Consider the following 63,568-nt stretch of genomic DNA (forward strand, 5'->3'; position numbering starts at 1 on the left):
ACACACACAATAGTCATATAGCTTAGCCAGGCAACACTGCTGAGTCAACTGTGCACTATAAGGCCTTGCTTCCTTTCTCATGGCTCTCTTGCCTTTGAAGTTAAGCTGCAGCAGGCTCAGCTGTGCTCGGCAGGAGGGCTGAAGGTTTGAATATTCAGATTTCATGTCTGTTTATAGAGTGGCCCTTTGAGATGTAGGAATTCTGTTACAATGTCCAGTTTCTGGRGGAAGGGTTGCTGAGGCTGTTAATGTGTCTCAAGGAGCTTCAGCCATTATGCTAACCACTGGAGGCCCCTTTTGCTCCTGGCAGACATTAATGGCCACATGGATCCAGCAGCATAAGATCAGGTACCTCTAACAGACATTTTTGATGGCTCCTCTGATTCTACTTCTGGTTGTTTCGTAGTGGCCGCTTGCTGCAGCAGGCAATATTTAGTCTGCTTAATTTAATTAGGGTTGGTTTAAAGTTCACTTCAGTGCACTGTTGCTCTCGGCAGTAGCTGACTCACTTGCACATGAAGTCTGCTTGGTTTCCACAAGGAAAAAAGGTGAGAAACAATAATTTAACATGGACACCATGCATTTCCTAAGCTCCAGGTGCCCCTTAGCCACATGCAGTGTTCTCATGTAGACATGTGTGTAATAGCCCAAGTTAAAGAGTGTCCAGGAAGGGAAAGCTGATGAGTATCTGCCTGCACCATTCTTTCATTTGAAGTCCAGACAGGCAGAAAAGAACTATTATAATCCTACCAAATGATTTGGGAAGGACACATTTAAGTCTCATAAAGCAGAATCCTGGAAGGTCTCCTATAATCCAGAAGACTGCTGCATGGTTCTGTGAGATGTGCAACAGTAGATAGGACTAGGATTGGGGCTGCTGCTTCTTATAGAAGATGTGCTGTGTAGCTCTGTTATAGCAAAGTATGCAGTGATAAAAGAATGCATCGCTGTCCTGTTTGCCTCATGAAGGGCCCCCTCCTTTTCCAATTACAGAAAAATTAGCAGCTTTCAAGCACTATCCGACAGTTAGTGCAGAGCTGTGTATGCAGCCAGAGGAGAGGCAGGCTTGCCAAGCTGCTCGTTTGCTGTCAGCAGAGAATGGCACTTGCTGGAGTTTAGCTGGGGTGCTCCTGGGACTCTGTTCTGTCTCTGGCCCCCATGGCAAGTCGCAGTCCTCCCCACAGTTATTCATGCCCTTTTTCCTTCTCTTGTCAGCAGTTTTTTTCTATTCTTTATCAAGCAAACAGAAAGATTGAACTGGACCAGCTGTTCTAGCACTGGATAATTTGAGGGTACGTGCTGGGTAATTAAGGGGTAATATGCTACTTATTATTTAAGGTTGTGCTATATGTTTAAAGCTGCCACCTTAGACTTCTCCCACTAGAGTCAGTGGAGGTTTATAAACGAGTGAACAGACTTGGGCTACCTCATTATACACTTTTGGAAACCCATCCTCCTGTAAATTGTGGGCACTACCCATAAGGAAGTGCTGCACAGGACTGCATATAGCTACAGTGCTATATAGAGCGATTTAAGGTATTTGCATAGAGCTGTGGGTATTTCCTTGCTTTTCCTCTGTGCTTTTCTTTCCCTCTTTTATCCTATGCAAAATAACTAAGCAGCCTAATGTAGAAGTCACAATACAGGTGTCATTTATTGAACATTACAGTACCATACCTTCAGTCTCTGACAGAGGAGACTCAGTATTGAGCCAGTGGTGAATCAAAGCACCTGCTATTAAAGTCAGCACATTTAAGCAGGATCCCATTGATCTGCTGTTTGTGTTTCTTAATATTCGTAAAAACACATTTCTTGAGACAGCGGGGATATCAGTGAAAGAAAGGACAGCTAACATCCGCATCTTCTCCATGTGATTGGAGTATTTGCATCAAATACTTTATTATGAAGGCTGGAGAACAAGAAAAGCACATTCAGCGTCATATGTTATGGCACAGTCCCTCTCTGGTGGAGCAAACAATGGGACCATTATACAAGCTGACATATTTTTTGTTTCTAATATATTCTGCTTCTTTGTGTCTGTGTGTACTTAAATAGCAGGCACAGATGTACTGTTTCCAAAGGTCTTTGACTTGTCATGAGAATACTGTCTTTACCAGTAAAATAAATTGATTACTAGTGACAATGTTAACTATTATACAAAGAACACAGCTCTGGTGGTCTTTGTTAGATTTTTAAAGAAAAGGTGATTATTTCTTCCTTATGACAGTTTGAAAGGTTTGCCATGTGGATATGGAAAGATTTTACTCATGAATATGCAGAGGTATGGCAACAGGCCGGGTAGCCAGATCTTCCAATTGACCGTTGGCTGTGRTTGAGTGAGGAGAGGAAGAAAAACATGAGACAAACACAAAATGTACAAAACCAGCATGGGAGATGGTTGTTAAAATATTCGATTGTGAGAATATTGTGAAATATATTTCTGGTGTAATACCAGATTGATGACATGATTACAGGAAAGACAGTGCCAACTGGAAAGATGCACAGCACATCAGGTTCATGGTATGGCCACCAAATTCTTTAATAATATTTATGCCTAGGGATTACTGCTTTATTCTATATTCTTTAAGCCCTCTGAGCAGTGACATCAGGAAGCTAACCTGTGACATTTCAAAGCAATATACCTTTCTTACCAACAAGATGTGTTGCTATTTTTCTGGGAAGCATTATAATCATAGAAAAAAAAACCCACAACCCGTACAGGGAGTACAGCGTGTTATAGAGCAGAGAAATTAATGAAGAGTAAAAAAACAGACACAAATACCTACTTGTTATATTAGAATGGCTTTTCACACGTTTTTTTCTTTTGAAATGTAGAAAATTATAAAGGGCCCATTTAGAGTGAAAATTGTACTAGAACCTTTACATTTGTGCAGGTTGCTGCTCTGAAATGTATTCAAAAAGTTCTCTTTCTACAGATCTCATGTAAAAATAATTTGGGTTCTTTTCCAATCTAATTTAAACTGCTACAAATATTTTGTTTAATGAGGTTGGAAACTATCCATTTGCTCCCCTTAGAAAATGCTCAGAGTTCTCCCTTGATTGCAGTTCAGATCATGCTGCTAAACACCAATTTAGAACACAAATCAGGCTGCTTGTTGATTGCAGTTCAATTCATGCTGCTAAATACCAGTTCTCTGATCAGCAAGATGCTGCTCTACAGGCTATGACCTGGGCCTCCCAAGCCGTTGTTGCATTATTTTCACATAGGTTGCGTTACTAAAATTAGATCCACCCTATCAAATCATAATTAAGGATATGGTGTTTACTTGATCACACAGCAAACCTGCCCTTTTTCATTCAAAAGGATTTTAGTATTAGTGACAGCTATGCATTGCTTTGGCACATGTAAACTGCCCTTATTTTAAATCATTAACTCTTGAGCAAATGTCTATGACATCATTAATGCATTTAATTTCCTCTTGGTTAGAAGACTTTTTCCTGGATGAATTCTTTCTCAGCTTACTTAATGTTTTCTGATTTCCCTTGCTGTCTTATTGCTACTGGTTGTTACAGTTGGTCTTTGGGTCAGGGTGAAAGAAAGAGGGACAGACTCTTTCCTAAAATCTTGACCCCCATTTCAACATCTTGATGATGAGGCATGTTTCTTCTCTTTTTGACCATTAAATCCCTCTAGGTATTGCATGGTCACATCTACCCCATTTCACATCAGCACTCTGGGATCAGGTTCCTGTCATTGCCCCAGCACAGTTTGTCCCTTCCTAGTTTACTGTACAATGCCTCCTTCCTCAGCATCTTTGTAAGCAATTAGTAGCATTCCATGCAAGTGCTCTGCAACCCTTGCTTGTGGCATACTCACCTCTGAAAATGAGTTTGCCAGGGAAATTTGCCCCTGCTCCACCACAGAAGTTTCCAGGAGAGAACATGGCATGTTTTCCATATTCATTCTGTGATCGTTGGGTGGAATGTGGTAAATAGCACAAGTTGCTAGTTCTGATTGGATTCTTCTTGCCATAAATATGTTGTACCTGACCAAATGACCACAGTCAGATATATTTCACTTTCACAGCCTCTTCCACCTTCTGGTAAGACAAGAATCTATAAATCACAGCATGTTAGTTCTGCAGAGTCTCGGAATTATTTCAACAATACCTACCGCTTTCCCTAAGACAGTGTAAAGCTTGATTTCTGAAAGCGTCAAGAATATATGCTCCCAATGGACAAATACTGAGGTTATGATTCTTTGCTGCCTTTGAAACAAATTCTTAGTCTATAAAAGCTTTGTTGTATGTAGTAGATGTTCTTGAAAAACCTCTGTACATTTCAATCTAGAAAAGCATGCAAAAATACAACTTTATTAGGGTATTTCATTACTTACTCATGTATGTGGCACCAGTCATGGGGACCCCCCCCAAATACTTGCCACCTTCTGGAAAAGGTTTGATTACAAAGTTTCTAAAAGTGGGATTTTTTTATGCCAATAAGTTATCTAATTCTCCGACTGTCTTGTATCTTCACTCCTCTCACCTCCTGCTTCCATGTTGCTTTTAAAACTTTTTATGAATTCTGTTGCATTTTATGGGCCATAGAGGTATCCCCATATATTTTAGGAAGATTGGAGGATTGCTTCCTCCAGGTGTCTTCATCATCATCCTCTGCTTTTTGTAGTTTTCTGGCCTTCCTTAGGTGTTTCTCAACTTGATTCTTTTCTGATTTTTAAATTTAAGTCAGCCAAACGCCTTCCCGTGCTTCTGCCCTATTCCTAATCTGACTTCATATCTATGTCCACTCTACTTCTGCTGACAGATGTGCTTAATCACGTGGGCCAAAATCCTTTTGCTTAAAGTAGCCTATTAAACCTGGTTAATGCATAATGTATCATAAATAACAGCAATTAAAAAGGAACAGATATCCAGCCAAAGCAAGAAAGTAAAAAAAAAATCTCTGATACATCCTCTCTGCACTACTCTGCTGCTTAATAAACCTGCTTTACTCTGTATGTTTTTGAATTGTTAAGAATTTGTTATACTGAATATAAAAAGTGTCTTACTGAAATCCCATAGAGACTTGGATGGGACAGAACCTGAACTGCATGAAAAATGGAACATGATATTAAAGGAACATAAGACCAAGTTTGCTTTGTCATAGCAATTTCTAATCAGGGCTTATGTGTCATTTGGTTGTATTAGTAATGAAAATATTCTCGTATGAAATAAGAGAAAGCATAAAATGTTCATTCAAAAGCAGCTACCAGCTGCATATACTGCATTAATATAAAGACTGATAAACCTTATCAGGGGTTCACATTTCAAACCAGCAGGCCTAACAGCTTCTGAGATATAAGTAAATGAAAATTCATGATTCTGTATTGTGCCCAAGAGCCAACTTTACTGCTATTGCTATATAATTATTTATAGCTGCAAACTATCAAATGGAATTGCTTACCACCACCTTACTATATGTGGTAATTGATGTGAAGTGAGGCATTGCGTCCCCTGCTGACCCTAGCATACTGAAAGTCAGATGGATTATATCTAACTCAATTATGATTGATATTATGAAAATCTGTGAAGCACAACATGGTATAACAGGCTTTCTAAGTGTATCTATTGATTGTTTCTGTGTGTGTGTGTGTGTGTGTGTGTGTGTGTGCGTGTGTGTGTGTGTGTGCGTGCGTGTCCAGGACTATTGCAATGGAGCTGTCTCTAGGAAAAGAGCAGTATTGTTAACAATTTCTATGTGTAAATATGTATTTCTGATGGCTTAACTCACCCTCATTGCCTCATAGGGGTTGCCAGAATTTCTACCAGAAATGCCTAGTTTCAGTGGCTAAGAACCTTGCGACAATAAGAAAATTTGCTGGTATGTTTGGTGGGGTTCAAAAGCCAAAGTATTATGTGATCTGTACAGCTGTGATTAGAGTAGAACAAGTGCTCCTGTGTTCCAGTTCTTGATTTTGCTGCTGCTGGCACAGCAGCAGCTATGCTCTGTGCAAGCATCTAGCCTTACATCCTGTCTCCTGCAGATATTTACAAAAAAGAGCATAAGGCTGGAGCAACCAAAGTGAAGCTTTCCCCATTGTATTCTCACCATTTCCAGCAATCTGGAGTTCAGGGACTGCTGTTTACATTTGCATCTTAGTGTTTAATAGTCCTTGATGGACATTGTTGGCCTGAATTTTCTTCAGTCACCTTCTGAACCCAGACACAATTTTAACATTCAAATCTTGTATGGAAGTCTGTTTCAATTAAATAACAACTGGGTAAAGAGATAACGCTTTTAATTTCTATAAACCTGCCACCTGATAATTTTACTGGTCGGTCCTTATTTAATGTATTATGAGAAATGTTAACTATTTATTCCCAGTTCACCTTTTCCATGTTAAGGCATGTTTTTATAGACCCTCTCAAATCCTCCCTCAAGCTTTCCTTTGCTAAGCAAAGGAATCCTATCTATCTAATTTTTCAGAAACCATTCCAAAACTTTGTGTCTGCTTGTTGCTTTTCTCTATACTATTCTGTAATATCATGTTTGAGATGGAACAACCATGAATTATTCAAGAACTGGGGGGTGCTGCATATTATATGTTTCTTCCGTTCCTTGCCTAACATTTCCTATGCTGTTTTGACAACCTCTAAGCACCTGAGTTAATGTTTACTGTCCGTACTGACTCTATCACTTTGCTAAGTGATAATAAATAATTTAGAGCCCCTTACTGTGTTTCTGGTTTGGGGTATTGTTTTCTCCTCCCTTCCTTCCACCTGTGCAATGGTTTCTTTTATCAGCATCTTATCTGTCCTTTAATGTCTTTTTCTTCTATCACTTTAGTGGCCAACATGCTGGATGGATGAATTTATATGCTGGAGGAGAGTTTTTATTACTTTGCCTTTTTTCTGATTTCATTTTAATATTTGTGGTGGCCTGGATGCAACATAACTCATTCAATACAGCCTGGGAAGTCTACAGGGCATCTCTCTGGCTTATTCTGTAAACCAGTTTTGCCAGTTGGCACACAAAGACTGAATTCTTGCAACATTATAAAGCTGCAACAACTGAAGGTCCAATTGCTGTGCAGTTGGAACAGTTTGTTACTATTGTCCTCCAGGTATTTGGCAGCTGATAGGAAGACCTACAGGCAAGTTCTTAGTCAAGTTATAGGGGGAAATCGGGATGGCTTCATAGAAAATAATTATTATATTTCCAGATACTGACATTTTAGAGATTTTCATTCATTTAAATTAAAGTTCTTGTTATTCTTATTAGTAATATGTACATTCATTTTCCTTACAGAATTTCTGAATGTTCCTCCTCTTTTTCCTCAACCTGTCAGGACTTTCCCAGGACTGCACAAAGCAGCCAGGGAGCTGACCTAACTGACCTGGTTTTTGCATAAAGACAACATCTGGGCTACAGGAAGTTGACTTAGTAATGTTACCCTGCTCCCTCTAAGGAAACTGGGAATGTGTCCCAATCCAGGTATTGCCAACTGTCAGACATCTCTTTTGGGTCAGTTATAAATAAAGGTAGTCCTTAGTTATTTGTAGCTGTTTTATTATTAAAGTAGATGAAAGTTTCAGTTGCTCTCCTGTTCTTCCAGACTGGCCATACACCAAACCTCTTGGACAGATAAAAACATCTGGGTCAATGCAAGTTCTTAGGTCCATTGGATTTCAAGACCACAGATCAGTTCAGATTAACTGTCAAAATATGAGATGACATAGAAAAATAGTTTATTATTTTCCTCTAGAGTTATTTTGTTAATAGAAATAAGATAATCTCGCTATCCTTTAATTATTACTTAACTGTACTTATACGGATAAATAAGAGGAGTTGAAGAGGTTGTATTATAAGCAGTACCTCCAAATTGCCTCTTTCCATAGCTATCAACATTTAGAGACTTAAAGAAATAAGCACCAGTATTAGAAGAGTCAGTATCCATTGATGTACATTTTCTTGATACATCTGGTACAAAAATGGTCATAATACAATACCAATTTGAAGACTGATGCATGTTTATTTTATGCTCCTGTTCTCAGAGAAGGGATATACTACTAACTCTATTGCTGTTACTGTTTAAATCTAAACTGAATAGCATTTACTTGGGCTGTATCCTCAAAGCTTTCTGGATTCTTCTATCTCCTCAGCCATTGTTCATTTTGCACTTTTAAATAATATCACCTAACCTAGGAAGTGGATGGAGTTGCATTTCCCAACTTCTGTCATTCAGGGCAAAACTGTCCATCTTTGAATGAGCCATCAAAGGCAAGATGTCTGTGTAGTACTTTAATTTCAACTCCAATGGCATCTAGCAAGTAGGTATCTAGCCATGGGATTCTCAAGTACTTTAGACCAGGTAACTTTCATGCTTCTATGGCATATGACATGGAGTGCACGTGCTAGTGGCTGACCCAGTGTTTAACAGTGATTCACCACTAGAAATAGTCTTTGAAATTCATAAATTCAAGGCAAGCCTGTTACGGGGACTGATAGTGCTGTATTAGTTGCTGGAAGTTAATGAGGTCCTGTGTTTGAGTACAACCAGATTAAAATGAAAAACGAACCACATTACATTCTGTTTCGACAATTATTATCAGTTGGTTGTAATATAAATATGCAAATTTTTCAGCTTGAACTTTAACATCCTCTGTAGAGACCATTCATCTCTTTAAAGTATTAATTTAAGTTGTAAAAGGATCCATACATCACTGCATGTCATTTTGAAAACAAATATTAATCAATTTTACACTCTGAATTGCCACTGTGCAAGTGTAATGTCCATTATTTTGGAGCAAGTCAGTGGCAAGAAATTTACATATTCATCCTTGGCTTAAGAAATCATATGATAATACAAGTACAACACAAGAAATCCAAAAGACTTAAGACCTTATCATCATCTATTCAATGGCAAAAAGCCTGCCTTTGCATTCTCAATGCATTGGTATGCAGATTAGGAATATATGTCTCATTCCTATCAGTATAACCTTGAAAGCTGGTGACAGCTGAAGTGTAGTCATAAGTTTTCTCTCCCACCAAAAAAAATAAAAAGAGAAAATGTAACAAAATGAGTGCAAAGGATATAGTAGTTTCAAGTTTTATGATAAGCTTTTTGATACTGTATCTGATCACTTAGGTAGACTGTACTACATAAGTACATAGCTCGAAAGTGTGTCAGCTCTAGATTTAACTAGAGTCATAATTGCAATTGCATCTTTGCTACTAAATTTGAGTTTGTATTTGTAATATGACAGAGCTAAATCTGTTTTTTATTAGGTTGACATTGTAGCAAATACTTGAAGGTATTTGCTTTATAAATATTTTGAAAGACACCAAATTTTGTATCAGCTCCCTCCTACAGAAGGGAGACATTCTGGCTTCCCACTGGATGCAAGCAGTCCCATCCAAACACCATGCTCAAAGCCTTCTGTCTTACTGAAATAAGGAGGCAGTGGCTGTGTTTGACTTGTTCCTCTGTTTCTTATGAGGGAATCAGAATTAAAATATGAAGACAGAAGACAGGGAAAGTTAAACCTTGCTAATATTTTTCCATTACAAGTGTATATCCTCCCTTCAACAGCAATTGCTGTTTCTCTGATTCYTGAGTCTGATGATGATGAAGATGAATTCCAGCTAACTCGAATCAGATCACTGTTTCTGCTTGAGAAAAGCAAGTAGCTATTCTGGCTGGAACTGGAGATGCCAAAAATGCCATTACTGAGCTCCAAGAAGAATGATTGAGAAAAGAATAGCAGTGCAGGTATCCCCCCTCATAATTATCTCATCTTCGTTAATTATGCAAAACCAAACTCTCTTTAACATTATTGGCCTAGCAGAGGTTATACATAAGCTCCCTCTAGTGGATTATTAAGCAAAAATTTAAAAGAATACATATCTTTTCTCCAAATATTTTCTGCCACTGAATGTGAACACAAGAATAATACAAACACTATCCTGTTCCCATGTAGCTATCTGTTATCTGTGTCCTCCTGCTTTCTACCGCAGAAAAGTCTGCAAAAGATTCTTGGCCATAAACCTGCGGTTTTAAAGCAAGATGACTGCACCATTTCTTGGCTGGACTTGGGCTTGTTGTTCTTCATCACTCCTTGGCTGGGTCAGTTTGATTGCTGCTTCAGAATACTGATGTTTCTTAATCATCTCCCTTTGTTTTCCGGTTAAGTGACTGGGTGAATAATTTGCCACATATTCTCTGTTAATCCACTATGTTGTGAAAGGACAGTTGAAACAATACACATGCTCTTACTTTCATAAATTTGTCATTACAGCATGATCAGATTGTTTGCATGTATCCTGGTTTTGCATAGACTAATTCCATATTCTTGGGGGGGGGGGGGAGTGCTCTGTTACAATGCTCTGTCTTTCTATTTTCCTGGGTGTTTACTTAGGCCAAAACTGCAAGGGAAATGCGCAGACACTTGTGTTTCTTGTTTGCACAATTCATGCAGGTCTGAGGAAAATCATAAAGAGTGCATATGCAATTGGCCAGATAAAAACACAACAGAACATCAGATATGTCAACTGGATTTAGGATTATAACAGATACGTAAGCAATTATGGTATTTGCTAGTTCAAAATACTCACATGAATGAAACCACATTATCTTCTGAAAAGCATAATAATATGTAATTGCAGTAACAATTCCTTTTCCGTTATCTCCTAGACATCAACAGTGTGTATGTTCTATAATATCCCACACAACTGATAGCGGGTAGGCTCCTCTGTACGAGGAATACTCCCAGATGTGGTAATGTCCCAACACTGTGGCCGCTACCTAATATTAAGGAATTACAGTAGAAATGTTTCAATAACAAAGTAGAAGCACTTCAGTTTTTATGTGACATAGATTGCCACAGACACTGCCAAGCAGCTTTATAGAGTTCTAAATCTTCATTCAATGCCCCTTTACATCATTTGAATGAAGATTTAAACCTCAATAAAACTTTCTGAGTGCTTGTGGCCATCTTTGCTGTATACTAATCAAAGTGGGGTACAAGCAGATGAATGCACTGTAGTACACCTAATGATGAACRCTATATCTAGTGACATTTGCCTTTGTAAGATGAGTTGTCTTAAAGGCTCTTTTCATAGATGGTGCTGTAGTGCACTTAGAAACAGGCATTTATATCCAGCTTTTATGCAACCCTTTAAAAAGATTGCTTGGGTTTTTTTCCTCTATGTCATGTTTATTTGCCCTGTAACTGTTTTGAATTAATTTCTTATAAGGAAGATATTTGAAAGAGAATAATAAGAAAGGAATGAAAGCTAATATTTACAGGGAAAGATCACCTTCCAGAGCATTCTAGATCCATTTCCTTGTTTGCTTATCAACCTACAGCAATTAAGATATTACAGTGCAGTGAGTTTTGGCATTGAATTAGAAGCTTAAATGAAATTCAAACTCTAGTTAAGATATTGGCTGGGAAATTCAACACATGCCAGTGCACAAATCTTCCACAAGATATGACTGAGTGGAATCTGAAAGAAATTGTACTGTGAAAATATGCTGCTGATAGAGTGTATGTAATCTTTCAGAAATACAATCACTTGTTCAAGAAACAATCTGAAAAAAAAAGAGTAAGTGAATTCTGAAGTGGATTTGGTGTTTGGATCCTCTTGTGTCTGAAGAGGAAGGTTTGGGGCCAGTGTGCAACTGTGGGACCATACAAACTTCCACAAGCGCAAAGGAAAGCAGAACTTCCCAAAGCAATTTCCCTCTTTGAAGATTAGGGTCCCATCACATGTTGTTTCTTTACTTTTCTTTTGGGGTTTTCTGTACAGCAGGACCTTCTTTTAATGATGAATTTTGTAATGCCTCATCTGTCTGTGAAATGACTCCCTTTAAGCAATTACCTGAAAAGAGGTTTCTGTCTGGACACAAATAATTTTATATTAAGGCTTTTCATTCAGAGCTGTCTCTGTTATATGCTTTTCAGTGATATCTTAAAAACATCATTCTTTCTATTGAAAACAGACAGTGAAAAGCAAAGCTTCTTTGGTAGGGTTACTAACAATGTAGTGGGGGGACTACCTTCAATGAAGCATACAGATATTTCTGTCTAGTCCTTAAAAGATACAAAATAAAGACTATGAGAAGTGTGAGCATCTTATTTACAGTAACTGATGCTGCCAGTAGATTTCAGAAAATCAAACTCTGGTTTTTCTTTTCCTTGCTCTTTAATGGAAATTAGAAGGAAGACCAAATGTTAAAACTGCTCAGCTCCTCTCCCCTTCAAAGCCAAGCTGGTTCTGCAAAAGCCAACGTCTAACCTGCAGGGTGAATGTGCTAGCCACCAGGGTACTCAAAGATGGGTTCTCTCAACACCCTGTTCGAGTTGTTCCACTTCTTGTAAAACATCTCAGGATGTTTTAAACCAAATGGAGACAGAGGTTGATTCTATGGCCTCATGTTGAGGGAAGTCATCTCATTTCCAGTTCTTGTGTCAACATGTGTAAAACTGGATTAGCTCCATAGAAGAGGGACCCACCTCAGAGTGGGAGATGTCCATCCAAACTCTCTTGCCAAAAACACCCCTGGGTGCTCACTTTCTGGGTGGGTGCCCCCATTGTGGAAGAAAGGCCAGCAGTAGCACATCCTTCTTCTGGCTGATTTCTAACTCAAAACCTTAATGTGTGACCTTAGGTCAAATTTATGGTTTCAGATTGACTGAAACTGTATTGTTCAGCAGATAGCTAGATAAACTGTTTGCCTACAATGTTTGCCTCACTTACCTGCTAATGTTCCTGAATGCCACAGGAGGAACCGCTTTTCTAACAATGCTCCCATCCAAGGAGCCTGAATATTGCCCACTTCCCAGTCCTGCCTCTCCTGCCAACAGAGCACTCTCACCTAAAGGAACTGTTAAGAGAGTCTCAAAGAGATATTGGAACAATATCTCAGGTTTGCCGCAGTGATGAGCCAGAAGCCTAGCGTCTGAAAGTGGTTCAAATTGTGTTCTTGGTATGGTATTAGGGAGAAATTACGGTATTCCATCGCTTGTGTTGATTCCCATTTAAACCTGGCAAGAGAATGTCCAGCGTTGCCCACTGATGTGGGAAGTTTTGGAGGAAAATCCCATTATGTAACGGAAAGGTGGGTGGCAGCAGCTGCACACAGCTAAAGAAAAGAGAACCAAAAATATGAATTACGTGATTTGCAATGAAAGATCTTGGTTGCAGACTTTTAGAGTGTGTTGTAAAAAATCCAGATCAAAACAATCCCCCAGAATAAATCAAGACAAGCCCAGACTCCCTCAGACTTCTAAATGCAGGATCTTGGATAGATGAGCAAGTGAAGGTCTTGATCTCCAAWGCACCATAGCCTTATTGAAATCTATGGCATTATCTCAACCTTCACCAGTGGAAAACCAGGCCTGAGGGTTCTGTGTAAAGATTTTTGGCTAAAAGATTAGAGAGTAAAACTCAGATCTCATTTTAAACCCAAAAGGGAAGCATACTTTTCTGCTGAGTTTAACATCATTTCCAAATGATTGATACCAAGCAGTAGGTTAGGAGGATGATGTTTTAAGCAATATTGTCCTTTGCTTTCCCTTGTATTTCTTTATAAGTAACATATTACCTATATTAAGGTAAACTGAATCTATTAGACAGTTACCTAAGGGAATTGCGAAACTGGGGTCTGCAGTATAAAGCAAGTGAAGTTATGACAGCTGTGACCCCAGAGGAATCAAGGCTGAATAAAGACTGTCTCCATAGCAGACAAATGATGATAAAGTGATCCTTTTAGCCAACAGTCAATGGAACCTGACAAGGCCAAACCTCCAACTAATGAACAGCCCAACCTTTGCTACCAGGGAGATGTACTGAAAGTTTAATCTCAATAAGGATCAAAATATATTTGCCCAAACATTTTTAACAAAAGAGTGGCATGTATCATTAAATGGTCACAAAGTTAGATGAGTGAGAAGGAAAATAGGAGAGGGTGGGAGGGTGCATATTCCTACTGTATCACAGGTGCACAATATTGTCTTGATAGAACAATATCTTATTTTTCTTCTAAAATTGAATTTCAGATGGTACCTACGTCACACAGACCTAATAATACAGAAAGCAATTGTCTCGATGATTCCTATTAAATCTGTGCATTTCCAGATCCTTATAGAGTAATGTCAGTTACAGAACAATGTCAGGCTGACGGACGCAGCGCAGCATTAAAGAAAAAAATCATGCACACAATAGGCCAGCTGCACATTAATAAATATGTAATGTTTGATTAAAAATATGGATCGTATTTTTCCCCCCAATTGCTGACTACCCCTAAGGCAGAAGATGTGATCTGGCTCCCACTGATGGGTTTATTTCTTGCTTGCTTTGAAAATACAAACTAAAATGTTTTCCTGTCCCAGCTGTTTCCCATTGTTCATGTTTATCAGCTCAAAGGGTGAACGGAGGAATAAAAAATACGCTCGCATTTCAAATGTGCCAGTCAGTCAATCTATTGTTAAAAGAAGAAAGCCTAATTGTCTGTGCTGGCAAACTTCTTTTTGGTGAATGTCCAGTTTTTAAGAAAAGCTATTCAGCTGTGCCATTTGTTTAATACATGCATAAAAAAGCACATAAAATCACAAGTTTTCTGTGGGATGGGATGGGATAGGGGGGTGGGGAAAATCACATCTATAAGTTATAGCCGTGAAACACTCAAGTGATGGCTTAAATAATAGTCCATGTACTGCTTTTTTGATTCTTCATTGGACTGAATAAGTGGCTAAAAGGGAATTTCATAGAATAAGAGCTAACGATGTCCTAAAAACTGATATTGGCCCACTTTCCTAAGCCTTCTACTTAACTTTGCACATCTGAGAGGCAGCACTCATTTCAAATAACTTCATCAATGCAGTGGTTAAAGTCTTTCTTGGTTATATTAACAGGAATTTTATCTTTTCTACTACTGTTCTTCATTTCTTCCCAAAATCTAGTCCTTCAGAGCCTCATCCTAACAAACAGTGGGAAGGAGATGGGGCAGAGGGCAGGGGCAACACACACTTTTCTTTGTAGGAGAATCTTCTATTTATTTCCTACCTTTGTAATAAGTAAACAGCTCTATCCTGTCTTTGACTTCATCTCCAACTCGCATTGGCTGTGGTACTCTTCCAAGTTTCGAAACAAGCTCAGCTAACTGGAATTGACATTTTACGCTATGAAAATGAGCAAAACATTAAGTCATGGGCTACTGTATTGCCCAGTATTGCTTTACCCCATCTTCTTATTGATAGCATTGTTTGTCTTTGGAAAGCTTTCTGAGAAAGGGGTCATCTTCAGCTGCTCGGTTGTACAGCACGGAGTGCAACAGACTCCTACAGTCTGAAAAATACTAAATAATCATCAACATAATAAATGACAGTGCTGCTTTACTGGGGGGCTTCCTGTGTCCCTAGGCTTTGCTTTTCTTGGTGGGGGACTAAGAAAGTAAGTGGCATTATCAGCCACCTATCACCCACTTGTGACACTAAGATGAGATGTCACTCACAGCAAAATGTACAGATCTTTCTTACATGAGGTGTTCAGTAACTCAAGACATCTAAATTACCATCCCTGCGTGTCTCGGTTAAGGCCTCACAGAAATTAATAAGGCAGTAAGATAATTGTCCCAAGTGCTCTGCAGATCAAAGTAGCTGCCTTCATCGCCCTGAGCTCACACTTCCCTGCAAGTTTAAGAGCTAGATGCTGCCTAAAATTGGAAACTGGTAGTCTGAGGGATGAGTTAACCGCTACCACTCTATATATGCTGAGGGCTTGGGTTCTTTTTAAGTCTAACTTCAGTAAGAGTTACTGACATAAATGAAGACATTTCATACTGGAAAGCAGCATGAACCTGCTTCAGAACAAATCAGCCCAAAGGAGGTCAGGGCTGAACAGTATTTGCAACACATTATTAAGCAAGTCTTTACTTTTTTACAGTCTTTGACTTGGTCCTGAAATTGGCTGTTCATGGGTCTATCTAAGAACGACCATGAATCTATCCATACTCTAAAGCTGCACCTCACTATTTGTCTTTCAGCATCTCGCAGAGCTCTCTGCATGCGCACCAACAGACTTCTAACTGACATATTCTTTAGTATCCCTTGCAAGTAAATTAACACAATTTCATGGACCACCAGTGGTCTGTGGACCACAGTTTGGGAATCACATTGTTGAAATACTGCTTGTATACCTGCTAAACCTACATGTCATGCTAAAAATCTATTGATGTGGATTTCTGTGCCCAACAGATGATGTTTCATGCCTTTTTTGTTTTCTATTTGCTGAGCTATAGATTATGTATGCCAAATATATAATAGTCAAGCCAGTATAAAAACCAAGCCATCATTTCCAGATAAGCCATATTAAGCTAAGGAACATGAATGGTTATGGGGAAAATATAAAAAATAAATAAAAAACTTTTTAACAGCAGTAGATAGATTTTAGATTACTTTTTCCCTTCTCCATTTCTATTTTTACAGTCTGACCAGTAAATGGAGTTGTCTTCTTTTCTAGAAAGTCTTTCTGGTCTCTACAAGGAAGCTTAGTGCATATGATAATTCTGCCCCTTTTCAACAAGTGGTGTCAGGCAGTTTTGGTTGTGTACTGGTGAGATCCAGCTCCCCTCATGGCTAGCCATTTCAGGAGCTACACTGACCAGTAATTTACTGACTTTGAAGAGTATAAATGATATGGATGTGTTTCAGAGAAGCTAAAAACAAAAAGAAGAATTACCAAAAAAATTCTACGCCTTTGCAAGTGGAAGGGAAGCCGTCAGGAAGAAAGGGCCATGTGGCTGAATTTTAGTTATTTATTTGGAGGATTTTTGCCACTTCGTTAGGATCGTCTTAGGCAAAGTACCAGGTACACAGCTCCAGATGAAGGTGCCCACTGTGCGAGGGGCACAGCAAGCCAGCACCAGGTGAGGGTTTCACCAGGGGATTGCTGGAGTCTAGAGAAGTGAACAGCCACCATGGGGCAAGTTGGGGTGGCCCCAAGCTGCGCTGGAGAGGGGTGCGAGAGCAGCCTGCAACCCTCTCAGGGGACACAAGCTTGCCTTAGTGTCAGGAGCCCAAGGGCTGGAGCTGCTGTGAAGCGATTCAGTTGTTGTTATTATCATTATTTATTGACAAGGAAAGGCATTCTTAGAGGAAATATGAAACATAATGCCTGTCTCCCTCCCTCTCTCTCGCTATCTATTTTTAAAAATGATGAAGAACTGTGTTCCCTTCTATAAAGTGTTCAAACTGCCACAGCTGGACAACATGGAACAGTGAATTCTGTAGCTGTTCAGAGCAATTTCTAAAAACCCACTATTAATATTCTGCAGCATCCTTATTAAATTGTATCAGACTTCTCCATTAATGATGAAGAAAAATTTTGGCTTAAATTCGGTAATTGATGAATTGCTTAGAAGGTTTCATTTAGTAGTTTATGAGTTGTTCTACAGCCACATCACATCAGATCTACCAGATATGGACAGATTTTGAAAATTCAGCTTTCATTTTTTTGCAGGAAAGCAAATGGAGTTTAAAAAATAAAATAAAAAACTCCAGTGCCATGGTACTGAATTTAGGGCCTAATCCAGTATTCACTCTTAGGATTTCTCTGTGCTGATACAGTGATGTAACATAAGTAGTATTTCTCAAGATCTGATACAGCCCCAAACAATTGTTCTCCTGAAAACTCTAGCTCGTAATTATACTAATTTACAGTAGCTAAAAGTCTAAGTAGTGCTAACTGGTGGTGGTCGCAAATCTCCACTGCCCTGTGATTTGTGTAGCCATTTACCCCAATCACTATAGACATAATATAAGAACAGATCGAAATGGAGCACAGCTCTCTATGTATGTTCAGCCCAGCTTCAAAGCAGTAGCAAATTGTGTCCCATGTAAGTGTCAGTCAATAACATATGTATGAACATGAATTCACAAAACCAACACACAGAGACCTATTCAATGATCTGAAAGAGCAGTTCAACAAGCATAGCAAGTGTTGGAAATTGCTGCTTCCCAAGAGCCATTCTGACATATTCCAGGTACAAATAGGAAATGATATGCATAAGTCAGTCCATCACAATTTACTTAAGAATTTGCTGGCCTTCCAGAACAGARAATTTTACAAAAGGATTGATCAGTAATTGTTAGTGAGAAGCTATTGCTAAGACTTGGTTTTTCCAAAAATAATCCATGGGTTAAAGTCCTACTCCTACTGTAAGCATGGTAAAGGTAAATCCCCACCTGAATAACCTCTACCTTATTTCAGCTAGACACCAAATTTTTCTAGTAGAGAAAAAAATTCCTTTCATCAGACCCTTCCCTAGTTTAAAAGAATATTCCTTCATGCTAGTTTTTCCTTTAATTTTCTGTGAAAAGTTGATTTTCTCAGTATGAAGCTGTTCTGTATTCTTTGCCCTTTGGGAGACAGAATAATTGGCAAGACTTGGCAGAATTAGTGATATTATTGAACTTGTAATTGTCTAACGCCTTAGTTTCCTAGATGGAAAGTCAATACAATATGATGTCTCCCAAGCCAAATTAATATAATGTTAAATGTGGTGTTTTGAAACTGTTTGAACTGCTTGAAACTGTTTGAAATCCTGCATATCTTACATCTAGTGATTCAGATGCCAGTAGCTGAGGGTATTTAGATGCTCTACCTCTTGAGATAAATCTGTCTCTTCCTGTCTATTTTCTGTTTTCACTCTGTCAGACCTAATGGCAAAAATTTCTGCTGTGACAGGTTTTCCCTCAGTGCCTTAGAGCCTTTCCAAGAACTCTGAAGGAGACACAGAACCCTAATGTATTGATGCACAGACCACATTTTGTATGACATTTTTTGATTATTTTTAACATTTTCTTTTGTAACCTAAACTTCTTTTGAAAGTAGCGCTCAGTACAGAACAGTGTATTGGGCTGGATTAGTAATGCATTATTTTATTACCACGAATATTGTTATGACCTCTGTTTAATATACTCTCCATTACAGTGTGCAYGTCATCCACTGTGGAAATTATGCTCTGGAGCAAAAGTTTGGCCTGAACTGTAATTTACTATAAATAAAACACTGTCACGTTGTTTTTAAATTTAAACTATAGGGTGCAGCATAGCATGAGATTTTCAAAAGTAATTAGCACTAACTGCTCTCTTTGAAGTCAAGAAAGTCTGTTTTCTCATGGATCTGTGTGACTTTTGCTTTGAAAGACAAATTCATGGACTTTTTACAAAATACAGTGAATGAAACCCAAGTTTTGTTTTACATAATTTTCTATTACCATCAGAAAGGACAGGTTTCTTATAGACAATTTGGACCATCTGTTACATGCAAAATGCACTTAGGTAGGGCTAAAGATCTCTGTCTTTTCTTTGCCTATATAGTATTTTCCTTGCAACCATGAACTGTTTTGGTTTGTGCAATATACTGTAACATCTTGCAATTACTTTTCCCAGAAGTCATGGCCACCCAAAGCAATAACTTTTGACACAACATAATGGGTATTATGTATGGTTGGTGTCAACAATTGCCTGGATAAGCTGATAATGAGCCATACTTTTTAAAAGTCATAATCAATCGTTCTGAATTTAGAAAGTCAGATCCATCAGCCTGACATCAAAATGTCATAACCCATTGATCTCACATTGCAATCATGGATTCTTGACTCTTTTATTAACAGCATTCAGCTGTGCCAGTTACATGAGCAATCCTAAAGTTATCATTTCAGTGGTATCGTTTAAAGCACTGAGTTAGTGGCTAAATCCCTTCATTCTTTTCTTAATCCTTATTAATAGTTTTCATTAATTCTAACATAGTTGTTTTAAACTTCAAACAACCTTAAATCCAGTATTATCTATGTAAAGAAATAAATAAAGCAAAACACCTGTGTGTTAGAAAGAGCAGAGCAGATTGAGTTCCCTTCTGGGGGTCATTCTCCCTCTGCTCTCACAGTTTGTGATGTCAACACAGTCTTTTAAAGAAGTTACTTCCTGATATCTCACTGCTGCCCATCTGTTATTGTCTGTATCTCCCGATGACATGTCACCAGCAGTAGTGACAATTTCTTATCCACTGCTGTCAGAAAAAGAATAGCTTAGGAGCTTGGAAACAAATTTCAAACTAAAAGTTCCTTTGAAGTTTGATCTGCTCTTCAGTGAAGCACAGTGTAGAAGAAATAGTAAACATGTCAAGATAAAGGGAGGGAGAAAAGGGAGCAAGAATGGTGGAGCATGAGCGAGATGAGCTGTATTTGCATACATATCCTATGTACCTTTTAGGCACAGCTACTTAAGTACGTGCATAGCCCTGCTGAAATACCCATTTCCTGTTGCTGTAAGGGATTTAAATCTGTGTTTTAGGATTAGTGAATATACAGTGTCTTGTTGAGGTAACTGTTTAAGACAGAGTCTATTTTTTTGCTTAGTATGGCATTTTCTGTGATAGAGAATTTTATAGCAAAATTGTTCCAATACCTTTGAACATTCAGGATTCTTTTTATAATGTTTAAAGGTTTTTCTCTGATTTCAATTTAAACTTTACAAATTTTATATGATAATAAAACTATTTAAAGTCATTCTGAGACAAAAACCCAGTAACATCAGAACGCAAGGCATCAGTGTCTACATGCTCTGTTCCAATATTTTCAAACACATTTTCAGCAAAATCAAACATGTCCYCATGAAAGGTTTCATGTTTTACAAACAGTATTTTCCTAATAGGAAACTATCCAAATAAAACATTTTGACCTGGTCTAACAATCACAAATTAACTGGGCTAGACAAACAATAGTTTGCTAAATCCTGCAAGCCCACTCTTGCCAGCCAGCTCCCTGCAAGACTCTCCCTCATATCAACAAGTTTGTGGAATCAGGCCCTCTATTTAGATCAATGCTCATCCCTTCGGGCAGAGCTAATTGGCTAATTCAATCACACTAGCTATTTAATTAATAAGGAAGGCCAAAATTCCACATRAGTTGGAAGGATGAAGAGCTCAGGAATGACCCTTGATGATAATAAAAGATAATTACAACCAAGAATTGCATTATTCAGACTTTGTTATTGACATGATAAGCACTGCCATATGCCATGCAAGCTGTGATGTGCACCCTGGTGATCCTAGATATAACAAAAGATCCTAGGTATAACTGCTTGCTGTATTCCTGTACAAATGAAACTTTTCTGGCAAAAGATTAAGCACTATATGTAAAATCAGAAAAAAAGAAACTCCCCAGCAGTAATGACAGCGCGGCAGTCTGGCCACTTYGTTGCGTGTATGCAGGTAGGGCAGTAATACTTCTAAGATCAAAGATTCATTTTTCTATGTATAAAGATCAAGTTCCAAGGCAGGAGGGATGTGAATTACCCAGCCCAGCTCCAGAGAAATAGTGGGCTGAAGAGCTGCAGAGCCACCTCAGCTGGTGAAGGCAGCTAGAACTTAGTGCCCCCAAAGCAGGAGAGCACGGTCTAGCAAGTCAGCTCCTGAGTGAGGGCATGTGGGTGCTGTGTGGAAAAGAACAAAAATCATTTTTATACTAGTGAAAATAGATGCTTGTATGGAAAATTGCCAGGTTTTCTGGCAAAAACAAGCAAATCCTGCAACCAAGAACTATTAGGAAAGGAGAAGGGAGCTACACTGATTCCGAAAGCAAATTCCCAAAATGTAAAAGCGAAATGTCTACAAGAATGGGGAACTTCTACAGAAATTTTGGTCTTATTTTGAAAGACAAACTAAGCTGTTGGGAACTAGACTTAGAAGATGAAGATTTGACCTTAATTTTTGGCTCTGCCACAAACTCCTTGTGGACCTAGGGCAAGCTAGATGTAGCAGTAGATCCATTTCTTTCTTCCATGCTTTGTCTTACCTCTTCAGACTATAAATTCCTGAAGGTGGGGACCATCTCTTCAGCTGGGCATAGCACAGGAAGTTCCCAGTCTCATGAGGGTTTCTTAGGCGAAATTAAAAATGTTATAAAATCTTCCCCAATTTGCTAAAGAGTTCCTGAATTTTATTGCTCATTAAAATCCTGAATCTGAGAAGCCAATGTGTTTGATTTGTAATGAATGTAACCCTTCAGTAAGATCACAGCTGTAATGTTACAGAATCAGTCATGTAAAGAATAGTCCCCACAAGAAAACCTGCCTGCTCTTTTTTCTCTTTAACCTCAATAGAGCAGTTCTTTTGTTAATTACAGTTACTGCACACTGTGATATTGAAGTGCTCTGTTCTCAAACATATTCTTATTTATTTTAGTCCTTTTTTTCACAGGTAATGAAATGTCAGAACCCTACTTTTTCTGGTTTTGTAGTATGTTGATCAAAGTGACCTTTGCTTTGCGGCAGACACAAATCAATATAGCGCTCTGCAGTATTCGACAGATAAAGGTGCAACATATAATAAATGGCAATCACTGACGAGGAGAGCAAGAAAATACCTGCCAGCTTCAGTTCATACCAGCAATTTTCAGACAATGCCACATGTTATGTTCAAAGTAAAATTCATTTGTCCATCTAATAACAGAGATGGGGGATATTAAAGGACTCAGTTTTGTTAAAGAAATGTTTCATCTCACAGTAATAATTCAGAGCCCAGTCAGGGTCTACAGTGGTTGGTTGCAAGTAAAGTTATTACATTTTGAAGACAGGTTAGAAGAGCAATTTTCCTCACCGCAAAGGAAAGGGGGGAGGGAACTTTTACCCAAGAAATGAAACAGTAATTATATATACACATACAAACACAGTCTCTCATTCTTTCTCACATATACACAGACACACACACAAAAATTCCTAATATCCCAGAGCAGCCCTCCAGTATATTGTTTCACAGCTGATGGTTCTATTTACTCATATTTTCCCAAGCCTGTTCATAAATTATGTGCAAATGTACCCCATTTTTTATTTAAATGTTCAAGTGCAAGTAGTATCTGCAAAATATCTGCCAGTGATTTGAAGTCAAGTGGCAGCTTCAGCTGTCTGTGTGTGCTAAGGATGAATTTCTCTCTTACTGAGGCTTGATGTTTTGTTCTCAGTAACTCAAATAATAGGTGAACCTAAGAGTTTTGTCCAAATAGAGAGCAAAGCTTGATTTTACTCACTCTGATGAGCTGTGCTAAACCTTGTCAAAGGTGGTGGCCGAGCAGCTGCTTTTCACAGCACAAACACAGGCAAGCCGTCCCGCAGAGCAGACTCATGGCAAAGCATGAGGGAAGCTGAACTATGTGACCCAAACCATTTCCCAGGGTGGAAAGTGAACGTGGGCTTGGGGCCTTTGAGTGCTTTTACCCTCCGTGAGAGAAGCAGCAGAAATGAGGGCATCTGTCCTGCATGGGTGTAGTTCTGGGTGCTTCATAGAGTGTCTAATCCTGTCAGATGCCCATTAGTTCTGAGCCTGTTTTTCATTTCTTGTTTACTAAAACATGAATGTCTGTCCACCAAATGATGCAAAGAAAACCCTGCTGGTGGGGACCTCAAATGAACATGTTCTACCTTGTTTGGGCACCCAGAAAGCATCTGTATATTTTCTTCTTTTCCTGGGAGGCTGTTATTTGTCCATGTTATTACTGAAGGGCCTTTTTATACATCTGTTGTTCATAATATGTGCAACCCTACAACCTGCATTTGAGTACTTCTCATTTTCACAACTACTTTTTAAGAACCTATTGATGTACTTCAGGCAGAAGAGGCCAACTCACAAGATATTTGTGGCTGATAAGAGCCATTTGATGTGGCCCACTGAAGACACATACCTAATTTATGATAGCCCACACTTTGGTTCCACAATGTCTGTCATGCACATGCAGTGCAGTGTGTACCAGCTAGTGCATTGTACCTCCCTTGTGCAAAACCTAAGACTGCATAGGCTGTATTAACTTTTGATTATGACTGTCAGGCCATGACCATTTACTAGTACAGTTCAGTGCTTATGATCCATTTATTGGTGTAGCTTATAGTTTAGTCTGAAACTAAAAACAGCTGATGCTCCAAACAGGAGGATAATTATTTCATTGCAAACACAATGCCATTTCAACATGATGACCAGATCATGTCAGCTTGCATCAACATGCAGTGATGATAGGTCTAGAGAATAAACAAAGCACCCAAAATAAGGGTTGCAATCTTTCAGAACTGCTTTAGATTCTTTTGAATTTAGTGAGCTTTCCATTGCTCATCCTCCTCCTTTTCCTTGTCTTTATATAGATAGGCTGGATTGCTTCTACTCAGTCTTGCTGGTTCTGCTATGGTCTGTTCAATATAAGACTATTCGTACTGAGCATATAATACTATACAAGTGAGAATTTATCTGTCTTTTTGCTCACTGCTGTGCTATTTGTTGTACTATTTTCTCACTCTTCCTTCATGAAAATTTGGTTTACTTTTGCTTTTTTTTGGACAAAATATTGAGCAGAGAACAGATGTTTTGTGTCATTTGTCCACAATAATGTCAGACCTTCTCCTGAGCTGCTGAATGTATGATTAACTTTAAACTGATCCTACCTCTGTGTATCATTTTTCATTTGTCCTGCCTGCATTAAACTGTACCCGTCATTAGCTGTGAAATATCATGTAACCTAGTTCRTGTTAACTCATTCTGAATTTCTCACACTATCAAGCTTGTGCAAGACTATTATTTCTTTAATCATTATACATTTTGCCACTCAATAATTTACTGCACCCCAATCACTAACAATAGTGTCCTGTAAGGGACTGTTAACAACTTTTGACCTCTCCACCCTGGGAAACATTGTTATACATTTCAGCAAAACTTTTCATCACAGTACATCCCTTTTATTCAAAATGACTAGTCAGAGAAATGCTTCATCCTAAGTTATTAGAGTTTGTCATGTTTGCAGATGATTGGAAATTATGGAAACATACCAAGTTCATCCTCCTAAGGTTGCATGTCGTTTTGCTACAGTAAAGTGTGGGTCTGGGGAAGGAGGGAGGTGCAAGACTGGGGTTGAAGGAGAATCTCTAAACATCATAAACTTGCTGAGGGGATTGTCACCCCAACTGGCAAATGCTCAACTGTGAGCAACAGATTTATTACCTGACATAATTAATTGCCTAGATAGTGACATTTTCCATATTATAGACAATTGTGAATTATGAGCCCAGCTGCTAGCCTTCTCATTCACTGAAATCGGTTGATAAATATGTTTATTCGAGGTCAGCTTGGCCTCATCCATTAGAAATATTGTTTTTCTAAACATTACATTGATTTAATTTACCTCTAATCAATTTAAAATGGTTCTGACAATTAACAAAAGCTTCAAATATGACCTTAAAGTAATAGGATTCATTAGCTATGTTTAGGATTAAACTTATCCTAATAGGGCTATTTTTCTTCTGAGGGCATGTAGTAGGCCGACTGGTGGTCAGTCAAAATGAAATCAATTATTATAAATTATACAGTTTGGGTTGATTATGTCATGCCTGCTAATTTGTATAAATAAGGACCTCAAACAATAGAAGCCATTTATTAATAACTATCTGTATCCCAACCTGTATCACACTTTATGTTACAGCTGCAGGATCATCTGTTACCCATGAAGTATTATATTCTCTACTGCTAGGCATATATGCTAATTAAACCCATAATTAATTGTAACAGTTATAGTTAAAGTCAAAATGCTGACAGCCTTTTTGGCCTATTATTCATGGTAATCAACTGATTCAAAAGGCAATGTAATCAACAATTCCTGCACTAGCCAGGGGATCATAATACAACGACAGCACCAGTGACAGCTGGCACCCACAGGTCTTTGGATACAATAGGAAATATAAACCTCTAGAACTGAAATGCTTCAGTATGAAGACTGCCTATTGTTTTCCTGAGACAAAATACAAGCATAAGTCGTATTTAAGAACTGAATCCCTAATGCAATGGTTAACAGAAATGCACAAGAGCCATGCTCCAGCAAATATGCCCTGCCTTCCCCAATAGCTGGGCTCTGTAACAGCAGCACCAAAGATTCAGTACCACTACTTCTTAGTGTCTTCTGGTTAGAAGACTTCACAGAGCCCTCCATCCGTGGCGGGGCTCTCTCAGATTAGTCAAGAGAGTTCTGGAGAGGGTTTGTGTAATGCAAGAGCAAGTTTTATTTGCTTTGTTCTYATTGTATGCCTGGCTGCTGAAAGGTGGACAGTGCCCAGAAGGCATGTGCTTTGCCTGGGTACTTTCTTAGGAGAAGGAGAGGAGCATTAGGCTGTGCAGGAGACATCACATTTCCAGCACACATCTGGCTGTACATCAGCCTTTGAACTTGTGGGAAATTCCCCTTATTTTGTTCTTGGACACAGTGGTGGATTCCACAYGCACATGTGCGCGCCATTGCTTTTGCATGTCCCTGACATAGCAGCCCTGAGAGGACAGGGTGGAGGGAGAGGAAGAAAAAGGGGACAGTCTGGGCCATCATCAGCAAGGGTCCCACAGATAACCTGCTGGATCTGAAGCAGGTCTTCCACATAGGCACAGTTTAGGCTACCTACACCATGGCCATAGCTCTTCAGCAGCCCACCAAGAGTGGAAGAGGGAGTAAAGGCAGAATCATTTGCCACTTTTAGCTGTCACACTTTGCAGTCCAGATGAGGTGCAAGGCCAGACGAGCTATCCAAATCTGTAGCATGCMCTGGGTAAAAGTCTCTACACCGATCCATTTGTGCTTTCTTCATCTTGTTATCAGCCATGGCACATGGCCTCAGATCACAGCCTCTTTCTGAGTCTTGCCTTCTTTAGTCAGGCATGCTCAAGGCCCATAGCACCACTAAACTACCAAGTTTTTATATACACAGTCAGCTTCAGATGTGCTGCTTCTTGAACAAGGTTAGCCATTGTTTCATTTTTAAGATTTACACTGTCACTTACAGAGATGCCCATCAAAGCCTATAACACAAAAATTTATTGGCCTCAAAAAGAAATTGTTATTGGTAGAGCTCATATACAATGTGTGCCCTAGTGACACATTTTTTTTAAATAAAATATATTGTACTAGTGACTTCTAATACTTAAAATAAAATAAAATAATAATCAACTTTTAGCTGCAGTTTCCCCCTGGTTATTGAGCTGAACTTAATGACTGGCTGAAAAGTATTTGTCAACACAACAGCTGGAGAGCAACACTTTCTTGTAGCTTTATGTCACAGCATATGCCAGCCACTCAGAACATGTGATAATTCAACTGGAGCTGGTACTACAATAGCAGATGGGTTGAAGCATTGTTATTCTCACTCTAGCTCCCAGCCCTTGAGGGATCACTAAATAAAATCAAAGCAGATGGACCATTACAAGCTCATTTGTGTTCACTACAAGCACCTCAACCTCCAGTTGTGATATACTGCACCTTTGTATAAAATGACATGTATGGTAACATGACCTAATGAAAATAGCATCAGACTTGGCAAGTGAGGAATGAGGCTGGGAAATATGCACAGATCTATTTATCACTGAGTTCTTACCTTGCAGAAGGGGTTCATTTTTTTTTCCCCCTCACGCCATGTTATCATTTTATTTCTATCCATGTTTATCTTTAAATTTCCGCACACTTGTTGCAAGAACTAAAGGAGGCAGCCGTAGTTCTGGCTGTAGACAGTCTAGCAGGTTTCCTGGCCTCTGCAGGGATAGGACCCATGCTACTAACCACAGTGCAAAGCTCCTGTTACTCACCCATTTCGACACTGTTGTTAAATATATTATTCTGAGTCTCCCCTAAGTGGCAAGGCTTTGGCCAGCCTTTGAAACCAGTATCTGTGGGGCTCAGGGCTTCTACCTACATTTCTCAGCCTCCTTGTATGGTGAGGTCTTTCACAAGTCTGCAGTGTTGCTCTTATGTGGCTGGCTCCATGAAGCTCCAAGACTCTTGACTGTGAGGCCAGAGCCAGCATCGCCAGCCAAACTGTGGGTGTCTCAGGACTTGCAAGGTAATGGCATCTAGAGGGCAAAACATTAATAAAATTATCAGTCAGTCGGGGGGGGGGGGGATCCTTAGCATGCTGCTGGCAAAGTTAGAGTTGAAAAAATTCTTCATGCCAGCCACAGGGACCCAGCATAAAGTTACAGACACCTAGTAGCACCTTGTTAAAATGCACGCTTAGGAATATTATGCTAATTTAATGCATTCTGAGCTCCTTGTATGGCAATAAACCAACGATGTCACCTGAAGGCTTTTGTCCCAGGTTTCCCACCCTGGCTATCACGCTCCAGGTAGCAATGGCAAGATAGATGAATGGCAGGACAAGCTCTTGCTTTATTTTATCACTACCCTGCCCTCTCCACAACCACCTGGACACATACACACACACTCAAATGTGGTTAATGACCATTCCCAAATGAAATTCCTGTCTAATCTGAGCTTTTCGTATCTGCCTGTATCTATTTTTCTGCCTGTTTTTAAACAGCCTCTGCACACTACCCCAGAGACAGCTGCATCAGTGCTAAACAACATATACTGTGAACTCATTAAAGGCTTTGGGATTTTTTTTTTTGCTCTTGCTTCCTGTGTAAGCAAGTGAAGTGGTGGCAGTCAGTTAGTAAAAAGTGTTGAGGTTTGGAGAGTTAGATGCTTCTGGATTTATTTGGATGAAAGATCCTATATAAGACTATGTATCATTATAAAAACCCTCCATAGGTCGACTGACTGCCATAGGTCCCCATCATGCCAGCTGCTGCTAGATTTTAAAGACCCGGACAGGTGCAGCAATGGAAAGCCAAAGAAATTGCTTCATTAGGGTTGATAAATACAGTTGAACTTCCATGACTGGAATAAGCAAGTTGAAAAATACCTTGTCTAGCCTCCTCTGTGAAACAGCCTCCTGCTCAGTGTTTGAATTGCATAAAAATCATGACTGGCTCAGCTAATACTTCTCACCTTAGCGGGAAACTTCAGGGCAGCAGGACAGTGTCAAGGGCATGGTTCCCAGGTAGTGGTGTACTGCATGCAGGTCACAGTCACGTTCATGGCTCATTTGCTTGTTCTTCCTGATCATTTTCTGTAAAGTTGTAGGGACACATCCTCAGCTGTGAGTCAGCATAACCCCGTTGTTAGAAGCACTTGCAGGTCAGGTTTGATATCAGCACTGCAGCTTATCTGCTGGCCAGCTTTCCTATCAGCAAAACTAATTTGCTAAGATAATTCTGTTTCCTGTCATCTATTACAATAAATCAACCACTGTAGCTTCATTGAAGTCTCTGCTAACTAACGAGCTGGCCTTGTAATTCTCAGCCAGTATACAATGGCTGGGGGAGGGAAGAAAACCCTTATTCTTCTAAATGTAAGAAAGTTTTAGATCAGCAACTTGATGTGTTGGACAATGCTGCCTACACACACACACACACACACACACACACACACACACACACGCATACATGCAAATAAACACATGCAACCACTGTGGGGGGGCGTGAGCTTTCAGGAAAAGGTGGGAGTAAAATGGCAAGTGATCCGTGGTTGCAGCTACTGAAGAAAGAAAGAAGATGTTCTTACGATAGGTTAACTCTATGGCACTTCATTTTGAATAGGGAAAAGAAAATGAAGATAGACTACTAGCAAGAGTGAAACATCCTGGAGCATACCTATTTCAGCAGCAAGAACTTGGGGGGGGGGGCGACAAAAGGTATTAAGATCATTCTGCTTTTTCCTTTTGACAGTATCAAACTACTGAGAGCATATCAGTAATGTTATAATTTATATCCATGTTTAAAATTAAATATATACTAGTTTATATCCTCCTTATATTGCTCTGTCCAGGTTTGATATTTATTAATACTGATATATATATATATTTTTTTTAAGGAATTTCCATTCCTTACAAAAAACTGAGAATTTCAGTATTTTCTTTTGCTTTTCCTGGAGAACACCACTGTTTTCAGACTAGCTCTGCTGGGATAAAACTCAGGTGTACTGCACTGGTTAGGTTACCAAAGTGAGCAGACACTTCAGCAGCACAGTCAGACTCATTCATCCAGTCATTTGGCAGAGGAATGTTTAAAAATAATTGCATATTTATCCCTCCCCATCTTTAAATATGCAGGGGAAAAGTCACAGAAGAACCGATAATGTGACAATAATGAGGCTGAAGAACAGTATTACTGTGCGAACTCATATCTCTTGGTTTCATTTACATGTTTAGCAGCTGCTTGTTTTTCCATCATAGAAAGATCTTTATGTGGCTTGTAAGAAGAGAGGGGAAGTCTGTTCACCTTTAGGCAACTATCTCTGCATTTATTAATAGTTGTTGCCCATCTCATTATACATTTAATTGCTGCATTGTAATTTATTTATTCATTGATTTATTGTAATAGATGGGTAGAAAAAAATTATCTTTGCAAATTATTCGGTAGGTGGGAAAGCTGCCTGGTTAAAGAAAAAAACCTAGAGTGGTTTGTGAGATACTATATCTCTCTAGTGAATAGCATCTTAACATGTGAGCGCTAGCATACAAACTGGGCTTGTTAGAAAGCAAAGGTGAAGCTAGCCAATTGCTATACCATCATCTCAAAAGAAATGACTATATGTACATTATGTGCAGTTTATACTTACGTTCCTGAATGGCTCGTTTCCTCAAGGAAAGGGGAGAGACAGCTGAAAAGAAGTGATAAAATGGATGGAGAGAGAAGAGGTCTCAAAAATTAGAACAATAAAGGTAGGAAATTTGCAAAGCATTTGGGTAAGTTAGGGCTGACCTTCTGTTAGCATGGCTTTCTTTTTTGCAAAAAGTGAGTATTTATGTGGCTGCTGCCTGCAGAATTTACTGGCTTTAACTGCCTTGCAGCCAGGGCCGCTGCCTGGCTCATCGCTGCCTTGCAAAGGAAATGGTACAGCTTTGCAGAGCTGGGCTTTGCACAGGGGCAAAATTCATAGGAGGCCTCATGGTCGTATCCCCTCCAAAAAAGGAGGCAGGGTTTGGTTAGCAAGTAAGKTTTTTTCCTATAATGTAGCAACCCCCCCCCCCCCCCCCCCCCCCTATGCCCCCCCCTTTTTGGGGGTTTTCTCCCCCCCTCCCCCCCACGAGGGGGGCGGGCCCCCCCCCCCCCCCCCCCCGCCCATACCATTATAACACCGTGGTCTCACCTGCCAGCAGAGCACTGAACCTGGCTGGGGGAGCTGCGGCTTGATGGCTGTCTGATCATCAACAGGACAGCATCAACGATACCTAATAAATAATTGGGGCCGTGAAGACTCATGGTTATAGGGAGATATAAAAATACAAATACGCAGCATATTATTTCAGTTTTCAGTTATTAATGCATACAAATACTAGTCATACCAAAAAAAAATATCCAAATGCTTTTTTCAAATAGGAAAAAATTAATGATAAAAACATCCACTGTCAAATTACTGTATCCCCAGGTCAATCATCAGCTGCAAAACTTGACTGTTAGGTCCAGATAAAAGGCTTCTTCCCCCATCCCCACAGCCCTTTTTTTTTTTTTTTTTTTGGTAAGTGATTTTTTTACTGCAATATAAGCTCAGTTATAAAAGGCATCGTATGTATATGCCACAGCTCATGAGTAACTGCGGTGCTGCCTCTGGCCCAAGGCCGCGAATGCCAGCCTGGGCCTTGTCCTGCTCGCGGCCCGCTGCCACACTGCAGGGAGCCCTGCTCGCCGGGTGCCCTTGCWCTGCTGCCCTGCTCGCGCAGAAACCCTTGCGGGGCCGCCAGCGGGGACCACTGTCGTGTGCAAATGGCTTTGGCTTGTGGTTGTCACCCAGAGGCACATGCACACGTACATGTGTGTATACACACACACACMCCCTTGATTTAGGGCTCATTCACTTTGAAAGTAATGGCTTTACTGAAGGTCAGAAAATATTCATGCACTGATCGCAAGCATTTTCTCTAAAAAGCTTTAATGGGTTAGTGGCATTTATGAAACCGTCTGCTGACATTGCCAGTTGCTAATGCTGCCAATATGTTCTTGCAGTTCCCTAAACTTCAAGAGACATTTCCAAAGCATTTGGAGGGAGAAAAAAATGCATGAGGCTCTCAGAGACAGCGGGGAGAGAGAGGGAGACACTCTCTCCCCTCCCCCCTTTCCCTTTTATCCTCGGATCAAGCTATTCTCTACCTTGGCACCTGTTAGAGACTGTCCCCTTCCCAGCCTGCTCAGGGCGGGCGGCRGTGCAGGCGTCTGGCGCTGCCGGGACCCTGCTCCTGCGCCGCCCCGGCCCACGCGCGGGCTCCCCAAGCCGCCTCGAAGCCAGCACGGCCCTGCTGTAGGACTGAGGGAGGGGCGGGGGGGAAAGGGCAAGCTTCGGCACTGCTGCCATCGGATTACTTTTCAGTGTGTACCACAGCTTTTCCCCCTCTCCCCCCAAAAGGCATGACATTTAGTTGTACCTTAAAAAAGGGGGGGGGGGGATTGTAAGTGGCTGTGGCAACAGCAAAATACACTTTCAACTAGGCGGTCCCCACCGCCGGCTGCACACCGGGCAGTGACACAGGCTTTCCTCAGTGTTTCACAGGCGTACTGTACGGGTCAGGATTTCTCAGAACAGGTAACTAATGAACCAGCACCTTCAACGAGCTTCAGCACGCATCGCCCCCTCGCCCCCTTCCCAGTCCTCAGGACTTGAGGAACTCGGTGAACAAGGAGGGAATATTCCGCAGTAACGCAGGGATATTCCTGTTCCGACTGCCCCTCCGCCACTGGCCGTTTCTAAAGCCCGAGGGAAAGGGCAGGGGCCGTGGCTCCCGCAGCCGCGGGCAGGGGCAGCACCACAGGCCTGCAGGGTCCCAGCCAGTAACCCCAGYGCCGAGCCGAAATCAGCTTCAAGAGGAAACTGGTGACGGTGCCTGCGAGGCGCTCGCAAACAAACACTGTGTCTGAAAGCAGAGACGCTAGTCTGGCTTCCTTCTGTCCCCCCAAAGACACAATGGCTGCAGCAGACCATACTGAAGATGGGCGAGCCAAGAGCCGGTAATTTCAGGCCAAGCTTAAAGCACCACCACAGCTGGCAGCCTTTCTGACTGGTGCTGTGCTTTTTCATTTTATCACGTTTTGTTTTGCATCAAGGTTTTTGGTTTAAGCCTATTGCATGCAAGTGCTTAAAATTTCCATTAGCTTCTACAGTCTCTCAAGATACCTTAGCATTGGGAGGTATAAAATATCTATCTGCTTTAATCATTCAAATTCAGATTTCCTTTGGATCAGACCTTCCCTCAGCCTTGGCCCAGGGAAGGGTGTGTTGCTCTAAGTACCCGACTGCGGCTTTCCTAGACTGCCGCTGCTCCAGCCCAGCTAGCGGGGAGGACGCAGAGGAGGGGGCCCACCGGCCCGGCTGACACCCCACACTTGCAACTAACTCCACTTGCAGCACTTCATTTCTGAACTACCTGTGGATCCGACTATGAGGAAAGTTAAGCATATTTACATTTTCGAGGTAAACAATGTTGCAATAGATTTTGCAGGTTTTAAATTCATAAGMCTGTGAAGGTAATGAAGTAGATAAAGCTCCCTTTGAGTTAAAACTTTATAAAGGTAACATTATAAAAATAAGCTCATGATATCTGTATAGATACACATGAATATAAAAGTTCATTTTTTATAGACAATGGCTTAGGATCAGGCAGTTTTCAGCAACTACAAGCAGTGCCCTCTTGTGACTGCATACTGCAAGCACAGAGTCAAGCTTCCAGCCACAGCTGCTCAGCAGGGCTCAGCTCTAGTGAAGACGAACGTTAATGCCCTTTGCTGCAAAGTTTTAAATGTTCTGAGCATTTTTCCCATGCTAATTCTCATGCTTTAAAAAAAAAATAATCAAATAACGATCTTATTGCAAATGAAAACCTCAGTTAAAAAGAAAAATCTATTCCCTAAAAATATCTTTTGCAAGTATTTAAGATGTATTTGCACTAAGAGAATTTTAAAAATATTTGAACTGATCCCATCCCCTTAGCAATTGCTAAGTTTCTTTGAAATGTTAAGAGACTTTTTAAATAAGTCATTTAAAAAGGAAAAACCCTGTAAAAGTACACCAAACAAGCTAGCTCAACATTGTATTCATCATTGCTTCTGACACCCACAAAAATCTGAGCCCCAAAGAAATAGAGATCCATAAGAATGATAATTTTAATTAATATTAATAGAGAGAGCACATGGTACATTCCTTTCCAGCAACAGCTCATTTCTCTAACATTATTGAAAAGGAAAAAAAAAATTAAGGCTAGTCCAGGGCAACCTGATACGATTGTTTCCCTAACCAATTCTTTGAGATAGCATCTGGAAGTTTAAGAAACTATTGGTACACAAAACATGGGATGTTTATTTAGCAAAATATCAAGAGTACAGCAAAACATGCTTTGTTACAATGGTAAAAATACACTCAGCCTTCAAGGCTGCCTTTTACACCAACTCAATGCTGAAACCATAAAGTTCTCATTTGCAGCATGTTGTGCCTTAACATTATATTAAACAGGCTTGCATTAGGGACATGGTTACCAAGTTCATCTACTCAGCAGAGTATAAAGTGCACAAGAAAAATAAGTGCATTGAAATGAACCAAACAGTTAAGATTATGAGTAATTCCTGTTACAGACAGTACTTGCTTAAATTGGAAATCTCTCAGCCTATTTAGTAAAACACAGTACTGTTTTCAAGCGCATAGAATCAGTATCACAGATATATAAGAAAGACCTTAACCGGACATAAGTATTTTTTCCTCCAATCATCTCCCACACCAAAAGATGGCAGCATTCTCATGTAGCCTAGACTGTTCTGTACAACAATGTGCAGGGTAGCTCCTTTAATCAATACCCTTTCTCTTTATCCCCTAGGTTCAAAATAAACAGTAAGCACTGCAGTGATTTGTTCAGTTTTCCATCGACTTTGACCCTCCATTTCTACAACTGATTAGTGGAGTGGGGGCTGAGAGTTAAGTATAGGAGTGCAGTTTTCCTCCCTGATTATAAAAGGTGCTTTACATTTTTGCAGGCTGTCAGGAACTGTATTTTCTTTGTTTCCCTACTCATAGGTTAAGGCCATTGTTAGCAAAGTTTAAGAGCTGAACAATGAAGTGATCCTCTAAATGCTATTAATTTATGGTTACATCTACCATTAAAAAAAAAATACCCAAGAACTGAGGAGGAAGGTTCCCAAATGCACTAAACATAGAAGCTGGGTGCTTAGTCACTGGAATCTTTGGGCATTACATTTAAGAGCAGTGGATGCTTTAAAATGCAGGCTGTTTCTTCAAAAATAGCTTATTCAATTCCCCTACAATATGTTCTGAAGTCTAAAGAGTTTATATTACTCTTGTATATAACTTATTTTACAGGTTTCCTGTCACAGTGAAATAGTTTTCTGCCTGTATACTCCTAAGAAAGGAAACCAGAATTAGGGTTAGTTTCCATAGCATTTTGCATACGCTGTCAATCTCTGATCCAATGCAGAAGCACACCATAAAGCAATACTTAGAAGCTTTTTGGATTAAAAGAAAAAAAAAAAGACTCACTTGTCAAAACCAACATTTTTTACCCTATAGAAGACATCTCTGCCTTCTTAATAATAAACTTATCATATAACCATATACTGTTTGCAAAACTATGTACTGTTTTGCAATAATATAAAGTAGTACAAAATGCAGGTAGTATTTTACTGCCTGCATTTCAAAACACAGTATTAGTCAGCAAAAAGTGTGTGCAATAATACATTTAAACTCCCTCATTTTTTTCTGTAAGTTCTCCATGTATRCCACAGCAAGAGTTCAAATATCTTCTTTTCCCTTTTGAATCAAAGGCCAAAAGCTTGGAGGCAAGGAGCCAAACCGCCCATTAACACCTATGCATTATAATTCACTTCTACTAATAGAATATGCATTATGAAAAACTGGGGTCATCAGATATTTGCAGTTGTGAAAAAAGGTGGATTATATTTTGGTACAGGATTATTCATCTGTAAAACTTTAAAATGGTTGCCAAACCCAACTCTCCCCCTCTGGACACAGCAGCTCAAAGACTGTATCCCTCAACTGAGAACAGGCAAGAAGAGGTAAATACACCTATAACTTAAGGTGATGTGTGTGAAACTGGTGAGAGGAGGGTACAAGAGCTGAAGGCAGCCCATACAAAAGTTAATGCATAGAGAAAACTACAAAAACCTAGAGGGAAGAAAGAAAAACTCCAGACATTGAAAGCTGGTCTTGTTTTTACACAGGTTTGTGCTTGTTCATTTTGTAAATCCTTTATGCTTGCTTCCTGGTCATAAGAGGACACTATTTTCAACTACTGTATAGTTGAGAGTCATGATGGGGCTGGAGGGATGAAGGTTTGAACAAGGTAACCCTGTAGGTAATGAGTTAGAAGTTTATTTCATATTTGAATTATTCTTGCCTTTTTTGCAAGGCCCCTTTTGCCTGTTTGCTTTACTTAAAAAGTTCACATGTGATACCCAGAAGCTGTGGCCAGACTTTCTCTTCAATATACAGACAATGGGATGGTTACAACACCATCTGCTCAGGTTACAGAAATGTTCTCTAGCCCACTTTAATGAATACAAGCTGGCCTAGCCAAGATGCACTCTTTACAGATTAGTCTTTTTTGGTTAATTTTCCCTAGGAGATGCTTCCATGGCATCTCTGTCAACAGACCTGAGCATCAGCAGCTTCTGTCCCAGAGCAGGACAGTACATAGCCAAGGAGGAGCCAACGGACAATAACCCCTTCCACTGATACAGACATTTACAGAATCCATCACCTAAAGCCTTTCTGAAATTTTTCAAGAGAGGAGTCAAGAGCTCTAAGTGGTAGTGAAACTAAAGAATCAGAAGTTTTACTGAAGAGCACAGACTATATAAGTGAGGCAAGTGACCATGGAAGCCAGGAGACTATTAGAGGCAAAGCAACARTGATACTTACTTTAAAAAGCTCCTTGCTCTTGAGAATGAAAAATTAAGAGCACACTTCATCCAGCAGCCAGTGGAAGAGACTAGTTCTCTCAGTACAGCTTTGCTGTCTTAGAGCTGACAGGTTTAGTCCTTCAAGTATAATTTTCAAATCCTGCTCTACACTGCCCTGGGGTAAAGCAGTCCCAAAGAAATATGTTAGCTTTTTCAAGAACCACAAAGTAACCAAATTTTCTACAATGCAGGATCAGTTTCCATTGTCTTTAAAACAGCAAATCGAAGTGGGTTTTCCTGTGTTACATTTTATGTCCTTTCCTTCTACAGACTTGATCCCAAAGAGGAAGTTTTCAATACAAAACATCTTAGAGTTGAAAATGTACAGCTCATATATATGCAATTTATAACTTATTTGTACAACCAGATTTTACTGTGTGCACATATATATATGTGTGTGTGTTGCATGTTTGCTAATCAGTGCAGACAGAAGTAGTTAAAAAGCAACTAAAACAGCATTTCATTCCAAACTGGAACCAATAAACTTCCAAGTATAATATTTTACATTGATACAGTTTTGTAGCTTTTCTGGTTAGTTTTTATTAGCTACTTGGTATCCAGTAAAACTCTGAACTACTTTCATTTCTGGTTTCATCTTTCCAGGCAAAGGTTTTGAATATTCATTAGAAATCCCAAAAATTAGGGGAATATGTAATATCTGTGTATTTTTTTTTCCCAGTAGTAGCTTAACATACTGTAAAAAAAGTCGGCTTTGTTTTACTAAGGACTAGAGTCMACTTCAGTAACATTCCCTGAGGCAATCTATATTTTGTTGTTCTGTTCTCGAATCATTTGTATCTATTTGCTGTTCTGTTCCAGTCTGCTTTGTTTCTTTAAAAATAGACAATCAGAAAAAGACATCTGTTAACTTGCATTTCTATGTCTCAGCAATTATGCTTCCCTTCAATACCCTCTTCTCCTCTTTTTCCCCTCCAAAAATCCTAACTTAACAGATACCAAATCTGTGTGCTTGATTTTCACAAGAAAGGAATATCTTTAAATGGATATTAGTTTTTTAAAATGTGAATGTGTGAACTGTAAATAATGTAGGAGTAGACTGCTAACAGAACTAATATGCAATGAACAATTTAAAATGTGTTCTATTAAAGCAGAAGTTATTCTCTCCTCAAGGCAGAGAATCTACGGTGCTAAAAGGATGGAGGATGGGATGGTGGTGGCAGGGCACAGGTGTTGGGGGGGGGGGGGAACAGACCAGAAGAAATTCATCATCCTTGGTCCACAGAAATAAACTGAGCAAGAACACGGTATCTTTACATTCTCAAAGGACTAAGGAGGTTTCTCCTGATACAATTCCACTTCTCATTTTCAAAAAAAGTCTGTATATAATCAATGCACTTAACTTAAAGCTTTAAGTTTTAGTAACTTCATTTAGACTTTGTTTATAAAACAAACACACACAAGCACACTTCCTAGAGTGCAAAATGCTTAAATACTTCAATGACAGAACTCCACATGTAGTTTTTGGAACAGTAATCCTTTTGTTCTCAGAGTCAACTTCTTCCTTGTCGTTGCATCCATTGCCAGCAACGGCTGCATTACAACTAACCAAGGAGTGCAGCAAATGCAACAGCAGAAATCTCTGTACTGTTTCTTCAGTTTTCCGGAGAACATTGTTCATTTGTATAAACTCATGGTTGGACTCTGATACATGCACATATAAGCATCACAAAGTAGTCTTCGTGCACAGCCTTGAATTTTCCTGGAATCCAGTGAATGAAGTTCTTCTAGAGACATCTTTAGGTATTCACCAACTTCTGGACATGGGGTAACTTGTGGAATGTTGAAACCATTCTGACCTCCTTTTATACACAAGAGAAAAAAAAAGAAAAAAAGAGAAGCAGATTAGAATAGCATGTACATATATTTACTCTCTTTATATTGTAATTCAAACATGACAGCATCACCAATTCTTGAAAATGCCTTCTAAGAAATCTGCACCTGTCATTCTGCACTACTGCAGGGTAAATTTGTGAAAACTATTGTTCAAAAACTGCAGTTGCCAGAGTTTCTTGTAGTGTCTAAAAAACTCAAACCAGTTAAGTCTGATATTAAACTTAGCCTTTAATTACTTCATGATGTGTTCTAAATGGCACAAGGACTTCAAAGTATAAGAATTAACATGCCAAGCATAATTATTTGCTTTTCTAATGAAACACCATTTCTCTGAAATATCCAATTGTATAAAAAAAAACATGGAAAGTATTTGGCCTCTTACTCAGAAGGTTTGCTCTGCAAGTTTGCATATACTACTAGCTGAAAAACAGAAAAATTCACCAGAACAAGAACTTTGTTTTTTTGTGAACACTAAAGTACGACTTTGGGAGAGTGACCTGAACGCACACACTACCTCAAAAAACAAAGTTTTTAATAAAGTGACAACTGGTAACAGTTGATGATTATTATAGGCCATGAGCATCTGTACCTGACTTGCAAGACTAAGACAGAATTTGCTCCTGGCTATTTTCCATATAAAAAAAATGAGCAAATTCAAACAGAAGTATGGATATCCATGATACTGTTCCCCAGCATTTATTTTAGCTTATAGTATCTCACCAGCTGGAGAAAGTTTTTTGTGTCACAAATATTTAAGATCAGAAGGAGATGTATCCATTGAGTATCTCATGTGATCTACATTCTTGAAATCAAATAGTTTAATAGGCTTAAGTCATACATATTTCAAGCACTTCAAAACAAAGCTTGATAGCCTTTTGGGTAGAGGCAGATGACGGAGACCTTAATCCTGTGGCAGTTTCATCTTCAGCAGGAGGCAAGATTCTTCTCCACACCCCAAAGAAATCACACCACAACAGAGGGGCTCAAGAATTCTCCATGCAAACAGCTCTTACTATGAGTGACACTTGCATCTATTACTGTTTTTCTCAGGCACTAGAATTGAACATAGTGTCCTTGTTTCAACAGTGTTTAATGCAATAGTATCTAAGAGAACACTTGATTTACTGACAGTCCTATTATTACAGGATAACAGTTTCCCACTGCTAACTCTAGAGAGGTTTAAAGGAGTGGCATTGATTTTGTTCTTTCCTTCTTTTATTCCAAAGACAACAGAGTCATTTAAGCAAAGCTACAGAAATAATATTTGCATGCTATCTGATAATTGTCTACATCCACTTAAGTGTAGACTAAAAGAAGGTTCCTGCAGCTCTGTATTTAAAATAAAATCTCTGCCAAACTTGCAAGGTATAGAAGAATGCACAAGGAGTACTGCTGGAAAACTTCTGCAGTTACTTCTGTACTTACTGAGGCATCTAATCTAGGTGGAATTCAGACCATGCAAATTAGGGGCTCCTATGAAATGGGTCAGATTAGCATCCCTACCTCAAATACTTAAGTGATGTTAACGTCCCCAAATTAGTTAAAAAATAGGCACTAAAGTTTAAAATAGTAATACAGGTAAAACTTTAAAAGAAAATGAATAAGAGAATAAATTAATGATCTACCATCCCGATCTGCCATGCTGTCAAAGAAAAGCCAGGCGGAGTCATCCCTCCCATATTTAACAAAAGCGACATAGTGGCTTGTTTCTATGCAGAGAACAGCGAACAACTCCATCTTCTGGTATGGGATGCAACCATGTCGCCAATCCCAGTCTGGCAGATCTTTAGGAAGTGACAATGGATTGAATTTATGACTCTGTCTCTTGGGATGAAGATGAACCTACAATTGAAGCGATATTTCAGAAGAAAAAAAACAAACACAAGATTATTTGTTTTGGTGGCAGACAAAGCTAAAGAGAATAGTACTGCTGAACTGAAGATTAAYGGCATTAGAGAAGGAACTGCAACAACAGTAGCAAACATTTCTTCTCTTTTTTCCCCCACCAGCGTAGTTCAGTACTGCCCAGAAAAGTCAAATCTAAGGTCAGAAGGGAGGTCAGACTTAATGCAGCAATTTTCTGCTTTGCTCAGACTTCAAAACAAGTCACGACTATGATAGCTTCATGCAATTTACCAAACAGCTCTAAACGTTAAATCATTGTATGTCATAAATTTATTGATTCAAACAAGGTAGCATGTGTGTAAAATGGTGATTTAAAGTAAGCCACACGGAACACATTCCAAGCTGCTTGCTATTACTACTTCTCCACTGTACTCAGTGCTAGATACGGCAGTTGCCATGTCTGTAGTAAGAAATTGTTGATGAATGCATTGCAGGGTCAAGTGGAAATTGTGATTTGTCACTGAAGGCTACATTTTACTTGGCAGAGGCAATTATAGTAGCATTGGTGAGAAAGTCTCGCTACAACTCTTATATCTTCCTTTTGATTATTACAGTATACACCATTTAAGTTAAACCCAAGGAGAATAACAAAGACAACTTACTTGGGTGTTGCAGGTTTTGCAGAACTGCTTGATTTTCCCAGCAGAAATATCAGTATCTTCATAACATTCTCTGCACTCATACATAGCAAGCCCTCCACATATACGGCACTGCCTGGGAGCTGCATTTTTAAACAGGGTATTAGTCTCCAGTTTTGGAGGCTTTTTTTGTTTAAGGAGAGGAGTATGGAAAGCAGTGCAAATTACTACTTTAAATGTAGGAAAAAAATCCTAGATTAAAAAAGCTTAAAACTAGATTGCCCAGCAAAGCAGAAATATACCATCATATGACCTAATTTCTCCCCTGTAATAGAACGTGGAATAAAAAAAATGGTTTAAATAATAATGAGTGAAAAAGAAGACAATAAACATTAAGTTGCATCAACTACATGTAACAACTAAAAATAGGCTTTTCAAATCAAATTAATTCTCTCTTATCATACTGGTATAGCTAAGCTTAGTTTTCAAGTCTGTCAGCATCAGCAAGCAAATAAATAGCATAAACTGGTGAAAAGGCCATGACAGTATTCCACGCCATAGCTTAGATGATGATTATTCTAATTAATTTTAATAGTTTTATTAACTCTTATCTCAAATTTAAAACCAGGTATTTTTTCCTTAGGTAATACAATGAAAGAAATAGAACTAGGCATTAATCGGTTTTGTTCAATGGACAATTACAAGTGCTAGAAATTTAGGTCTGCCAATATAAACAAAGATGACATTTATAGTTGAAAACACTATCACTACATGCTGAAAGTTCAATCCCAATTCTCTTCTATTTTTAATAGTATTTTTTTTAAACTAACAACCAAAAAAAGCTTAGAAACATACAACGGAAACTGATGAAGACTAATGAAATTGAGTCAACACTAAATCCCTGTTAACCAACCTTGGTGATAACCCTTGCCTTTAAGTTACTTATCTCTGTTAAAATTGAGCAAAATGATTCATTAAACAGCCCTATGTCTTGAAATAACAAGTTTTATACAGACAAAAATTAAAGAAAAACAATCAAGCAAATTACATTCTATACATTCTTCTGAATTACAGCTTTTAATTGACATGAGGAAGAGAAAGGGAAGTTTACTGGTTAGAATAATTCCTCCTCAGTTTGAGCCTCTCATTTAGCAGCACTACTAGTTGAATATAAAAAAAAACGCAGCAGTACTTACTTTCACTGTGTAAGTCACTTTCAGTAACTCACTTTCATTATACATTACAATGTTATACTTACTATCTTCAAGTAAATCTGTTATATTTAATTCCAGAGAGGGAAAAATTTTGTTGAACATTTTGAAGTCTTTTCCAAACCGAGGCATCTGAATAATCAGGCAAGAAGGTGCCTACATAAAATGCCAGAATATAATGTAATGAGATGGATAGTCATCTAAAGTTAGAGCTTTACAGGTAATGCTATGACCACCTTCATGCTACTTAGACTTTGTGGCCCACTGACTTTAAAATTAATGAGACAGTAAGCAAAACAAATTTAGATCTTTGAAACTGTAACTAAAACAAACCAGGAAACAAGCATCCACATTGTCAAATGCAATAAAGTCCAGTCATGCTTGAGCTAAATTACTTTTGTCTGTTTAGCCAAAGGATACATGTCATTAAGCCAACCTTAAAATATTTTTATAATATAGGCAACTTGTACCACTGACCTAGTACTTCCATTACCAACATGTCTGCATTCTCTCTTCACACCAACTCCCATTTTCATCCCACTGCCAAATGGATAAAAATCTAGGTATCATCACTTCTGGAATTAAGCTGTAAGATGCAAAGCAACAGCTGCCACCAACCTCTGCAAACTTCAAGTTGCTGTTAATGAAAGACCATTCCAGTAACTGCTGAATTGTTGGGACTCCAACTTTCTCATTTTTGTCCATGAAAATTTGATAGAAGTAACAGTCTTGTACTTTCTGACCTGCTGATCTAAAAACAGATTAAAAATTCAGATTCTGAAAATCTACTGTAACAACTGTATTTTATTGGGAGAATAGTATTATCTACCAGAAAATCTACTATACATCCTCTACATAGATCCTCTACACCCYACATACTATCCTCTCTACTTTGAAATATACTGAGCTTTAAAAACAATATCACCAACAGAAATCCTCAGATGAGGGACAATAAAGCATTTAAGTATGGACTGATTTTAGAAGAGTTTATTTAAAAAACAAGGAAGTATCACAGTATGTTTTAAACACATATGCCTATGCATTTCTGAATTACCAAATCAAAATACTTCCTGAGCATATGCATCAAGAACTCCAACATGCTAAGGCAGCTTTCATTGAAAAGACAAACGAGCTTCAGTAGTAAAACATCAAAAGCAGCAAGAGTAGATCTCCTCAGTGTGTTTACAATATTCCCCAAAAGGAGTTAAAAAAAAAAAAAAGTCACTGTGTTTAATGAAAAACTTTGTTCTAATCAGAGATATTTACACTGTATCCACCTACAGTGGAGGCCTCACATAGATGGCTAGTGTTGCTAGGCTTACTACATAGTTAACAGAACTCTTTGAAAGGATAATCCAGCCCTAACTGTTAAGAAACCTTCCACACCTACATAAACATCAAGAAGATAGCCTAGTATATTAATCGCCCATATCATCCAAACCACTTTACAATAACTAAACTTCCTCATCATTGAATAAATATTAGTTTTATTTGGACAAGGAGAGGGGCACAATTTTTAAGTTATTATTTTAAATTCTGAAGTTAGATGTTGCAGAACAAAGTCAAAATGAAGTACTGATGCTTTCAGAGAGTATTTCTATTATGTGAACATAAGTCTGAGATACCTGGAAAGAAARCTTTAGATGAGTAATTCAGCCCATTCTGGAAGGACAAAGCATAGAAGACTGCTCACACTGAAGGAATAGATTTTTCTATCACAGAGAAAAAGCATATAGGAACAACTGGCCTCCAATGCCAAAAGAAAAAGGTTAGGTAGGATCCATTTCATCACAGTGCCAAAGTTTCCTCCTGATTATGTCATATCATTCCTGGGAGCTTACACTGTCATTAAGTTTACTTTAAATGATAACCTCTTCCCATCTCGCCAAGCATTTAAGACAGCGTTGCTTCTTGCAGCTCTCACTCAGGTTGAGAGGATTCTCAAAGTGTGATGCACAAAGCTATTACTATTAATTTTTAGCCTTCTATCCACACAGCTATTACAGACAAAAAAAGCAGACTTCTGAATTACACTCAAAGAGCTATATACACRCACAGTAGAGCGTGCATCAAAATATACACCAACTTAGGTGCTAAAAGCAGAATGGAGGAACAAAAGCCTTGGAGGCCAAGCTTTGCAAAACAAGGATTAAACGCATCTAGAAGACAGTGCAGAAAGGAACAAGTGAAATAGGAGGTATCTTTTCTTGCTTTTACTTCACTCCTTTTAACTGTGATTTCTGTCTCAGCAGAACCTGTTAACTACCTAAAACTAGAAGTGTATTCTCACATGAAGACAACAGTACCCCAGCTGTTTTCACCAGGAAAAAAAAAAAATCCATTAGCCACAATGGTTTTTCAGCTCATTGCAGTTCACAGAACTGAAGCGATGAAGTAACAACTGCGAGTGTCATGATACGGCAAGTTATTTTCTAAAAAAAATTTCTTATATAGGCTCAATTATATGCTTGAAGTTGTTGGGGTTTTTTGCTTTCATAACATTAACAGTGGCCAAAAATACAGACCTCTGTCTAGGCAGAGATGGGAACAGAGTTCTCAATTCGTGATATGCCTTGATCTCTCACCCCTTCAAGCTTCTTTAAAATTTCCCTGCAGAAATACCACAGAAGATAGCCACAGCAGGCCTAAATTACATCTACATAGTGGACTACGGTACTGTGTAGAGACGCTAGCTAGTTCTGAGTGCTGCTTTTGGTGTCCAAGTTCCCATCTCTCTGTGCAGCACAACAGTTCGTGAACACTTCGCACACACTACACCAACATATAATTAATACAATTCCTATCATGACAAAAGGACCAAAAAACTATTGGGAAATCACTCGCAACATTGCTGCTGTCATTTAATATGTCAGGAACATGGGCAGAGCAGGTGCCAGCAAGCAGAAAGACAGCAGTGAGCAATCCCCACCTCTGTTACAGCTCCGTTACAGGAGTTTAAGGGGTTGAACCTTTTTAGCATCAGAACAAAGGCATATATAAATGCCAGTATCTCTTATTTTCAAGAAAGTAAGGAAAAAAAGCTTGATTAAGGCAAACCATTCAAATATTTTCTTAAGCCTTGAGGAAATATAAGTTGGGAGTCCATGACTTAAACACTGTTTCAGCAATCTCTGCAGTTTGCCCCAAAATAAATAGCTATAAACTGTAGGCCACAATAAAAAGTGCTCTAGGGCCCTCTTACACTAGGCTTTCTCCAGCATAGCAAACAGGGAAGAACTAAGGCTCTCAGGTGGGCAGCGATCTTCGTCCAGTCCTCATGACCATTTTCATGAGCTTTCACAACAGACGGCTAACAGGGCAAAACCACCAACAGCAAGCAAAATTATCAGGTTTGTTGATATAACTTTACTACATCAAATCTTATTAGCAATGTGAATCACAAGTCTAAGGTGCTTTAAGGGCTATCTCAACATGGAAGGCAGCAGCCCCTCCCTCCCCATCAGCCTCTAATTCACTTATAAGAGTTCAAGAAGAACAAAAAAATTCACCTTATTTTCAACAGGGGCTCAACTCTTAGAATATGGTGAAATAAAATATTCAAAAATTCTTCTGGATCTGGGAAAAAATAAAGTCTTGTTAGCATGTAAAAACAGCCTTCAATACTGATTAAAAATGAGAATTTTTTATTTTAATGACAAGTTTTATGTTAACAGGAAAAATAAACAATTTATCTTTACAGCTTCAGTAGCACTGTAAGGTTATGACAAGCTATGAATGCTTTCATGACACAAACCTCCATTTAGTCTTTTAGTGACAAATAGCCCTAATAAAAGATATAGGCTTAACTGGGTAACAAGGCTTGCCAGTAAAGGTTAAAGAGATGTTCTGTATTTCAGAGGAATCACTTGGCACCACAGAATTTTTCCAGAAGAAAGAGCACTCAAAATAAAACAGTAAAATTGCAGAGGAGACATAAGGAGTAGTGACAGAAGCACTTACAGGAAAATATGCTGTATTACAAAATTCATCTATACTAGAGACTGAGCTCTCTGGTCAAGAATGTAGAAAAACACTAGCTTTCCAGAGGTCTATTCTCCCCCAAAACCAAAAGTTTTCTGGCATATTTCTCTCTCTGTCACTAACTGCAATAAATATTGGTTTCTAGCATTTAGCATTTACAAAGAACCTAGTGTTCTCCCAAGCAAAAAAGAAACAGCTACATAATACAATGATAATTAATCATATGCAGCAGAAGATCAAAAGGTTGGGATTTAGTTACTTATTTCTTAAACTACACAGACATTGTGATGATGAAACGTGGTGGTGGAAAGTTCATTCCTCAGAGAAAGTGACATTCTGAAAGAGGACAAAGTCCCCAACTTTATCAGAGTCTTCATTTCTGAAGAGAAGCCTTAGATCTCCCCTACATACTAGAAGGGAGTTTCTCTTTTCAGAGACAGTGAAAGGCTGTCACTGCAGAAACTGTTAGGCTAGGGTTCCTCACACACCTAAAGTAGTAGAAAAGAGCTTTTTACTACCCAGTGTTCACTCAGGTCTCTGGCAGGGAGATTATTGTTACAAAGAAAAATTTGTATGTTTTGTATTGGAATAATATAGCAAGGTTTCTTCTTTAAGTTCCTTCTTAGTACAATTCTTACAAATCTCAAAGAAAGGAAAACCTCCCAGTTACCTTTTTCTTCTGAAGTGAATCCTGATGCAGCCTCAACTTTTTCAAGTATTTTCCTCAGTTTCATTATTTTTGTAGCACAGACATATCCATATCTAAAATAAATGGTTTAATAAGCTATTAACTAGTTTCTAATGAAGTCAGAAGAGAAGGGGGGAAAAAAATTTTAATCAAATGTTGAAACAGGCTTTCAGATCCTTCTTTAACTGTGAACAGTAGCTATGTATTGACTCCTTGTATTCAACCTGACTCATGGTTTTTCTAAGTGCACCACAAATTAAGTGTAGTGCTCAGTGTTCTTGCAAAAATTTCAAGAGCTTTTTTTAAAACATTAAGTTACCAGAAGGACAACTATTTTCTGATTAGTCAGCTACACAATTACTCATTTTTGCGTTGTTTTCACACAAACATGCACTGCTTAATTTATCATTTTCAGAATGACACATATTATAATGCAGAAGTCATTAAAAAAGTCAGCATCTGAGAAAGAGATACAGAACTGTATTGCTGACCTGAGAAGCTGAGGCTTTAGCATTCAATCTTTTCCTCTAAAACTTTACAGAAAGGGCAGAGGAAGTTTTAAACATGGCAGAAAGGTAGGAAAAGTAAGACTTTGTCCTCTCAGCCACTTGAGATTTCTGCTACTCAGTGTGTATCCTGTTATCTGTATCACAGAAACTTGGAACACAGCAGGCAACGCACATACATCCTTATGAAAGGTTCAGAAACCAGTATTTATTCCAAGAATCAGAAGAGAAACTTGATAATAAACTGTTCATTGACAGCCTACAATTCCAGAACTACAACTGTTAACTGCAGGTTTAAAAAAAATAAGCTGAAGACAAATAACATAATACATATTTTTGCTGTATTTCCTTTGTTCACTGTGCCAAAAAAATAAAACTCAAGTTTAATAAAAATGTTTTTGCCACTTGCATTCCATATGCAAAAATTAGTGAAAGTTTTCTTTAAATTCTCCTCCAAATCTAACAAACTGCACAACTCCACATAAGATAACCCAAACACTTTTCTTGTCAAGAACACTGAAAGCATGCTCCTTCACAACATTCATATTTACATCACAACTTGTATTTATCAATGCTTTTGTACTCATACCTACAAAGATTTTACAATAGCTTCATGCTGATTCCATCACAAATAACAAACGCTAATAAAAATATTTAAACATTAAAAATGAATAATTACTTCCAATTACATCAATTAAGTTTACCATTAAGAACAAGTAAAAATACTCCAAAAAATTAACAGTCAAGCAGCAGCAGCTAGGGAAATTCAGATTTATGACAAGAATGCATACCCAGCAGAATTTATCATAAAATTTATATTAGACCAGAGACTAGCTTTTTGTCTTTCACTCACATTCTAAGAGGATTCACAATCTCCGTCCGCAACAGCTCCTGAGTCTCACTATAATACTCTACATCATTCTTTTCTTTAGGTCTGAGTAACACTGTGTCTAGAACAGAGCTAAAAGAAAACAGGCTGCAAAGAAAAAAGGAAAGAAAGGTTATTTTGATTCTGGAAGACAGAACCATTCAGATGCCTGAGCAGTGTAAGACAAGCCAACTAAAGCCACAGGAAGAACCAAAGAACTGAACAAGCTCAAAAGGAGATAATTACAGACAGAGGACAACACAGCTGTATGAAATAGCAAAGATTCACTAACTCAGTATCCTTTCTCCAACAGCAGACAAAAGCAAACGTCCAGGCAAGACTAAGAACAAGTATAAGAGATACTTCTCCCCCGGCACTCTCATCCTTCAACCATTTGCAGCTCAGGGACACCCTCAGTCAAAAAGCACATAGATACATAAGGCCAGTACAGTTTGGACACTGGAAAGATTGATTAGCACTTCATGTTAAGCAGCACATACCATGGGACTCATTGAAATTAAAAAAGCATAGTTACGTACCAAAGATTACAATGCTTGACTTCATAAGATGCACAGTAATAAAGACAGTCATTACAACTAAAGATTGTGTGTTCTGCATTTCTAGCATACCTCCCTCTCACCCACACCTTGGGATGCTACTACACAAATAATGAACTTACCAGAATAACGTGGAGTCTAAGTAACAGGAGTTGTAGTGACCCTGGATACCCTTCTTCTTTCCAATCATTGTCTCTAAACCTTCTTTTTCCATTTTTGGAGGAGTGTTTTCTTCTACCACTTCACTTAAGTATCCTCCAAAGGCTGAAATTTTTTTTTCAAAAGACACTTTAAAGCCTCAAACTTTATCCTCTTTAAGATTTTCCTATTAGCGTTTTATGGCTAAGTGTTGTCTTAGTGTAAAGCATTCCCTTCCTGGACTAGGATAGCATTTATTGCAACTGAGACTCACTCTCTTTTAAAAAAAAAAAAAAAAAGGCCTTAAATTCCACTGACAAGGCACATAACAGTACTTTTGAAAGTCTGCAGCACTGAAGTAAGTTTTATCCAGAAGGAATGAAGTTCTCCCATTTTAAGTGCTCTGTTTAGACCACCTTACAAGTACGGAGAAACTTCTTTCTTTGCTGTTGACAAAGCAGCATGACAAGATCCCCAAAATCTAAAACATTTCAAATTGGAAACAATTCAAGTTTTCCATCACTAACCTCCACCACAAATATACACTTTTCTATTTTAATATTTAGAAAAAAGATCATCTGATATTATAGAAAAATAACTGCCTTTGTCTCTGAAACTGCAATCACATAATGCTGGAGTTGCAGTAGCATTTTTGGCAAAATTGCTTTACCCCTTCTAAAGTAAAAGATGCAGAGCATAAGAAACCCTTTAATTTTATGAAATTTAAACATATGAACATTTTCTTGTTTTAAAATATAAATAAGTAATTCAGAGAAGTGTTATGTTCTATACAGACTGATCTACTCATTAATCTCATTTAAGCAATACCTGTACAGATTTCCAAGTGTTCAATATCATTAAGTACATACGGCAGGAAAAATTGAAACTAAAACCCATGTCAGTTCCCACCTGATAAATAAATAAGTAAATAAGAACAAACTCAATACCTAGAGAGTTGCAGCGTTCAATCTGGTTAGAAACTGGCTGCAGTGAGGCAAACCTGGAATCTGGCCTGCAGCTTTTGAGTTTAACAAAAAGAGCTTTCTTTGGAGCACAAGTGAAGTATCGAGTTCCTTTAAATGTTCCATCTGTACAACCTGCACATTCATCTTCCTGAAAATGAAAGTGAGAATTCGTTATTTTTCTTCTTTCTAGAACTCTATAATGAGATGTTTTATAAAGTAGCTACCCATAAGTCATCCCTCAGTTATTCTGAAGTTTGATATACAGTGTTCCTGCAATTTACTATACAAGGCTTCAGCTGAGGTGTTCTTTAATTTGATTTATGAGAACATTGAGACACTTCACATGTATTTTTTCCTCCATACAAAATAAAGAACACTTAAATTTTTGCATAAGAGGAAACTTGTAGGGGGTGGGAGAGGAGAGTGAGAATTAAACCTAGTCAATTTGAAGAATCTAACTAAGTTCGCCAGTTTCTCCAGATTCCCTCTATAGTTAGAGAGGGCATGCACAACCAGACGTCTTTTAGGGCTAAATTAAAATCATTACGCTTTGGGCAGAGTGAATATTGCCAGCATAATTTAGTCTGCACAGAAACACTGCCTGCTTCAAAACACACAAAGCGTACACCAAGGAAAGACAACGCAACTTAAGTCTGAAAAATAAATTATTTAAGTATCTGTGATAGCAGCATTTAAGGTATATTATCTGCTTAATAACAATTATGAGATTTTAAAACAGAAATGCAATACAGGTAAGTTCAAGGCCCAAATGTAACATATACCATCCATAAATACCATCTCAGAATGCCTGTGTCAAACTATAGCTTGAGCTTCATCTTAAAAAAACAAAACAAAAAAACACCACACACACACACGAGTATCAGGATTCTTTGTATCAACTGAAATCCCAGTCATATCTCATTATTTTGCTAAAGATGTTTGTTCTTTTACGTACAATCCTACATAGCTTCATCTGAAATTTTACTGAAAGTTACCCCAAAATAAAAAGAACTCTATATCCCTAATTGCATACAAAGAAAATTAATATAATTGATAGCCAGTCACAACTAGGGAAGGAGTCACCATAAAGTAAATTTCAGTACATAATAGCAATTCATATTTGTAGCAACTGCGAACTTACAAGCTGCCTGTAAAAACACAAAAACACATGTCTGTCAGTACCAAGACTACTACCAACGATTACTGAGATCACTGTCACCACGCTGATAGTCTGTATGGTGCGATGTTCAATCACTTTCTGACACAAACCCATCTTAGAATAAGGCCTGATGCAGCCACAAAATTTAAAGCTCATTTAAAGTTTTACCTAGGTTATAAGCAGATCATAGGACAACCTGTTTAGAAAAACTCCCCCAGACTTTTGCAGGGTATACAGACCCAATTCTCAGCTATAAAACTAATGATACAGGTAATTAATAAAACTATGATTTTCCAGATTATATTTACCAATTCCAGTCCAGCTAATACTTCGTTTACGCCAGGGGGCTGGCCAATCCAGCGGATTACTCCATAGAAAGGAGGATTTTCTTTAACCTCAGCCAGGGAACCTGCTTCAAGACCATGCGAGTTACTGATAGGACCTGCTGTTGATGGACTCTCCTGGTTAGCTGTAGTATTTACATCACCAATGACTGACTGAACAGATAAAGAGAGAGGACTGTGTCCAATAGTACCATTAGTACTCGAGGTTTTTGTCAAGCTAAAAGGGAGGGAGTGAAATCTGTTTTCTGTAGACACAGAGTTTGTTAACGGTGGCTGCAGAGGTGGTGAGGAATGCCCAAATCCCGGAGAAGAATCAGTGAGTGATTTTGCAGGGTCTTCAGCAACTGTTAAGAAACAAACAAGATGTTAACTAAATTTTTTTTCCCCTCTAGCAAAGAGGATACTCAGCTGTCAAACAGTAAATGTATCTGCAACTACAAGCTAGATCAAATGTAATGGGTGTCCTGGCTAGGACCTAGTAACAGTGGGGAACATAAATGAAGATGCTTGCACAGGGCAACACTGGAGACACAGACCACCTGGCTGAGGCAACACCACTGTAGCCCCGTCACTTTCACTACAACTGATGGAAGCAAACAGAACAGAGAAAGGAGCACAGCTGGACGTGGCCAGCATGCTGGGAGACCCACTAGGCATGAGATTTCCCCCAAGAAGTATCTTCTGTTCCCTCCAGTGGAACAGGGAAACTCTGACCCACCCACCTTCGAGACAGTTCCTGTTTTTAAGCTCAGTCAAAATCACAGATCTAAGTGAAGATGCGAGCACCTCCTGCTGAACAGTTATCCTGAGGAAGCATAATTCTACTAGCTGTTGCTTGGGAAACCAAGAAGCAAAGAGAATGGTTTTTCTAATGCAAGTTGAGATGCTAGCCAGAAACTATGGGAAGGTTTAGATCAAAAACAGATTTTTCTTTTTTCTTTAACCCCATGCCAGAATTTGTGTTTGAACACAAGCTAATAACCCCCAAAGATTATTACTGTAATGGGCAAAACTAGTGAAAAGTCAGTTGTCAGTGTSATTTGAGAAAGGACTTGGCTCACAGCTTGTATAGAGATGAGTAATTGCTTGCAGACTTGAGATGAAATTGGAAGAGTGCTTATTCCCCTGGCTGTATCACAGGATACTTTGGTTCTAGCACAAGGAATCTGTCAGTACCCATAGAGAATAAAGGATTTAAATAAGTCATGACTAATATAGTGCTTGATAAATGAGATCACAATTAGATGTACTAGCACAAATGTTTTTATCTTCTCATCTCTCTAGATGGTCTATAATAAACAACTGGTATTTACGGAGCAAGTAGCCTCTACTTCATTACCTTCTCTCCCCATACTGCTTTATAAATTGAAGTTAGTATCTAAAAATTAAAAAAAAACCCTCTTCACTTTCACATTCCTTTCTAGAAAGGATACTTTCCTTGTTCATTTTAAATATTATTATAATAAACTAATTTTTAACTGAGTTCCAAGCTTAACATTTTTTTAGGCAACCAGACCAATTTTAACCCATTTTCTTTTATGGCTCCTGGAATTCAGGGGCTACTACCACTATGTTTCCATAGTAAATTAATACTATTACAATTTAGTATTTGCTCCCCTCAGTCACAGAGCCAACTAGCCACACTTTGGAAAAGTTAACCAGCAGAAAGAAACACTGCATTGGATCTGGAAGCAAATCAAGGTTTACTGATGCTTTGGGTACATGTACCTGTGCTTCCACATAAGAATTCAGTTATTCAAAGTTATTTTACAGAAATAACTTTAAAAAAAGCAATTGAAAAACCCAATGTATACATGTATGATTAGTCTCATTTTTCTTCCCTCCAGACTGATTAGCTGGCATGGCAGAATATTAAAATTCCCTTAGATCTGTAACATTAACTACAAGACAGTCAAAATAAAAATCTCACTATACACTTGGAAGGAAGACTTATATTCCTTGTAGCTAAGTAGTGTGCTTTAGCTTTTATTTTGCTTGCAAGACATATGCATCCCACAGAGCTACGTATATGTTTCCAAGAATGTAGTCTACTACATGCAGGATAAAACCAACAGGTCTGTCAATTAAGACAGAGTATGTTTTCATGGGGTTCCATGATACAGTATGCCTTCTGCTAAGAAGCTACATTCCAACTGTTTTTAATTTAAACTATTTGTTTTATTTAAAGAACATAAATACTGACTAACATTTTTTGAAATAAAGCGCATGCCTACATAAAAGACTATCATCTCTTATTACCTTCATCAATGTACCATGGAGGTTTTGTTTTCATCTGAGGTTGAGAATCAACTGATGAACCATTTAATGTGTAGAAGACTTCAGATCTGTTTCTATTCCCAGGTTCAGAGGTAGATCCTAGAAAACAAAGCATGTTTTACTGAAGATATACATCTCCATTTATAAAAGGCTAGTGAGAGTCATATTTCATAAAATAAATTTGTTAATGCACTTTGAATCAGACAGAACTGCCTTTCCACAAGACAGCAAGCTTTACATCAAAGCTAACATTTAGTTCTAAGCTTGCAACAAGGTAGCAGTTTATCCTAAAACTAATTAATTCTCCAAGCTGATATTTCAGGCCAGAAATCTGAAAAACAAGGCAGAAAATACCCTTTGAGTGTTAAATTCTTCTTTATTAGTATAAATTATGGACATAAAGCAGTTTGAAATACAGTTGACAGTAAACAACTTTTTAACTTTGTTTTTAAGACAAAACGTTTCAGAGTAATCAAACTACAGACCCAAATCCACACAGCTATGTGTGCCAAGGTGTAACCACAGTTACTTCAGCAAAGACCACCTCTGTCAACAATCAATGCCAGAATGAAACAAAGGTTTACAGAATATTACTGTCATTAGTATTCTATAACCCAAAATAGCCACTAGTAAAAGGAGAACACACCAAACTTTGATTTTTTTTTTTTAAATATTATTTCCCTTCTGGTTCCGCCCCGTCTCTCCCCCCCTTTGGAGCATTTTGATCAGAGCTAGCCAAAAACAGGGTCGCCAGAAGTTTCTATTTTGGGAAATTCAATTTTGGTTTTGAATCAGAGCAAGATTAACAATTTCATTATTAAGTACATCTGCTCCAGGGCTAAAAACTTGGAAGTTTCTAGTGCTGCAGAGAGAAGACCAGCACCCCACACTTTCAGAGATGCAGAATGCAGCCCTGAACTGGATATACTAGACAACCAGGTATTATGTCCTTGAATTTTCACTAAGCTTCAAACTGGTTTTCATGAACATGAAGATATTTTGAGTAGTCTTGACTTCTGCTTGTACTTTAACAGAATGTGAAAACTGCCCACCAGGTTCGTAATGAAAAAAGGAAGTGCCTGCTAATATTCTGTGCTTGCACTACCTCACAGAGAAATTTAACTTGATATGTTACAGAAGGAATAAAGTGATAGAAAATACAAGGCCACATTTTTCTTCAAACAACAGAAATCTGTAATCTGACATGTCTAAAGAAAATTACTTCTCATACGTACCTGTAGCTTTTGGCTTACTATGATTGAACAAGCTTTTATCACCACCACCTCTTGAGGTATAGGCAAGCTTGGGAGGTCTCCTGTCCTGTGACACAGTTTCTACAATGTGATATATGAATAACGTATTAGGTTTTTTTTTCTCTGCTTTACTATATCAGAGAAATTTTACTTGAAATTTAACTGAATCTGGTGTGGCAAGTTTCAAAACTGGGTGGGGCAAAACCCTACCTGGTACGTAACCAACATTTTCTGTCTCTAAGTAGGAAATGCTTCTATCACATCAGCAACTACTTTACTTTGAAGTCTACCTATATTTCTTGAAATGAACAAACTAAATAGACTATAGGTTTTTCGATGTATGTTCATGCTTCCAATCCTGGAAACAAAAGCATGAAGTTCTGAAAATTTTTTTCCAACCAACACAATTACAGCAAATGCTCTTTTCCCCAATACTGGAGGAGCCCCATGAATTCTCCAGAGAAAAGAGAACCCAAAAATATGCATCTCAACTAAAACAAACTGAGAGAGACACAAAATGGCAATTACGGAAGCACTGAGCATATGTAACATTTCACACCGCATCCTTCTCAGTCTGAATGCATTCAGAAAGAAAAGTTGGCCAGACTGAAGAGAGACAGGGCAATGATTCCAGATTACACACGCTACGAAGCTGCACTCAGCATTAGCCCGTGATTCCAGATAGAGCCCAAACAAAAATGTTTACATGAATTCTTTTTTCTTCAAAAAAAAAAAAAAAAATCGCAGAATTACATATTTTATAGCCACCTAAGGACTTTGTTTGGGTCAAATAACCTAAACAGACCTTTATAGCCATGCCCTTCTTGAAGCACTATCGTGTAACAGAGAAAGAAGAACTGCGGTGGTTACGAGTTAACGCAACTCAGTGAATATTTCTGACTAGAGAATTTGTGCACAGTCTTGCTACAGATTTCTCAGAAACGGTTTTCAAGTGTTCACTCTTTCAAATGCGTAGTATCACTAAGCTGCATAGAATGCATAAATAATATTATCAAAATGTTTACATCTCAGCCACAGAAAGGACAGGTTTCCAATCCAAGATATGTAAATTCCTTGAATAAATGGAACAACATTCAAGAGTAAGATTCCTGCTAGACACTCACATATTCAGGCACACTGGTATTCTGAATACTATATGATATGCCATTAATACTGTTCTATATTAAATCCTTTCCCCTAGTATGACTGTGACCAAGAGAAAGAGGAAACTGAGGAGAAATATCAAAAACACAGAAGGTGAAACTAATTCAAGGTATTTAAGGTATTATAATCCCACAATATTCTTTTAGTCATGTAACTATGCCTAGGTTGAGATGTTCATTATCAAAGCATGCTTTCTGATCAAGAAAGCAGAGAATACCTGGTATAACATCATTAATATGCAAAAGGAGTGTACTTTCAACACTCGCAAAACTGCACAGCTGTATTCCATTATATCTTCCATCCCAGTTTCCAATAGGATTATCCTAAAAATAAATAAAAGAAATCTTACATGCTTCCCAAGAAAAGATTTGCCTCTTACAGAATGCACATATACAACTTCAGGAACATGTTTGACTATTTATGGTAAGAAATAGGAAATGAAAGGTTTAACAGTGACTACTTTTTCCTGTAACAAACTTTGTATTTAGAACAGTCAAACATTACAGTCCTTTAAAAAATGCAAAAATATAAACTTTTTTTTAAAAAAATCCTACTTTAACAAGCATTCCTCTAATAAAATACATCATTTATATGCAAGTTTGAACAGTTCCAGTGTGTTATCTAACTACTACTACAAACAAGAAAATGAAAGCATCTAATCTACAAAAAAGCAAAAAACAAAAAAACAAAAATAACAACCTACACACCTTCAACTACCAAGAATTTGGAAGCAGTTCATTTCAAAAATTCCCAGGATGCTAGAAATTATTTTAAATAACATGTAAATTTCACATTTTCTAGAAAGATCAGATATCATTCTTAAAAACTCAGTATCTTTACAATAGAACGAAGTCATATGAACCAAACAGTTACATGAGGAAAAAAGCTAAAAGCAAATATAAACAAAGAAAAAGGATTCCAGCATTCCAGCCTTAAAAAAAAAAATAAAGTAAGATAAAGCCAGTCTCACAAGACAAACATTCAACTCTATTAGTTGAAGACTGATATCTAACATCGCAAGTAGCTCAGTGGAGGCTCCTCAGAGTAACCAGAGTATTTTTCCTAAGCTTGTTCAGCATCAAATAGGATACTATTTGCCTGAGGTCAAAAACAATTACCATGGAGCATTTTTGAACACAAGCGTTTATTTCCCATTTTTATGTCAGCCTCCACTGAAGTAGCTTGTGAATAATGTCTCTTCTTCTATATTGCATGTAATTTACTAGCTAACACACATGCAAAAAATTATTAAAGTCAGATTATTTTCTTACCATGTCCACTCCAACAACGTATCCTAAACTTTCGTTTCCTGGTAAGACATCACAGAATATAACTGTCCCATACTCTATACTCTCTCCTATCTTCAGAGAAACCCTGGAGTTGATCTCCAGAGGAGGAAGTTCTACCTGCATTGTGTCAACTGGAGCTGCATAATCACTTTCCAGTTCATTGTCATCATCTTCCACCAGCTCCAGTTTGTCCAAAGCAACAAAAACCCCACAATCCTCATCACATCTGAAAAGCTGCTTGCCTTGGTACTGTCCATCAGTAAAGCCTTGGCCACGACCTTCTTCCTAAGTGTCAGAGGGAGAAGAAAAAAAACCCAAATGGTGTATTTTGTGCAAAAGCAGGCTGGTATAAAAAACAGTAGTATAATCCTTTGTTTTGGAGAAATCACAGTAAGAATTTGCCTGACAAACTATCATCAGAGAATAAGTCAGAATTTGTGGCAAAAATACAGACTGTCCATCTTGGGTGAACAAATGGTAAGATACCATTAGATCAGAGAGCAACTATAGGCAGAAGGCTTTGCCCATCCCCACTTGGAGAAGCATGCTTTCTTTAGCTGCAAGTCTTGCTTCCATCATCTAATTATTACCAGATCAAGGCAAAACTACTTCGTACTAGACATGACTCCTAAGCGTGCAAAAATCCCACTGAGATGCCAAATAAAGGAAAGAGATTTTCAGAAGTGCTCAGGCCTGATAGTCCCTAAGGTTCTTAGTGGGAACTGCTGAAAATTTGCAAAAAGTTTAAAGAGGACTTTGAAAAATATACTCCTAAYGCAAGAGTGACTAGAACACTGGCTAGAAGCCTGTATGCTAGAACAGACCAGACAATAACCTTCACAGAAACACCTCACTGGGAGCACACAACAGCTCCATTCTCTAATCTTAACTAGTTGTCATCTGACCTCCAGGGCACTACAAAAAGCAGCAACCCTAAAATCTAAACCTACATTTACAGATCGTATCCTGTACATGCATTGTTGCCACATGTGGGGAGAACCAAAATACTCAACCCCTTCGCATAAGAGATCTGAGAGTCAGTACTTGTCATGCTCAAAGGGATTTAGTAAAAGAGAATATCTGTGAAAAGAATAAAGATTACACAGTTTTAAGGTGTGTCAATGCTTCTATAACTTATTATTACTATCTATCTAAATAAAACTCTTTTAGTTTATCTTATAAAATATATATCATATTCCCCACGAGCAAGAAACTTACCAGCAGCTCTACTCCAAAGTATATCCCTGTTAGGGACCTTTCTTGCAACAAGGGTCCTCTGAAGCGAACAACTCCAGGAAATTTATCATCTCCTGATCTCAGCTGTACTCTAACAGTTGAGCCAATATCTATTTGGACACCTTTAGTTAACCTGGTTTTGCTTTTAAACAGGCTGTATCTTTCCTCACAGTTAGTAATGGCCAAAAGCAACTCAGCTAATTTTTCATTTATTTCTATAACATCCTTCTCATCCACAAACAGGATTGCATGAGGTTGTTCCAGAATCTTTAATCCAATCTGTAATTTCTTGCCTTTACAAGGAATATTTCTGGAGTGCCCCACAGAAGAACGGTCTTGAAAAAACTGCCCTATGCTACCTTTTGGCACTTTCAAGAGCTTTTGAGTCTGCTTGTCTATGACACTGCATTCTTGGAGAAGCAAGTAAAAGATCCGCTCTTCCCAATAGGATGAACTTGCTTTTTCTTGACTCCATAAGCCCGAATTCATTGTGATTAAAAATTCCAAAAAGAAGGAGGCCAGAAAAAAAAAAAAAAAAAGCAGCTGTTGATCTATTTGCACTGAATTTTAAAAAATTCTACTGGAGGGTCCAATCTTTGTTTAATGATTCAGTATTCATTTTGAAAAGAACCAAATCCAGAGCAGAAAGCCTAGGAAAAACAAAAATAAAGTTAATATTAAGTTGGGGGAACTACAGTTAGACCTAAGCAGAACAACAGAAAATCACTTAAACCTATGACCAGCACCACTCATATACAATAAAAATACTTCAGTGAGATTTGAGACAGCGAATACAGTGTCATAACAGCCAAAGTTCTGTGGATCATGCACTCACCCACTCCTACTTATTATTGCTGTATTTTTTTTTAATTTTCCATTTCTAGTTCCTTGAAGCAAGGGGCTATGGAAAAAACTGTAATGAACTGTAATGAAATAGAGCAACCATATATAAGTGAAAAGGAAAGAAAACTTAATTTCAGAGGAACAGAAAAAACATTCCCCTTGAGTTTACAAACAGTATTTTATGGAAGCTTCCCGCTCTGAAGATCTTTTCCCATCTTTAATGACTATCCATTTCTGCCAAAGTGTACTGCATCTCTCATCCTAGGCATAACATTTTAGTGTACTAAAGTAGAAAACTGTGTCAATGTAATAGAGGATCAGAAAATGCAAAGTTAGGAATTTGAAATAGTCTTTTCTTCAAATAACAGAAATAGGTTATTCCAGTTAGCAATAAACAAAGTATGAAAAAAAAAAAAGCATCTGCACTGCAACATCCAATTCTGAAAACAAGTCTGGAAGCTTTCCTTTTTACTATTTTAGAATGACAATTCACTTCAACAAAGTAGGAAATATATCAACTTCAGTTATATAAATACTCTGGAAGAAATTATCTTAGTAAACTATCATCCTAAGAATTACAGGTCACAATCAATAAGCTAAACAAGAAGAAGTTGAAAATATTTCATTGCAGATGGTAGTAGCACATAGTATGCAAGAGGGGAAAAAAAATACCTTCCAGTTTATAGCATACTGGATATATGAAGAAAAATCTGCAGTACTTTAACAGGGTTTGTTCATTTTTCCTTAGAGAAGTTGGGAAAGGGTACCACACAAACTAAGAATATATTCTCAGCTAAGTTGTCCTRTTATTAATTTGTATTCAGTTAAAGAAAGAGAATTTCAGTGATTATTGATAGTTTTACCCTCAGTACATAAAAAGCAAATACTGTCTTTCTGCCTCTTCTTGTCAACCTCTTCCCCCAAATCTTTTCTCTGACAGCATTCAGTCAAAWACTGCAAATCTTTTGCTAGTCTTCCTACTCAGTTTGCTCCAACCTTCAGAAGCTATCGGGAAGTAAAGGAAGTCAGTTGTATTGTAATTATTTTCATCTCCTGTTTAAAAGAGTATTTAACAAAACTGTTTCCCCAAAGAAAAGTAGTAACAGCTTTAGAGGATTTAGAGTTTAAGAAAAGTTAAATTCTTCAACCACTAGGAATTCAAATATTTCTATGCTGAAATGCTAAGCCTCCTACTGACACTCTTGTACAATGTAACCATTCAAATCCTGAATATGCATGCGTTTCATCTTCACAGATGTTACACATGGGTGTCAGCATCATCACACTAATGTCACAACAACTTGTAGAATCAATGTGTTTTAAAGTGTTTGCATTTTCAAAATAATTCACATCTGAGGCACAGCATCTGGATAGTTTCAGATCTCCTTAAAAGTCTGGTAAACAGACTGTCACACTGTTTTCAAGTTTAAAAATATTTATTTTCTTCATTTTTATTTTAGAGACACAATCATCAAGAAAGATAAAGTCCATACAACAGACTGTCCAGCGTCAGTATCAGATTGAAATAATATTTTATACTGAAGTTGAGAAGAACACAACAGATTTACTTTTTCCCTCTAAAGGAAACATGTTTTAAGTGGCCATAAGCTTTCATAAGTCTACTCAGATATTAAGAATCAAGTTTTATCCATATTTCCCCCCCTTGCTTTTTCCAGACACCAGTGGGCTGGGGCAGGGGGTAAGATACTGTCCTGTTCTTCGCAGTTGCCTTTTGCCCTCACCTTTCAAAGGCACTGAACTTTCCTTTTTTCAAGCCATTCCACAAAGTTAATCAACTCCCAACACACTGCAAACTTAAATACCTCTGACATTACAGGGGTCACAGCCTTACCCATTTCACTTGCGGAAACAATTCATTTACATCTGAGAAAGTATGTATGGAAGCAAGATATTAATAGGGAAGTCTGTTCAAGAGCTTAAACAAAAAAAAAAAGATGAAAGCAAGTGAAGCTTTCTTTGCAGCTATTAAAAAAAGTTATAGTCTGCTTGCTGGTCCACTGCTGCAATGTTACATAATCTTAATGTGCTTAGTAGTAAATAAATTCAGTGGGAAATTGTTAACAGCTGCAATTAGATTATATAATAACAACTTTATAATGTCTGTGGTCAGCTTTTCAAAATTCTAGTCATCCACAGCGATGTTAAGTCACTAAATGCAGTACCAAAAGTTTTTCTATTACAACAGCAAGGTTCACTACTGCTATATAAAAAGCCTTCCCTTATGAACCTATTTACCACCAACTTCCACCCCCAAAGACAAGTATGTAAGTTACTTTACAAAGATCTAACTAAAAACTTAATTAATCTCTTTTTTTAACCATACAAGAAATAAATTAGTATCTTAACAGTAAAAAACTTTGCTGAAAAGGATGCTAACTTCTATCAATATATCAGAAGTATATACACACAAGAAGTTTCATTGATTTAATTTTTTTTTTTTTTTACATTTTTTTAAATGGAATTGGTTATACTGCAAGTAAAGTACATTCAGATCCATGAATAAACAGTACACATTTGTCAGATAAAGACCAGAAAACACTATCAAGCCTCAGTACAAATTAATTTGGGAACTAGACTAATTCTGGTTGGCAACAAGTTATCATTACACTGCACAACATAACAGTGACTATAAAGCCTCCTGCGTACCAGAGAGCACACGACCATCATCACAGACCTGCAAGTATTAGTCTGTTCACTTAAGTTCTTCTCTTCTACCTACTACCTGAAATATTTTTATGCCCAAAGGATTTTGGGAAACAACAGCAAAACACTTAGAACTACAACTGCAACACTGGATATTTTGAAAAGTGTCAGAGGCAGGCCACGATAAGCTACCTGATTTAAAAGCTTCCCCAGCTTCCTTTTTTGCCCTGCTCAAGTCACTGTCATTGCTACCAAGGGTCATCTCACCACAAAGAGGTTTGTTCTGAACACGAGAACTTGGTTTCTACGCTGCAATAGCCTTGTATGAACCAAAGAGATGTTTGAACTGGCTATCAGGTTTCAACATGAACATGCAATTCTGTAGCCTTGATTCAGAGTATAAAACAAAGAGGCTAGAATAACCTGTTCAAATTCTTTATTAACTTTTCACTTCAAATACCAAGTTTTATACAACTGAAGAGCAAAGCAATATTCCTGAACAGTCCAAAAAAACATTTTCAAGGGGACAAAGGTAAACTAGCAGCAAGCAAATAGAGTTGCAGCTTAAGGTATACAGAATTACATGACTGCAATACAGGTCAGGAGTGGACAAAAACAAAAATTCTTTAAGTACAGGTTAAAATACTACCTGATATAAATGTGTGTGTATTGGTATCACAATTTGAAAAAGAAAAATRCAGTTAAAAAGTCTACCAATAGCAATTAATTTTGAATTTTGCAAGGCTTTATCATTCTGATAAAAATACTCTATTTTAGAGAAAAAATAAAAATAATTATAAACTGCCAAAAGATTACTCTGGCATTACTAGATTTTGTCAAGTATATGCAATCAGCACTTGTTCTGCCAACAACCCTTTTGTCAACACTACACCAAGTCCTCTGAATGAAACAAACTGCACGTATCCATATTGTGAAATGAAAACCAGACTGTATTTAGCTTTGCTCAGTAACGAACAGCAGCGTTTAATGAAAAGTGATGTATCTCCTCGTTGCCTGACAAGGCAAAATGCGACACACAATTTACCTGCAAGTCACAGTGGTCAAGATAAAGCTAAGTTTTTGGAAACACTGTTTTGTTTTCCCCCTCCCAATTTTCAGAATTTCCCGTGCTTCTCTAAATGTTTCTGAGCAGGAAAGCAAAACTCCAAGTCACTTTTTAAGCAAGAACAGCGGGAGTTAACACGGCACCGCAGGGAATTCACGGCAGGGCCCGAGCTG

At 38.2% G+C, this 63,568-nt stretch overlaps 1 protein-coding gene and 1 long non-coding RNA gene across 7 annotated transcripts; both read right to left on the bottom strand.

The window, feature by feature from the left end:
* Nucleotides 1–26,691: 26,691 nt before the first annotated feature.
* On the bottom strand, nucleotides 26,692–31,096 carry LOC112967553. Its single transcript, XR_003253999.1, has 4 exons — nucleotides 31,025–31,096; nucleotides 30,494–30,535; nucleotides 28,823–28,943; nucleotides 26,692–27,885 (listed from the first exon to the last, which is right to left on the bottom strand). It is a non-coding gene; the product is annotated as an uncharacterized LOC112967553 (long non-coding RNA).
* Nucleotides 31,097–34,195: 3,099 nt separating this feature from the next.
* CYLD (CYLD lysine 63 deubiquitinase) lies at nucleotides 34,196–59,472 on the bottom strand. Of its 6 annotated transcripts, none has more exons than XR_003253986.1 (17): nucleotides 58,805–59,472; nucleotides 57,569–57,871; nucleotides 56,515–56,620; nucleotides 55,116–55,214; nucleotides 53,863–53,979; nucleotides 51,568–51,947; nucleotides 50,083–50,248; nucleotides 49,120–49,261; nucleotides 48,426–48,548; nucleotides 47,049–47,140; nucleotides 45,907–45,973; nucleotides 43,016–43,148; nucleotides 42,445–42,553; nucleotides 41,211–41,329; nucleotides 40,329–40,545; nucleotides 39,604–39,756; nucleotides 38,584–38,669 (listed from the first exon to the last, which is right to left on the bottom strand). XR_003253986.1 is itself a non-coding variant. In XM_026068741.1 (16 exons), exons 1-16 carry the CDS (start codon nucleotides 59,309–59,311, stop codon nucleotides 38,485–38,487), a joined length of 2,730 nt encoding a protein of 909 aa, XP_025924526.1. In that variant the 5' UTR covers nucleotides 59,312–59,472; the 3' UTR covers nucleotides 34,196–38,484. The 6 variants fall into 6 exon arrangements, 4 of the variants coding, with proteins under 4 accessions (XP_025924526.1, XP_025924525.1, XP_025924527.1 ...); XR_003253987.1 differs by having other exon boundaries at nucleotides 38,585–38,669; nucleotides 39,542–39,756; XM_026068741.1 differs by lacking the exon at nucleotides 39,604–39,756 and having other exon boundaries at nucleotides 34,196–38,669; nucleotides 57,704–57,871.
* Nucleotides 59,473–63,568: the final 4,096 nt, after the last annotated feature.

The sequence above is a fragment of the Apteryx rowi genome, unplaced genomic scaffold (genome assembly GCF_003343035.1).
Source record: "Apteryx rowi isolate R43461 unplaced genomic scaffold, aptRow1 scaffold_28, whole genome shotgun sequence".
Lineage (NCBI taxonomy): Eukaryota > Metazoa > Chordata > Aves > Apterygiformes > Apterygidae > Apteryx > Apteryx rowi.

Excerpts from the sequence above, each read along its gene's own strand:
- CYLD (XM_026068740.1), bottom strand. The coding sequence starts at position 59,311 with ATGAATTCGGGCTTATGGAGTCAAGAAAAAGCAAGTTCATCCTATTGG. Across the intron at positions 56,621-57,568 it reads ACGTTGTTGGAGTGGACATG|GATAATCCTATTGGAAACTG; the intron begins GTAAGAAAATAA and ends ATTTATTTTTAG. Across the intron at positions 53,980-55,115 it reads TAGTAAGCCAAAAGCTACAG|GATCTACCTCTGAACCTGGG; the intron begins GTACGTATGAGA and ends TTTGTTTTCTAG.